The 64,453-nt window shown below is 40.2% G+C and overlaps 1 long non-coding RNA gene and 2 pseudogenes across 17 annotated transcripts in view; 1 reads left to right on the forward strand and 2 right to left on the reverse strand.

The window, feature by feature from the left end:
* The window catches only part of LOC309621995 (mitochondrial import inner membrane translocase subunit Tim8 A pseudogene), a 10,163-nt pseudogene extending 9,577 nt beyond the window's left edge, over window positions 1–586 (reverse strand). The window contains exon 1 of the transcript in view: window positions 1–586. This exon is cut by the window's left edge and continues 9,577 nt beyond it. The product of the transcript in view is annotated as a mitochondrial import inner membrane translocase subunit Tim8 A pseudogene (transcript).
* Window positions 587–45,066: 44,480 nt separating this feature from the next.
* Window positions 45,067–56,340, reverse strand: LOC309621999. Of its 15 annotated transcripts, none has more exons than XR_014240407.1 (6): window positions 56,202–56,315; window positions 53,349–53,405; window positions 51,878–52,219; window positions 47,205–47,378; window positions 47,001–47,047; window positions 45,067–46,290 (listed from the first exon to the last, which is right to left on the reverse strand). It is a non-coding gene; the product is annotated as an uncharacterized lncRNA (long non-coding RNA). The 15 variants fall into 15 exon arrangements; XR_014240414.1 differs by lacking the exon at window positions 56,202–56,315 and adding an exon at window positions 53,590–54,322 and having other exon boundaries at window positions 53,349–53,409; XR_014240405.1 differs by lacking the exon at window positions 51,878–52,219 and having other exon boundaries at window positions 53,349–53,409; window positions 56,202–56,340.
* Window positions 48,968–51,860, forward strand: LOC309621998 (RING finger protein 11-like; annotated as a pseudogene). The gene is made up of 2 exons: window positions 48,968–50,191; window positions 50,406–51,860. The product of its transcript is annotated as an RING finger protein 11-like (transcript).
* Window positions 56,341–64,453: the final 8,113 nt, after the last annotated feature.

Consider the following 64,453-nt stretch of genomic DNA (forward strand, 5'->3'; position numbering starts at 1 on the left):
ACGAGCGGGGGCTACTCTTTGTTGCGGTGTGCGGGCTTCTCATTGCGGTGGCTTCTCTTTGTTGCGGAGCACAGGCTCTAGGCGCACAGGCTTCAGTAGTTGTAGCACGCGGGCTCAGTAGTTGTGGCTCACAGGCTCTAGAGCACAGGCTCAGCAGTTGTGGCACACGGGCTTAGTTGCTTCACGGCATGTGGGATCTTCCGGGACCAGGGCTCGAATCCGTGTCCCCTGCAGTGGCAGGTGGATTCTTAACCACGGTGCCACCAGGGAAGCCCGATCATATGGTTTTTATTCTTCAGTTTGTTAATGCGGTGTATCACACTGATTGATTTGCAGATATTGAAAAATCCTTGCATCCCTGGGATGAATCCCACGTGATCATGGTGTATGAGCCTTTTAATTTATTAGTGGATTCGGTTTGCTAGTATTTTGTAGAGGATTTTTGCATCTATGTTCATCAGTGGTATTGGTCTGTAGTTTTCTTTTGTGTAATATCTTTATCTGGTTTTGGTATCAGGGTGATGGTGGCCTCCTAGAATGAGTTCAGAAGTTTTCTTTCCTCTGCAAACTTTTGGAAGGGTTTCAGAAGGATGGGTGTTAACTCCTCTCAATGTTTGGTAGAATTCACCTGTGAAGCCATTTGGTCCTGGACTTTTCTTTGTTGGGAATTTTTAAATTGCTGATTCAATTTCAGTTCTGGTAATTGGTCTGTTCATATTTTCTGTGTCTTCCTGATTCAGTCTTGGGAGGTTGTACCTTTCTAAGAATTCATCAGTTCCTTCTAGGTTGTCCGTTTTATTGGCATGTAGTTGCTCATAGTAGTCTCTTATGATCCTTTGTATTTCTGTGGTGTCGGTTGTAACTTCTCCTTTTTCATTTCTGATTTTATTGATTGGGGCCCTCTCCCTTTTTTTCTTGATGAGTCTTCCTAAAGGTTTATCAATTTTGTTTATATTTTCAAAGAGCCAGCTTTTAGTTTCATTGATCTTTCCTATTGTTTTTTTTAGTCTCTATTTCATTTATTTCTGCTCTGATATTTATGATTTCTTTCCTTCTACTAACTTTGGTTTTTATTTATTCTTCTTTCTCTACTTGCTTTAGATGTAAGTTTAGGTTGTTAATTTGAGATTTTTCTTGTTTCCTGAGGTAAGCCTGTATTACTATAAACTTCCCTCTTAGAACTGCTTTGTCTGCGTCCCATAAGTCTTGGATCATCGTGCTTTCGTTTTCATTTGTCTCTAGGTAGTTTTTGATTTCCTCTTTGATTTCTTCAGTGATCCATCAGTTGTTTAGTAGCATATTGTTTAGCCTCCACGTGTTTGTGGTTTTTGCAGGTTTTTTTTCTTGTAGGTGATTTCTAGTTCCATAGAGTTGTGGTTGGAAAAGAAGCTTGATATGATTTCAGTTTTCTTAAATTTACCAAGGCTTGTTTTGTGGCCTAACATGTGATCTGTCCTGGAGAATGTTACATGTGCACTTGAAAAGAATGTGCATTCTGCTGCTTTTGGGTGGAATGCTCTATAAATATCAGTTAAGTCCCTTTGGTCTAATGTGTTATTTAAGGCCTGTGTTTCCCTGTTGATTTTCTCTCTGGATGATCTGTCCATTGATGTAAGTCAGGTGTTAAAGTCCTTACTATTATTGTGCTGCTGTTGATTTCTCCTTTTATGTCTATTAATATTTTGCCTTCTGTATTCAGGTGCTCCTATGTTGGGTGCATATATATTTACAGTTGTTATATCTTCTTCTTGGATTGATCCCTTGATCATTCTGTAGTGTCCTTCTTTGTCTCCTGTGACAGTTTTTATTTTAAAGTTGATTTCATCTAATATAAATATTGGTACTCTGGCTTTCTTTCGATTTTCATTTGTGTGGACTACCTTTTCCATCCCCTCACTTTTAGTCTGTATGTGTCTCTAGATCTGTAGTGAGTCTCTTGTAGGCAGCAAATACACGGGTCTTATTTTTGTATCCATTCAGCCAGTTTGTGTCTTTTGGTTGGAGCATTCAGTCTGTTTACGTTTAAGGTAATTATCGATATGTATGTTCGTACTGTCATTTTGTTAATTGTTTTGGATTTGTTTCTGTAGGTCTTTTTTTCCCCCTTCTTTTGTTCTCTTCTCTTGTGATTTGATGACTATCTTCAGTGTTATGTTTAGATTCCTTTTTTGTGTATGTGTGTATCTGTTACAGATTTTTGGCTTGTGGTTACCTTGAGGTTATTGTATAGCAGTCTCTGTATACATATGGTGATTCTTCTAAATTGCTGATGTCTTAATTTCAAATGCATTTGCCATTACCCTCCATGTGTACTCTCCTCCCCTCATGATTACTGTTTTTTATGTCATGTTTTACATCAAATTGTTTTGTGTATCCCTTAACTGCTTATCGTGGATACAGATGATTTTACTACTTTCGTCTTTTAATCTTCCTGCTAGCTTTGTTTGCGAATGATTTCCTACCTTTACTGTATGTTTACTGGTGAGCTTTTTTGTTCCATAGTTTTCTTATATCTAGTTGTGGCCTTTTCTTTTGCACCTGGAGAAGTTCCTTTAACATTTGTTGTAAAGCTGGTTTAGTGGTGCTGAATTCTTTTAGCCTTTGCTTGTCTGTACAGCTTTTGATTTCTCTGTCAAATCTGAACAAGAGCCTTGCTGAGTAGAGTATTCTTGGATGTAGGTTCTTCCCTTTCATCACTTTAAATATATCATGCCAGTCCCTTCCGACCTGCAGAGTGCCTGCTGAAAAGTCAACTGATAGTCTTATGGGAGTTCCTTTGTATGTTATTTGCTGCTTTCCCCTTGCTGCTTTTAGTATTCTCTGTATCTTTAATTCTTGACATTTTGATTACAGCGTGTCTTGGTGTGTTCCTCTTTGGGTTATCCTGTATGGGATTTTCTGCGCTTCTTGGACTTGGATGACTATTTCCTTTCCCAGGTTAGGGAGGTTTTCAGCTATTATCTCTTCAAATATTTTCCTGAGCTCTTTCTTTCAAATATGTTCCCGGGCTCTTTCTCTCTTCTTCTGGGACCCCTGTAGTGCGAATATTAGTGCTCTTGATGTTGTCTCAGAGATCTTTTAAACCGTTCTCATTTCTTTTCTTTTTTAAATCTTTTTTCTGTTCAGTGGCAGTGATTTCCACTACTCTGTCTTCCAGCTCACTGATCCATTCTTCTGAATCCTTTAGTCTACTTTGATTCCTTGCACTGTATTTTTCATTTCAGTTATTGTATTCTTCATCTCTGGTTGTTCTTTACATTTTCTAACTCTTTTCTTAAAACTTATAACTTCTCGTTCTGTGCATCCATTCTCCTCCTGAGTTCTTTGATCATCTGTATGATCATTGCTCTGAACTATTTCTTGGGTAGATTGCCTATTTCCACTTCACTTAGTTCTTCTTCTGGGATTTTATCTTGTTCCTTCATCTGAAACATATTGCTCTGCCATCTCATTTTGTCAATAAGTTGCTATTTGTATTTTTATGTATGTAGTAGGTAAGTTACATCTGTCAACCTTGGAGAAGTGGCCCTCTGTAGGAGGCGTCCTGTGCATTTCAGCAGCACACTCCCCTCTCGTTACCCAAGCTGTGTGCTCTAGGGGTTCACCCTAAGAGGGCTACTTGGGCCTTCTGTTGTGGTGGGCTAACTATGTGGGCAGTCTGGTAGGCCCCTAGTCTGGTTGGTTGCCAGGTCCTGCCTTGTGTGGATGCTGCTGGCTGCTGTTTAGCAGGGCCTGGTCACAACGTGGCTGGTTGCAGAATGCTAGGGGCCCCGGGGCTAATGCTGGCTCACTGGTGGGTGGAGTCAGGGTCCTGAAGACCCTAGGGTTGTTGCCTACCCACTGGTAGTTGAAGCCAGATCATGGGGTTAGTGCTGGTCTACTGGCAGGCAGAGCTGGTCCCTGGAGTCCAGCTGCAGGGTCCTGGGATCCCAGAGCTCATTTCAGATTGTTGAGGGGGTGGTGTCGGTTCCTGACACAGTTGGGTACAGGGTCTGGAGTGTCCTGAAGGTTTCCTTGGCCTGCTAGTGGGCCAGTCCAAGGCCCAGCTGGTCCCAGGGTAGGCTCTGGCCTGCATTGAGGAATCATAGTTTTCTTGCTTTTGGTGCCTGCATCCTGGTGAATGAGACTGGTCTAGAAGCTTGGCCTGGCTTCCTGGTGGGAGAGTCCTGTGCCTGTCTACTGGTGGGTGGTGCTGGGTCTTGGCCCTCTGGTGGGCTGGGCCATATCTAGGGGCTAGTCCAAAGGCAGCTGTGAGCTTTTTTGTCTTTAGGCAGCCTGTCTGCTAATGGGTGGAGCTGTGTCCTGACCCAGTTAGTTCTTTGGCCTGAGGCGTCCCAGCACTGTTGCCTGCAGGCTGTTGGGTGGGGCCAGGTTTTGGAGCTAATGAGCCAATATGTCATCCACCAACAGTATTCCCCAATATGTCTGCCACCAGTGTCTATGTCCCCAGGGTGAGCCGCAGCCACCCTCCCCCAACCCCTGCCGCTCCAGGAGACTCTCCAAGACGAGCAGGTAGGTCTGGCCCAGGCTCCTATCAAATTACTTCTTTGGCCCTGTGTCCCAGGGTATATGAGATTTCATGTGCACCCTTTAAGGGTGATATCTCTATTTTCCCCAGTCCTGTGGGGCTCCTGCAATTAAGCCTTTCTGGCCTTCAAAGCCAAATGCTCTGTGGGCTCATCTCAACAATGCCAGACCCCCAACCTGGGAGAACCTCTGGAATATATTTACTCTCCAGTTTTCGTTGCCTACATAGGGGTTATGGAATTTGATTATATTGTGAGTCTCCCCCTATTACCGGTTTTGTTGCCGTTCCTTCTTTATGTCTTTTGGTGTAGGAGATCTTTTCTGGTGGGTTCCAGTGTTTTGTGTGTGTGCGTTTTTTTTTTATTGGTTGCTCTGCGGATAGTTGTGATTTTGGTGTGCTTGTGAGAGGAGGTGAGCTCAAGGTCTTTTTACTCTGCCATCTTGCCCACTTTCCTCTATACCACATTTTCTTTTTTTTTGTTTTGTTTTAATTTTTATTGGAGTATAGTTGCTTTACAGTGTTGTGTTAGTTTCTACTGTACAGCAAAGTGAACCAGCTATACATACATATATATATATATATATATATATATATATATATATATCCCCTCTTTTTTGGATTTCCTTCCCATTTAGGTCACCACAGAGCATTGAGTAGAATTCCCTGTGCTATATACAGTAGGTTCTCATCAGTTATCTATTTTATACATAGTATCAATAGTGTATATATGTCAGTCCCAATCTCCCAATTCCTCCCACCCCCCCCCATACCACACTTTCCTTATCTATTCATCCATCAGTGGACACTTAGGTGGTTTCCATGTCTTGGCTATTTTAAATAATGCTGCAGTGAGCACAGATCTACGAATATCTCTCCAAGACCAAGCTTTCAATTGTTTTGTGTGTAGACCCAGAAGCAGAATTGCTGGATCGTATGGTAGTTGCATTTTAACTCTTTGGGTAACCTCCATACTGATTTCCATAGTGGCAACACCAATTACATTCTCACTAACAGTGCACAGAAAAAGGAACCTTTAGCTCCATAACCTCACTAATGCTTGTTATTTCTTGTCTTTTTGATGATAGCCATTCTAACAGGTGTGAGGTGATATCTCATTGTGGTTTTGGTTTACATTTCCCTGATGATTATTGGTGCTGAGCATCTTTTCCTGTATTTGTTAGCCATTCGTATGTCTTCTTCACAAAAATGTCTATTAAGATCCTGTGCCCTCATTTTTTAATTGGGTTGTTTGTTTGTTTGTTTTTATTTGAGTTGAATTCTTTGTCTATTTTGGATGTTAACCCCTTGTCAGATATGTCATTTGCAAATATCTTCTTCCATTCAGTAGTCTGATGGTTTCTTTTGCTGTGCAGAAGCCTTTCAGTTGGATGTACTCCTACTATTTACTTTCGCTTTTGTTGTCTTTGCTTTGGGCGTCAAATTCAAAAAATTATTGCTAACACCAGTGTCAAAGCTCTTACTGCCTATGTTTTCTTCTAGGAATTTTATGGTTTCAGACCTTACATTTAAATCTTCAATCCATTTAGAATTGATTTTTGTGTATGGTGTAAGATAACGCTTCAGTTTCATTCTTTTGCATGTGGCTATCGAGTTTTCCCAGTACCATTTATTGAAGAGACTATCCTTTCCCCATTGTATATTCTTGGCTGCTTTGTCATAAGGTAATTGACCTTATATGTGTGAGTTTATTTCTGGTCTCTCTATTCTTTTCCATTGATCTACATGTCTGTTTTTATGTCAGTACTATACCATTTTGATTACTGTAGCTTTGTAATATAGTTTGAAATCAGGAAGTGTGATGCCTACAGTTTTCTTCTACTTTTTAAAGATTGCTTTGGCTATTTGGAGTCTTTTGTGGTTACATACAAATTTTAGGATTGTTCAATTTTTGTGAAAAATGCCATTGGAATTTTGATAGGGATTGCATTGAATCTGTAGATTGTTTTGAGTAGTATGGACATTTTAACAATATTAATTCTTCCAATCTGTGAACACAGAATATTTTCCCATTTGTTCATGTCTTTTTCAGCTTTTTTCATCAATGTTTTCAGTATACAGGTCTTTCACCTCCTTGGTTAAATTTATTCCTAGGTATTTTATTCTTTTGATGCAATTATGAACAGGATTGTTTTAATTTGTTTTTCTGGCAGTTTATTATTAATGTATAGAAATGCAACAGATCTTTGTCTGTTAAATAATTTTGTATACTGCAACTTTACTGAATGTTTTAGTTGTAACAGTTTTTTTGGTGGCGTCTTTAGGGTTTTCTATATCTAAAACCATGTCATTTTCACATAGTGACAATTTTGCTTCTCTTCTGATTTGGGTGCCTTTTGTTTCTTTTTCTTGCCTAATTGCTCTGGCTAGAACTTCCAATACTGTGTTCAATAAACGTGATGCCGGTGGATATCCTTGTCTTGTTCCTGATCTTAGAGGAAATGCTTTCCATTTTTCAACATTGAGTATGTTAGCTATGGTCTTGTCAGAAATGGTCGTGAGCTATGTTTCCTGTATACCTACTTTGGTGAGAGTTTTTATCATGAATGGATTTTGAGTTTTCTCAAATGCTTTTTCTACATCTATTGACTATATGATTTTTGTCCTTTATTTGGTTAGTGTCATGTACCACATTGATTGATTTGTAAGATGTTGAATCATCCTTGCATTCCTGGAATAAATCCCACTTGATCATAGTGTATAATCCTTTTAATATATTATTGAATTTGGTGTGCTAATGTTTTGTTTGGTTTCTTTTTGCATCTATGTTCATCAGGGATATTGGCTTGTAATTTTTTTGTAGTGTATCTACACTGGGTATCTAGGTAACGTCTGGATAACAGGGTAATGTGGGCCTTATAAAATAAGTTTGGAAGTGTTCTCTCCTGTTCTGCTTATTGGAAGAGTTTGAGAATCTTTCATATTAATCCTTCCTTAAGTATTCGGTAGAATTCAGCAGTGAAGCCACCTGGTCCTGGACTTTTGTTCATTGGGAGGTTTGAGAGTCTTTTTATCCTTTAGATATAAAAGCAGACTCCATGTATCCCACTATATTTTCGGGAAATTGTCTTAGGGATTCCCAGAGTATTTTGTGAAAATTCTGATTACCAATAATCTATAGAGAAGGTAAAATGGATCCCATAGTTACAAGTGATACTGTGTTTCATATGTATGTCTGTTTCTTCCATGACTTAGAACTCTAAAAATGTGTATGGACACTGAATTAACGTTTGCAATTATGGTTTATAGTTGTTAAGATGTTCTACATCTTAAAATGCCTATTTTGATATAGAATGACTGTCAAAATGTGAAGATGGAAGATGGTAAATTATAGTAGGTGTATTTTACCACAATAAAAAAAATGGAGGGGGTGTGAAGATGGTTCAGAAAAAAGAATTTTTCAAGGCTCTAAAACATACAAAGAGTTGGAGTTTTAAAAATTCCATCCATTTAATTACTGATGATAAAAATAAAGTCTCAGGTTTCTTAGCTGAAAATGAGATTAATAATACCTCTCTCTCAGTTTGATAAGAGGGGAAAAAACAGATATAGAGCATATATCATAATAGCCCACACATAGCAAGCAGTAATACATAGCAGCTGCTGTTACAATCCCAAGAACCTAAATGCCCTCCTCAAGGTCATACAGCCAGTCTGTGGCAGAATCCAGCCCAGAATCTGGGTCTTTTGATCCTGAGTCTCTTAAACTATTACCATGCCAATCTAGCCACTAGGCACAAGGCATGAATCCTTTGTCCAGGCAGTGAATTTTCTGAATCTTTATATAGACCATTCTTTCCTTCAGTCTTTGTTTTGTATCTAAAGAATTAAATGTGAATACTATTTCTAAAGGGAATGCAAATATTTTGAAAGTCCTTCAAAATCTTTTTTTTTTTTTTTTTCACCTTTTCAGAGTCCAGATGTCATTCAGAATTTGAAAATACCACCCATTCTGTCTTCAGGTCAGCTAAGTTTTACTTTCATCATCCAGTGCACCTACCAAGTGATCAAGATTTTTGCCATGAATCCTTAGGAAGAAGAGTTTTCATGAGGCATTCTTGGAAAGATTCCTTTCAGCATCATCCAGACAAACAAAGAGAACACACTTGTCTTCCTTCCTCTTATCAAAATGTGGCAAAGACAAAGTCAGATTATACCAGAATAGAGAGCCTCAGTATCAATGTAAGCTTGGAAAACAAAGAAGTACAGCATACTACTAAAAGTCAGGCTAGAGATTTTCCAAAATATGACAAACAAGTTAATGACCTAAAAAGGGATCATAAGGCCACCCCAGAGTTAACAACTCAGCACACTGTGAGTTTAAATGAACTCTGGAACAGGTATCAGGAGCGACAGAGGCAACAGAAACCTCCTGAGTTCAGTGCCAAGAAGGAACTTTCCTTGGTGGAGCGACTTGATCGTTTGGCTAAACTTCTTCAGCGTCCCATCACACATTCTCTCCAGCCCTCAGAAAGTACACAGGATGATAGCAAGGGGGAACAAGATGTTAAGGAATGGAGTGGTAGACAGCAACAGCAGAACAACAAGCTTCAGAAAAACAAACGGTATAAAAGCCTGGAGAAATGCCGTAAAAACACAGGCGATCTTAAAAAAAAAACAAGGTTCTTTCTACTCATCAAGCTGGGAGGGCCAATCAGATTACAATTGAACAGATTAAATTTGATAAATATATTCTGAGAAAACAGCCAGGTTTTCATTATATAAATAACACTTCTTCAGATTCTAGACACTCAGAGGAGAGTGAGCTGCTCACAGATACTGCCGCCAACATCCTTTCCACCACCACTTCTGTGGAATCAGATATATTGACCCAAACAGATAAGGAAGTGACTCTGCATGAGAGGGGCAGCTCTATTTCCACCATTGATACTGCCCGACTGACTGAGCCATGCTTTTGGCCATGAAAGAGTTTGTTTGTCACCCAGGCGAATTAAACTAGACAGCAGCATCACCGACCATCAGAGGAGATACCTTGAGAAGCGGAGCGAGAAAAACAAGAAACCATTGAATACAGGTTACCCCCAAATTACTTCAGAGCACACCAGAAGGAAACACATCCAGGTACATGGCTACAAATTCCATCTGGCAATGTGACTGCATTTTTCATGGACTTTTTAGTTAAGCTTTGCACACAGGTGAAAAATAGCCAATTGCCCTTTCCTCACTATAACATTTCTTACCAGCTGGAAAAGAGTGAGAAAGTGTAGTACAGTGCTGTTTGAGTCGTCATGCTTTTCATCAACACTCATTTACGAATTACCCTTTGGATGAAAGGCTTTGCTGCTAAATGCTTCAAAATCTGCAAAGTCTATACCTTTGGTACAGGGGAGCTTCAAGTTTAGAATGACCTCCATTCTGAACAATATTGCCTGGTTTTTTTGCCTGTTGGTTTTTGTTTATTCATTCCTTCCTGTCTTTTAAGAAATTTTGAGGTGCTTTTAAGCGCGCGCACACACACACACACACACACATACATATATAAGTAATATGATATGATTGTTTTTTAAGTAAATGAAGAATTGGAATGATGGAAAATTAGACTGAAGCCAGGGAGGGGTGAGCTACAACATGATTTGAAAAATAAATACATGAAGAATTAAGAGTGACGGGAAGGCAAGTTGATACCTTGTGGATGTGGTTGCTAAAAATGAGCCACAAATTTTGCTTTATGTTTTCTAGCAATTAGTGTTGCTAGAATTTTGTGATCACTTACATAACTCGAATATAAAAGCAAGCGAAATTTTCAAAAGCATTACAGATATTTCTGGTACTGAGACTTCTTAAATTTCTCTCGTCTGTCCTCATAAAGAAGGCGTTGTGGTGTAACAAAATCCTCAACGGCGTCCTTACAGTACATTCTCAGTAACAACAATCATGTAAGGCTAATAGGGCCTTAGTTTAGGGAATTCCATAAAGGCAGATTTCAAGGGGTCAGTAAATGCAGACCATTACTTTAACCCAAGATAAAATTGATTTGGAGAGGTGCTCTCCAAATAGGGATACTTGCAAAATGGTTCATTGGAGTATGAACCTTTTAAAATTTATATTTTTGTATATGTTTTACAGGGCATGAGTACAGCAATAATATATAATTTATAAATAAGTATCTACTTTAGTAGTTTGTACTCAAAAATATTTTATCAGTGGGACCCCATGATCAAAACAATTTGGAGACCACTAGTTTAGCTGAAAGAAGGCACAAAACATTCAGACATTTAACCATAAATATTATTTCTCAATTGAGTTTTTGGTAGGTATTAAATGACAGTAATTACACATATAAATAGTACAATCAGACTCTTTTTTAAAGTAAGCCAAAAATTGGGACAGACACAGATTGAGGCTTTTTGTTCCATAGAGGAGGTAGGGGGAAAGGATGCAGATAGAGGGGTTTTTGGTGTGTGTACTAGAATACATATACGTAACAAAGTTTACAGTTTTATCATTTTAAAGTATGCAGTTCAGTGGCGCTGAGTATATTCACAGTGTCTTACAACTATCACCACTATCTAGTTCCAGAGCTTTTTCATCACCCTAGTGGAAACCTCATACCCATTAAGCAGTTACTCTCTATTCCCCCTTCCTACCAGCCCCTGTCAATCACTAATCTACTTTTTGCCTCTGTGACCTTGCCTATTCTGGTTATTTCATTTAATTGGAATCATATCATATGTGGCCTTTGTGTCAGTCTTCTTTGACTCTAGAATAATCTTTCTGAGATTTATCCATGTCCCAGCATCTGTCAGTACTTCATTGCTTTTTATGGCTGAATAATATTTCATTATATGTTTAGACACATTTTGTCTATGTGTTCATCCATTCATGAACATTTAGGTTGTTTCTACCTTTTGGCTATTGTGAATAGACCTGATATGCACATTTGTGTACAAGTTTTTATTTGAACCGCTACATACAGTTCTTTTGGGTATACATGTAAGAGTTGAAAATGCTGGGTCATTTGGTAGTTTTATTTTAAGCTTATTTAGGAACCATCAAACTGTTTTTCACAGTGGCCACACCATTTTACATTCCCAGCAGCAATTTCTAAGGGTTCCAATTTCTCCACATTCACCAACACTCTTTGTTTACTTTTTTTTTTTTTTTTTTGCCATCCCAGTAGGTACAAAGTGGTATCTCACACTCATTGTCATTTTGATTGTGGTTTGTTTTGCCTTTCCCTTTGCATAATGACTAATGATGTTAAGTATCTTTTTATGTGCTTGTTGGCCATTTTAAAAATTTAATTAATTAATTAATTAATTAATTTTTGGCTGCATTTGGTCTTCGTTGCTGTGCATAGGCTTTCTCTAGTTGTGGCGAGCGGGGGCTACTCTTCGTTGTGGCGTGTGGGCTTCTCATTGCGGTGGCGTCTCTCGTTGCAAAGCACGGGCCCTAGGTGCGTGGGCTTCAGTAGTTGTGGCTTGCTGGCTCAGTACTTGTGGCTCGTGGGCTCTAGAGTGCAGGCTCAGTAGTGTGGCGCCTGGGCTTAGTTGCTCCGTGGCATGTGGGATCTTCCTGGACCAGGGCATGAACCCTGCGTTGTCAGGTGGATTCTTAACCACTGAGCCACCAGGGAAGTCCCTGCCCACTTTTTAATTAAGTTGTTTGGCCTTTTTGTTTTTGAGTTGTAAGAGTTCTTCATATATTCTGGATTGTGGAATCTTATCAGATGTGTAATTTGCAAATATTTGCTTCCACTCTCTGGGTTGTGTTTTCACTCACTTACTACTGTTTTGTGAAGCACAGCAGTTTACTTTCAGTGAAGCCCCAGTGTACCTATTTTTTCTTTTGTTGCCTGTGCTTTTGGTGTCATATTTAAGAAACCATTGCCAAATCCAAAGTCATGAAGATTTGTCCGTATATTTTCTTTCAAGAATTTTATACTTTTAGTTCTTTCATTTGCATCTTGGATGTATATTGAGTTAATTTATTTATATGGTATGAGGTAGGGGTCAAACATTCTTTCCACATGGAATTGTCCCAAAATCAGCTGTTGAGACTGTTCTTTCTCCATTGAATGGTCTTGGCACCCTTGTCAAAAATCAGTTGACCATAGATGTGAGGGTTTATTTCTAGGCTCTCAGTTCTGTTCCATTGATCTATATGCCGATCTGTATGCCATTACTGCACTGATCTGGTTACTGGAGCTTTGTTGTAAGTTTTAAAATTGAGAAGTATGAGTCTTCCAACTTTGTTCTTTTTAAAGACTGTTTTGGCCAATCAGGGCCCTTGTGTCTCCATATGAATTTTAGGATCAGCTTTTTTTCATTTCTGCTGAAAAGGTTGTTGGGAATCTTATGTTAATTGCATTTAATATGTAGCTTGCTTTGGGGTTTATTGCCATCTTAACAACATTGTCTTCCAGCCGATGAACACAGGATGTTTTTCAATTTATTTAGGTCTTTAATTTCTTCCAGTAAGGTCTTGTAGTTGCCAATGTACAAGTGTTATACCTTCTTGTCTAAATTCATTCCTAAGTATTTGATTCTCGTGTTTTCTTTCTTTTTCTTTATTATTTTTAATTGTGGTAATATATGCATAACAAAATTTATCATCTTAACCATTTTTTCTTTGTAATTCTAGTTTATTTATTTTTCTTCCAGTTTTATCGATTTAATTGACATACAGCACTGTTTGTTTGAGTACAGCATAATGATTTGACTTACATACATCATGAAATGATTATCACAGTAAGTTTAGTGAACATCTATCATCTCATACAGATACCAAATTAAAGACATAGAAAAAAATATTTTCCTTGTGATGAGAACTCTTAGGATTTACTCTCTTAACCACTTTCATCTATAATATACAGCAGTGTTAGTTTTATTTATCATGTTGTACATTACATCCTTAAGAGTTGTTTACCTTATAACTGGAAGTTTGACTGCCCTCAACCAATTCCCACTCCCTCCCCCCACCCGTTGCCTCTGTTAACCACAAATCTGATCTCTTTCTATGAGTTTGTTATCTTGTTTCTGAAGTATAATTAATCTACAACATTCTGTTAGTTCCTGTGCACAAAATAGTGATTTGATATTTCTATACATTTCAAACACCACGGTAAGTCTAGTTACGATATGCCACTATGCAAAGATATTACATAGTTATTGACTGTATTCCCCACACTGTACACTTAATACCCGAGACTCATTTGTTTTACAAATGGAAGTTTGGACTTCTTAATCTCCCTCACTTATTTCTTTCCTCCCTTCACCACCTCCCCTCTGACAACCACCTGTTTGTTTTCTATCTATAACTCTGTTTCTGTTTTGTTATGTTTGTTTGTTTTGGTTTTTAGATTTCACTTAGCATAATACCCTCTAGGTCCATCCATGTTGTTGCAAATGGCAAGATTTCATTCTTTTTATGGCTGAGCAATATTCCATTTCATAAATATATACACCACATTTTCTTTATCCATGGGCATTTAGGTTGCTTCCATATCTTGGCTATTGTAAATAATGCTGCAGTGACCATAGGGGTGTATATACCTTTTCGAATGAGTGTTTTTGTTTTCTTCAGAAAAATACCCATATGTTAATTGTTGGATCATGTGATAGTTCTGTTTTTAATTTTGTGAGGAGCCTCCAAACTGTTTTCCATAGTGGCTGCACCAATTTACATTCCCACCAACAGTGCACGAGTGTTCCCTTTTCTCTTCATCCTTGCCAGTACTTGTTGTATTTTGCTAATAGCCATTCTGACAAGTGGGAGGTGATATTTCATTGTGGTTTTGATTTTCATTTCCCTGATGATTAATGATGTTGAGCATCTTTTCATGTGCCTCTTGGCCATCTGTATGTCTTCTTTGCAAAAATGTCTATTCAGATCCTTTGCCCATTTTTAAAAATCAGGTTGTTTGGGTTTTTGATGTTGAGTTGTATGAGTTCTTTGTATATTCTGGGTATTAACCCCTTATCAGATAGATTGCTTGCAGATATCTTCTCCCATTCAGTAGATGATAGTTCCCTTCACTGTGGAAAAGCTCTTTAGTTTGATGTAGTCCCATTTGTTTATTTTTGGTTTTGTTTCCCTTGCCTGAGGAGACATATGCAAAAAAAAATTATTAAGATCAGTGTCAAAGAGCTTAGTGCCTGTGTTTTCTTCAAGAAGTTTTGTCTCTTTTTTTGGTTGTGGTTTCAGTTCTTACATTTAAGTCTTTAATCCATTTTGAATTTGTTTTTGTGCATGGTGTAGTTTAATGGTATTAAATACATTCATATTGTTGTGCAGACATCACCGTCACCCATCTCTAGAACTCTTTTCATCTTGCAAAACTGAATTTCTACATTGACTCAAATAGCAACTCCCCATTCCACCTTATGCTCAAGCCCCTGGCAACCACCATTCTAAGAATTTGACTACTCTAGGTACCTCACGTAATTGGAATACAGTATTTGTCCTTAAGTAACAAGTTTACTTCACTTAGCATAATGTCCTCAAGGATCATCAGTGTTGTACTATCTGACAGGATTGTCTTTTTTTTAAGACTGAATGATACTGCGTTGTATGTATATACCACATTTTGTTTGTTCATTCATTCATCCATCCGTTAATAGATACTTGTGTTGCTTCCACCTTTAGACCATTGTGAATAATGCTGCTATGAACATGAGTGTACAAATATCCATTCAAGATCCTACTTTCAATTTTGGGGGTTACATATCCAGAAGTGGAATGGCTGGATTATATGGTAGTTCTATTTTTAATTATTTGAGGAACCACCCTACTGTTTTCCACAGCAGCTGCCCATTTTACAGTCCCACCAACAGTACACAATGGTTCCACTTTTTCCACATCTTTGTCAACACTTGTTATTTTCTGTTTTTTTTTTTATAGTGGCATCCTAGTGTGTATGAAGTGATATGTTTTTGACTTGCATTTCTTTCATGATTATATTGAGCATCTTTTTATATACTTCTTGGCCATTTGTATATCATCTTTGGAGAAATGTCTATTCAAGTACTTTGCCCATTCTTGAATCGCGTTATTTTTTGGTCATTGAGTTGTAGTAGTTCTTTACATATTCTGAGTATTAACCTCTTATCAGATATATGATTTATAAATTTTTCTCCCAATCAGTGGGTTGCCTTCTCACCTTTGTTGATTGTGTCCTTTGATGCCCAGAAATTTTTAATATTGATGTAGTCCCAATTGTCGAGTTTTACTTTTGCTGCCTGTGCTTTTGGTGTCATATCTAAGAAGTCATTACCAAGTCCAATGCCATGAAGCTTTTCCCCTGTGTGTTCTTCCAAGAATGTTATGGTTTTAGGTCTTTAATCCATTTTGAGGTAATTTTTGTATACGATGTAAGATAAGGCTCCAACTTCATTCTTTTTTTTTTTTCCCCATTTCATTCTTTTTAAGAGCATGTGCATATCCAGTTTTCCCAGCACCATTTGTTAAGGAGACTGCTCTTTTCCTGTTGAATGGTCTTGGCCCCTTGTCAAGGGTCAGAGATCATTTGACCATGTGGCACAAAGGTTTATTTCTGGGCTCTCTATTCTAGTCCATTGATCTATTTATCTTTATGCCAGTACCACAGTGTTATTGTATTACTGTTTTGAAATCAGGAAGTGTGAATCCTCCAACTTTGTTGTTCTCTTTCAAAGTTGTTTTGGTTCTTCAGGGTTTCTTATCATTTTTAATGATTTCTTATTGTTTTCCATTTTTTTTATTGCTATATGATTTTCTTTGAGTTGTTTTTTTTTGCTAACTTAGCAGCCATGTAATTAACAAATATGCTTAAGCCACTGTCTCAATGTACCACTCAGATATGAAATAGTATCTATTGACTCCATTATATAAAAAATTAAGAAACTGGTTGCACTTGCCCTACTTCTCCCCACTCTCCACCTACACACACTTCCCCCAACATAACAATATTCGTTAATTTTGTGAATGTTGTCTCAGTTCATTATGGTAGTATTACTACTGTATTGATTAGCTTTATTTTTAAGAAGTATAGCATTTTTCTTCCATGTTATAAGCAAAATCACCATTTTATGTGTTTTTTAAAGGGGGTCAATATCATCAGTCTTTTCAGTGTAACTGTTTGTGAGTTTATTAATTTAAATAATTTTATTATTTAGCTAGATTTTTCAACAGTTGTTCAGGAGTGAGCATCTCTTCAGTTCTTATAAATTTGAGATTATCATTCTGTAACCTTTGTATAGGAATAACAACTTGTTTGGGTATAAAACTTTTGAATAATAATCTTTAATTCAAAACTCAGTCAGATTTGCTCCCCCTTTCTGGGCACATACAATTAATATTTCTGTGCCAGAGGCAACCCTAATATTTTTTCCCTATTGGATCCTGGATTGTTGTTGGGTTTTTAAAATTTAAGTTTTCTTACTTTCCCAGGGTATGTCTCAGCGTTGGTCAATCTCTATTGATTTTTTAAAAATAAAATTTACATACCTTACAATTCATTCTTGTAAAGTATACAATTCAGTGGTTTTTAATATATTCAGAGGAGGTTATACAACTGTCACCACTAATTCCAGAACTTTTTGTCATACCAAAAAGAAACCCTGTGCCCCTTCACAGTCATTTCCTAGCCTTCAACCATTAATCTACTTTCTGTATCTATGGATTTGCCCATTGGGCACATTTTCTATAAGCAAATCATGCAATATGTGGCCTTTTGTGTCTGGCTTCTTTTACTTAATATTTTCAAGGTTCATCCATTTTGTAGCAGGAATCAGTACTTGTTGTTTGTTATGAACAGTAACAAACAGTATTTCAAATACATATACAACATGTTTATTCATGAGTTGTTGGACATGTGGATTGTTTCTGCTTTTTTGGCCATTATGAAAAATGCTGCTGTAAACATTAATGCACAGGTTTTTGTGTGGACATGTTCCTTCAATTTTCTTACGTATATACCTAGGCGTAGAATTGCTGGATCATATGGTAACTCTGTTTAAGCTTCTGAGTAACTGCCAAAGTGTTTTCCAAAGTGGCTGCACCATTTTATATTCCCACCTGGATCATATTTCAGTTTGTCTACATCCTCATCAACACTTGTTGTCTGTCTTTTGATAATAACTATCTTAATGGGTGTGAAGAGGTATCTCACTTTTTAATGATTTTAATTTGCATTTCGCTAATGACTAAGATGTTGAGCATCTTTTCATATGCTTATTGGCCATTTGTTTACCTTTAGAGAAATGTCTATTCCAATCCTTTGCCCATTTTAAAATTGGCTTATTTGTCATTTTATTACTGAGTTCTGTTTCTTTGTCTATTCTGAATACAAGTCCCTTATTAGGATATGTTTTGCAAACATGTTCTTTCATTCTGTGCCATCCTTTTCACTTTCTTGATGACTTTACTTGTGGTACAAAAGTTTTAATTTTGACAAAGTACAATTTGTCTGTTTCTTCTTTTGTCACTTGTGCTTTTCATGTCATATCTAAAACTATTGTCTAACCCAAGGTTACAAAATATTTACTCTTTATTTTCTTCTAAAAGTTTTATAATTGTAGTTCTTACTTTTAGTTCTATGATCATTTTTTAGTTAACTTTTGTTATGTGGCATTGAGGTAGTACAGTTTTATTCTTTTGCCTGTGGATAGCCAGTGTCGTAGTACCATTTGTTGCAAAGACTATTCTTTCTTCCATTGAATTGTCTGGGCACCCTTGGCAAAAATCAATTGATCATAAGAAAAAAAAAAATCAGAAAAATAAAAATAAACTTAAAAAATGAAAAAAAAAAGCGATTGATTATAAATGTAAGGGTTTATTCTAGACTATAAACCCTATTTTATTGATCTATATGTCACTCTTTATGCCACTACCACACTGTCTAATTAGTGTGACTCCTCCAACTTTGTTTTTTCTTTTTCAAGATTGTTTTATCTATTCTTAGGTCATAGGAATATTCAGATCAGCTTGTCAATAATTTCTGCCAAAAAGAAAAAAAAAAAGACAACTTGAATCTTGGGTAGGGATTGCATTGAAACTGTAGAAAAATTTAGGGAGTACTGCTGTCATAACGATATAAAATCTTCTAATCCATGAACTGGGGTGTTTTTCCATTTATTTAGGTCATCTTTAATTTCTTCAACGATGTTTGTGGGTTCCACTTCTTTGTAGTTTGGCACTTCTGTTGTTAAAAGTATCCCTGAGGGGGGAGAAGAGAAGATGGCGGAAGAGTAAGACGCGGAGATCACCTTCCTTCCCACAGATACAGTAGAAATACATCTACACGTGGAACTGCTCCTACAGAACACCCACTGAATGCTGGCAGAAAACGTCAGACCTCCCAAAAGGCAAGAAACTCCCCCCGTACTTGGGTAGGGCAAAAGAAAAAAGAAATAACAGAGACAAAAGAATAGGGACGGCACCTGCACCAGTGGGAGGGAGCTGTGAAGGAGGAAAGATTTCCACGCACTAGGAAGCCCCTTCGCGGGCAGAGACTGCGGGTGGCAGAGGGGGGAAGCTTCGGAGCCACGGAGGAGAGCGCAGCCACAGGGGTGCAGAGGGCAAAGCGGAGAGATTCCCGCACGGAGGATCAGTGCCGACCAGCACTCAGCAGCCCGAGAGGCTTGTCGGCTCACCCGCCGGGGCGGGCGGGGCTGGGAGTTGAGGCTCGGGCTTCGGTCGGATCGCAGGGAGAGGACTGGGGTTGGCGGCGTGAACACAGCCTGAAGGGGTTAGCGCACCACAGCTGGCTGGGAGGGAGACCGGGAAAAAGTCTGCAGCTGCCGAAGAGGCAAGAGACTTTTTCTTGCCTCTTTGTTTCGCGGCGCGCAAGGAGAGGGAATTCAGAGCGCCGCCTAAACGAACTCCAGAGATTGGCGCGAGCCGCGGCTATCAGCGCGGACCCCAGAGACGGGCGTGAGACGCTGGGGCTGCTGCTGCCGCCTCCAAAAATCCTGTGTGCGAGCACAGGTCACTCTCCACACCGCCCCTCCCAGGAGCCTGTGCAGCCCACCACTGCCAGGGTCCCGTGATCCAGGGACAACTTCGCCGGGGGGAACGCACGGCGCGCCTCAGGCTGGTGCCACGTCACGCCGGCCTCTGCCGCCGCAGGCTCGCCCCGCCTCCTCTGTACCCCTCCCTCCCCGCGGCCTGGGTGAGCCAGAGCCCCCGAAGCAGCTGCTCCTTTAACCCCGTCCTGTCTGGGCGGGGAACAGACGCCCTCAGGCGACCTACACGCAGAGGCGGGTCCAAATCCAAAGCTGATCCCCAGGAGCTGTGCGAACAGAGAAGAGAAGGGGAAATCTCTCCCAGCAGCCTCAGAAGCAGCGGATTAAAACTCCACAAACAACTTGATGTGCCTGCATCTGTTGAATACCTGAATAGACAACGAATCATCCCAAATTCAGGAGGTGGACTTTGGGAGCAGGATATATTAATTTTTCCCCTTTTCCTTTTTTTGTGAGTGTATATGTATATGCTTCTGGGTGAGATTTTGTCTGTATAGCTTTGCTTTATAATAGCTTTCTTTTACTTCACTATATTATAGCCTCTTTCTTTCTTTCTTTCTTTCTTTCTTTCTATTTTTTCTCCCTTTTACTCTGAGCCGTGTGGACGAAAGGCTCTTGGTGCTCCAGCCAGGCATCAGGGCTGTACCTCTGAGGTGGGAGAGCCAACTTCAGGACACTGGTCCACAAGAGACCTCCCAGCTCCACGTAATACCAAACGGCAAAAATCTCTCAGAGATCTCCATCTCAACATCAAGACCCAGCATCACTCAATGACCAGCAAGCTACAGTGCTGAACACCCTATGCCAAACAACTAGCAAGACAGGAACACAGCCCCATCCATTAGCAGAGAGGCTGCCTAAAATCATAATAAGGCCTCAGACACCCCAAAATACACCACCAGACGTGGACGTGCCCACCAGAAAGACAAGATCCAGCCTCATCCACCAGAACTCAGGCACTAGTCCCCCCCACCAGGAAGCCTACACAACCCACTGAACCAACCTTAGCCACTGGGGACAGATACCAAAAACAACGGGAACTACGAACCTGCAGCCTGTGAAAAGGAGACCCCAAACACAGTAAGATAAGCAAAATGAGACGACAGAAAAACACACAGCAGATGAAGGAGCAGGGTCAAAACACACCAGACTTAACAAATGAAGAGGAAATAGGTAGTCTACCTGAAAAAGAATTCAGAATAATGATAGTAAGGATGATCCAAAATCTGGGAAATAGTATAGACAAAATGCAAGAAACATTTAACAAGGACGTAGAAGAACTAAAGAGGAACCAAGCAATGATGAAAAACACAATAAATGAAATTAAAAATACTCTAGATGGGATCAATAGCAGAATAACTGAGGCAGAAGAACGGATAAGTGACCTGGAAGATAAAATGGTGGAAATAACTACTGCAGAGCAGGATAAAGAAAAAAGAATGAAAAGAACTGAGGAAAGTCTCAGAGACCTCTGGGACAACATTAAACGCACCAACATTCGAATTATAGGGGTCCCAGAAGAAGAAGAGAAAAAGAAAGGGACTGAGAAAATATTTGAAGAGATTATAGTTGAAAACTTCCCTAATATGGGAAAGGAAATAGTTAATCAAGTCCTGGAAGCACAGAGAGTCCCATACAGGATAAACCCAAGGAGAAACACGCCAAGACACATATTAATCAAACTGTCAAAAATTAAATATAAGGAAAACATATTAAAAGCAGCAAGGGAAAAACAACAAATAACACACAAGGGAATCCCCATAAGGTTAACATCTGATCTTTCAGCAGAAACTCTGCAAGCCAGAAGGGAGTGGCAGGATATACTTAAAGTGATGAAGGAGAAAAACCTACAACCAAGATTACTCTACCCAGCAGGGATCTCATTCAGATGTGATGGAGAAATGAAAACCTTTACAGACAAGCAAAAGCTGAGAGAGTTCAGCACCACCAAACCAGCTTTACAACAAATGCTAAAGGAACTTCTCTAGGCAAGAAACACAAGAGAAGGATAACACCTACAATAACAAACCCAAAACAGTTACGAAAATGGGACTAGGAACATACATATCGATAATTACCTTGAATGTAAATGGATTAAATGCTCCCACCAAAAGACACAGGCTGGCTGAATGGATACAAAAACAAGACCCATATATATGCTGTCTACAAGAGACCCACTTCAGACCTAGAGACACATACAGACTGAAAGTGAGGGGATGGAAAAAGATATTCCATGCAAATGGAAATCAAAAGAAAGCTGGAGTAGCAATTCTCATATCAGACAAAATAGACTTTAAAATAAAGACTATTACAAGAGACAAAGAAGGACACTATATAATGATCAAGGGATCGATCCAAGAGGAAGGTATAACAATTGTAAATATTTATGCACCCAACATAGGAGCACCTCAATACAGAAGGCAAATACTAACAGCCATAAAAGGGGAAATCGACAGCAACACAATCATAGTAGGGGACTTTAACACCCCACTTTCACCAATGGACAGATCATCCAAAATGAAAATAAATAAGGAAACACAAGCTTTAAATGATACATTAAACAAGATGGACTTAATTGATATTTATAGGACATTCCACCCAAAAACAACAGAATACACATTTTTCTCAAGTGCTCATGGAACATTCTCCAGGATAGATCATATCTTGGGTCACAAATCAAGCCTTGGTAAATTTAAGAAAATTGAAATCGTATCAAGTATCTTTTCCGACCACAACGCTATGAGACTAGATATCAATTACAGGAAAAGATCTGTAAATAATACAAACACATGGAGGCTACACAATACACTACTTAATAACGAAGTGATCACTGAAGAAATCAAAGGGGAAATCAAAAAATACCTAGAAACAAATGACAATGGAGACACGACGACCCAAAACCTATGGGACGCAGCAAAAGCAGTGCTAAGAGGGAAGTTTATAGCAATACAAGCCTACCTCAAGAAACAGGAAACATCTCGAATAAACAACCTAACCTTGCACCTAAAGCAATTAGAGAAAGAAGAACAAAAAAACCCCAAAGCCAGCAGAAGGAAAGAAATCATAAAGATTAGGTCAGAAATAAATGAAAAAGAAATGAAGGAAACAATAGCAAAAATCAATGAAACTAAAAGCTGGTTCTTCGAGAAGATAAACAAAATTGATAAACCATTAGCCAGACTCATCAAGAGAAAAAGGGAGAAGACTCAAATCAATAGAATTAGAAATGAAAAAGGAGAAGTAACCACTGACACTGCAGAGATACAAACGATCATGAGAGATTACTACAAGCAACTCTATGCCAATAAAATGGACAACCTGGAAGAAATGGACAGATTCTTAGAAATGCACAAACTGCCGAGACTGAACCAGGAAGAAATAGAAAATATGAACAGACCAATCACAAGCACTGAAATTGAAACTGTGATTAAAAACCTTCCAACAAACAAAAGCCCAGGACCAGATGGCTTCACAGGCGAATTCTATCAAACATTTAGAGAAGAGCTAACACCTATCCTTCTCAAACTCTTCCAAAATATTGCAGAGGGAGGAACACTCCCCAACTCATTCTACGAGGCCACCATCACCCTGATACCAAAACCAGACAAAGATGTCACAAAGAAAGAAAACTACAGGCCAATATCACTGATGAACATAGATGCAAAAATCCTCAACAAAATACTAGCAAACAGAATCCAACAGCACATTAAAAGGATCATACACCATGATCAAGTGGGGTTTATCCCAGGAATGCAAGGATTCTTCAACATACGCAAATCAATCAATGTGATACACCATATTAACAAACTGAAGGAGAAAAACCATATGATCATCTCAATAGATGCAGAGAAAGCTTTCGACAAAATTCAACACCCATTTATGATAAAAGCCCTGCAGAAAGTAGGCATAGAGGGAACCTTCCTCAACATAATAAAGGCCATATATGACAAACCCACAGCCAACATTGTCCTCAATGGTGAAAAACTGAAACCATTTCCACTAAGATCAGGAACAAGACAAGGTTGCCCACTCTCACCACTATTATTCAACATAGTTTTGGAAGTGTTAGCCACAGCAATCAGAGAAGACAAAGAAATAAAAGGAATCCAAATCAGAAAAGAAGAAGTAAAGCTGTCACTATTTGCAGATGACATGATACTATACATAGAGAATCCTAAAGATGCTACCAGAAAACTCCTAGAGCTAATCAATGAATTTGGTAAAGTAGCAGGATACAAAATTAATGCACAGAAATCTCTTGCATTTCTATACACTAATGACGAAAAATCTGAAAGTGAAATTAAGAAAACACTCCCGTTTACCATTGCAGCAAAAAGAATAAAATATCTAGGAATAAACCTACCTAAGGAGACAAAAGACCTGTATGCAGAAAATTATAAGACACTGATGAAAGAAATTAAAGATGATACAAATAGATGGAGAGATATACCATGTTCCTGGATTGGAAGAATCAACATTGTGAAAATGACTCTACTACCCAAAGAAATCTACAGATTCAATGCAATCCCTATCAAACTACCACTGGCATTTTTCACAGAACTAGAACCAAAAATTTCACAATTTCTATGGAGACACAAAAGACCCCGAATAGCCAAAGCAATCTTGAGAACGAAAAATGGAGCTGGAGGAATCGGGCTCCCTGACTTCAGACTATATTACAAAGCTACAGGAATCAAGACAGTTTGGTACTGGCACAAAAACAGAAATATAGATCAATGGAACAGGATAGAAAGCCCAGAGATAAACCCACACACATATGGTCACCTTATCTTTGATAAAGGAGGCAAGCATATACAGTGGAGAAAAGACAGCCTCTTCAATAAGTGGTGCTGGGAAAATTGGACAGGTACATGTAAAAGTATGAAATTAGAACACTCCCTGACACCATGCACAAAAATAAACTCAAAATGGATTAAAGACCTAAGTGTAAGGCCAGACACTATCAAACTCTTAGAGGAAAACATAGGCAGAACACTCTATGACATACATCACAGCAAGATTCTTTTTGACCCAGCTCCCAGAGAAATGGAAATAAGAACACAAATAAACAAATGGGACCTAATGAAACTTAAAAGCTTTTGCACAGCAAAGGAAACCATAAACAAGACCAAAAGACAACCCTCAGAATGGGAGAAAATATTTGCAAATGAAGCAACTGACAAAGGATTAATCTCCAAGATTTACAAGCAGCTCATGCAGCTCAATAACAAAAAAACAAACAACCCAATCCAAAAATGGGCAGAAGACCTAAATAGACATTTCTCCAAAGAAGATATACAGATGGCCTACAGACACATGAAAGAATGCTCAACATCATTAATCATTAGAGAAATGCAAATCAAAACTACAATGAGATATCATCTCACACCGGTCAGAATGGCCATCATCAAAAAATCTAGAAACAATAAATGCTGGAGAGGGTGTGGAGGAAAGGGAACACTCTTGCACTGTTGGTGGGAATGTAAATTGATACAGCCACTACGGAGAACAGTATGGAGGTTCCTTAAAAAACTACAAATAGAACTACCATACGACCCAGCAATCCCACTCCTGGGCATATACCCTGAGAAAACCATAGGTCAAAAAGAGTCATGTACCAAAATGTTCATTGCAGCTCTATTTACAATAGCCAGGACATGGAAGCAACCTAAATGTCCATCGACAGATGAATGGATAAAGAAGATGTGGCACATATATACAATGGAATATTACTCAGCCATAAAAAGAAATGAAATGGAGATATTTGTAATGAGGTGGATGGAGTTAGAGTCTGTCATACAGAGTGAAGTAAGTCAGAAAGAGAAAAACAAATACAGTATGCTAACACATATATACGGAATCTAAGGAAAAAAAAAAAAAAAGGCCACGAAGAACCTAGTGGCAAGACGGGAATAAAGACACAGACCTACTAGAGAATGGACTTGAGGATATGGGGAGGGGGTGGGGTGAGATGTGACAGGGTAAGAGAGTGTCATGGACATATATACACTACCAAATGTAAAATAGATAACTAGTGGGAAGCAGCCGCATAGCACAGGGAGATCAGCTCGGTGCTTTGTGACCACCTAGAGGGGTGGGATGGGGAGGGTGGGAGGGAGGGAGATGCAAGAGGGAAGAGAAATGGGAACATATTGTATATGTATAACTGATTCACTTTGTTATAAAGCAGAAGCTAACACACCATTGTAAGGCAATTATACTTCAATAAAGATGTTTAAAAAAAAAAAAGTATCCCTGAGTATTTCATTCTTTTTGATACCAGTGTAACTAGTATTGGTTTCTTAAGTTCATTTTGGGAATTTTCCTTGTGGTACAGGAATATTACTGGTTTTTGTATGTATTTTGGTTCCTGCAACTTTGCTGAACTTGCTTATAAGTTTGAGTAATTTGTGTTTGTGTGTTCCTTAGTGTTTTCTATATAAAATATTGTGTCATTTGCAAAGAGAGATAGTTTTCCTTCTTCTTTCCGATATCATGTCATTTATCTCTTTTTCTTGCCTAGTTGCCCTTGCTAGAACCTCCAGTACTGTGTTGAATAGAAGTGTTAAGAATGAGTATCCTTGTCTTGTTCCTGATTTTAAGGAGAAATCTTTCTGGTCATTAAGCATGATGTTAGCTGTGAGTTTTTTTTATAAATGCCGTTTATCAGGTTGAGGAACTTCTATTCCTGTTTTGTTGAGTGTTTTTATTATGGAAGGGTTTTGGGTTTTGCCATATGCTTTTTCTACGTATAATGAAATGATCCTATGTTTTCTTTATGAAGATGGTGTGTTACGTTGATTGATAATCATATATTGAACCAACTTTGCCTTCCTGGGATAAATTCCTCTTGGTTTTAATGTATAATCCCTCTTCTGTGTTGCTGGATTCAGTTTGCTAGTATTTTGTTGAGGATTTTCCTTCTATATTCATAAGGGGTATTGGTCTGTAGTTTTACTGTATCTTTGCCTTTTTTATCAGGGTAATAATCTCCTTATAGAAAGAATTGGGAAGTAATCCTTCTTCTCATTTTGTTTTGATGATGATGTTGTTTTTTGAGTTTGTGAATGGTTGTTGTTAATTCTACTTTAAATGTTTTTTAGAATTCACCAGTTTGGGCCTGGGCTTTTCTTTGGGGGGTGTTTTCTGATTACTGACTCAGCCTCTGTCCTTATTATAGGTTTGTTCAGATTTTCTATTTTTGCTTGAGTCAGTTTTGCTAGGTTGTTTTTCTAGGAATTTGTCTATTTCATCTGGGTTACCTAATTTGTTGACATGTGATTGTTCATAATATTCCCTTATGATCCTTTTTAATTTCTGTGTGATTGGTAGTAACATCCCCTGGTTCATTCTTAATGTAAATGATTTGAGTTTTCCCCTTTTTGCTTTTGGTGAATTCTAGCTAAAGATTTGTCCATTTTTGTTGACCTTTTCCAAGAACCAACTTTTGATTTCTTTGATTTTTCTCTTTTTTTGATTCTCTGATTCATTTATTTTCATTCTAATCTATATAATTTCCTTCATTTTGCCTGCTTTGGGTTTTATTTGGTCTTCTTTTTCTGGTTTCTTAAGGTTGAAGGTGAGGTTATAGTTTCGAAATCTTTCTTCTTTTAATATGGACATTTACAGATACAAATATCTGTAAGCTCTGCCTTCACTGCATCCCAAAGGTTTTGGGATGTTTTGCTTTCGTTTTCATTCATCTCAAAGTATTTTCTAATTGCCCTTGTGATTTCTTCTTTGAACATTGGTAGTTAAGAGTGTGTCATTTAATTTCTCTATATTTTTGAATTTCCCAAATTTCCTTATTGATTTCTAGTTTCATTCCATTGTGGTCAGAAAACATACTTTGTATAGTTTGTAAATATATTGTGACTTGTTTTATGGCCTAGCACATGGTCTCTCCTGGAGAACATTATTATGTTCCCTCAGAAGAATGTGTATTCTGCTTCTGTTGGTTGGAGTATTATGTATATGTCTTTAGGTCTAGTTGGATTATAGTGTTGTTCAAGCCTTCTATTTCCTTATTGGTCTGTCGAGTTTTTCTATCCATTTTGAAAGTGTACTATTGCAGTCTCCAGCTATTACTATTGAATTGTCTATGTCTCCCTTCATTTCTGTCAGTTTTTTTCCTTTGGTACCTGTCCTTGGTTTTCCAACACATGGCAGACATTCATTAATTTTTGGATGAAGTGTGTTAATTTGTCAACTACCTTTTAGTCTCCCTGTATTGTCCTAGCTTATCTTGGATCCATTTCATTAAGTCCATGTTCTTTTTAAATTTTCTCTAGAGTGAGAGTACAAATTCTTTATTGACTAAAATGGGTAAACCTTCTGGCAAAATAAATTCTTTCTCTTTCCCTTCTTTTTTTCCTTCCTTTCTTCCACTTGTTTCTTTATACATTTATTTATTTTATTTATTTATTTTTGGCTGCATTGGGCCTTCATTGCTGCGCCCAGGCTTTCTCTAGTTGTGGTGAGCGAGGGCTACTCTTCATTGTGGTGCGGGAGCTTCTCATTGCCGTGGCTCCTCTTGTTGTGGCGCACGGGCTCTAGGCACACAGGCTTCAGTAGTTGTGGCGCGTGAGCTCAGTAGTTGTGGCTCGCAGGCTCTAGAGCACAGGCTCAGTAATTCTGGCACCCTGGCTTTCTTGCTCCGCGGCATATGGGACCTTCCCAGACCAGGGCTCGAACCCGTGTCCCCTGCATTGGTAGGCGGATTCTTAACCACTGCGCCACCAGAGAAGCCCCCTTTCTTCCACTTTAATGCTATAGAATATTTTCATAAATCCTTCTCTTTTGTTTTCAGATGACCTTTGTCTCAAAACAGTTCTGTGGAAGCCATTTATTTGATCACAACCATTTATTTGATCACATTTGATGACCTTATTACCTATTTACAAGATACTGCTTGAGTCCCCTTCCTAGGACATGAACTTGAAGGCTCATTGTGTATGGCTTGTATTTCTTTTGCCCCTCAGAGTTTGGGAAAGGCAGAAAGATAGTAATTGATTCTAGGACTCTGGACAGCTACAGTAGGTGACATTTTTCTCTGCCATTGTTTTGAAACTCATAAATTGATGGCCACCTTATCAAGTGTGGAGGTGAGGAAAGTATCTTGTTCTATAGGACATGCCCTTGGGGTTTTGCTATTACACTACTGTAAAGTCACCTGGCAGCTGCTTTCATAGCATTGTCGTGTGGGCAGTGATATGGCTGAGGCCTTATTTTTTTCTAGCAAATCTTAGTAATAAAACTAAGACATTTAGACTTAAAAGGTTATTTCCCATCCCTTTTTCTGACTTCTTCCTGGCCAGAGTAGGCATACAGTGAACCATTCTGGCAAGGACATAAGGAGCTATTTTTTCACAGGGAACGTGTCTCCAATTGGGACATTTATCTTTCTCCTGGGCCACTTATTACCTCAGTCCCCTTTCTGAGATACCAGTGGGATATTTTGAATTGTTGACTCACCTTTTACCCTTCTGCTGTATGGTCCTTTGTGTAGGAAGAGCTTTGTGGTGGCTCCTTATATTTATTCCCAGTTGTTTCTTTAGACATTATTTCTGGGATTTTGTGGTGTGAGTTGAGTCTGTTCCCTAGATTCTGAATATTTTTTTACTTTTTTAATAAATTTGTTTATTTATGTAGTTAGTTATTTTGGCTGCGTTTGGGGCTTTGTGCACGGGCTTTCTCTGGTTGTGGCGAGTGGGGGTTACTCTTCGTTGTGGTGCGCAGGCTTCTCATTGTGGTGGCTTCTCTTGTTGTGGAGCACGGACTCTAGGCATGTGGGCTTCAGTAGTTGTGGCACATGGGCTCAGTAGCTGTGGCACACGGGCTTAGTTGCTCCACGGCATGTGGGATCTTCCCTGACCAGGGCTCGAACCCATGTCCCCTGCCTTGGCAGGCGGATTCTCAACCGCTGTGCCACCAGAGAAGCCCTATTTTTTTACTTTTTGATGTTTTTTGTTTGTGTCTTTCAGTTATGAAAGAAAAGGTTCATTAAGGTCTCTGTGCTGTCATATTTTCTAAAATCCATTATCTGTTTTCTCAGTTTTGTTTTCGCTCTCTCTTTTATATTCCATTTCTTCCTTTTCTGTAGGCTCCTTCCTCTCAGCTAGAACCATGCTTATGTCTCTCCTTATCATAGACTGGGGAGTGGAGGGCTTGCCTGTGGTTGATGCTTCTACCACTTTACATCTCTCTCTTCTCTTTATTACTAAATACTTTGGTCAAAAAAGATATTTTATTACTTTTGAGTATAAAAGTAAAAAGGTAACTAAATATAAAGAGTTTAGATAATATATAAAATATAAAGACCTTGGAAATCACCCATAATTCTCACCATCCTGAAATAGTCGTGATTAACATTACAGATAAGCTTCCAGGTTTATATTTTATGATTCACATACCTACTGCCTATCTTGGATCTATTTTATTAGGTCTGCAATCTAATGAAGCTAAATATCAAATGAAGAACTCCATGAGAGCATAAAATGAGAGCTTTATTAATGTTTAATTAAATGTTTACCAGTGTTTCTTACACTTTTATAAAACAGGCCGATTTCATACCAGTCTTCAAAATCATGTTCATATATGGAGAGAAACAACAGTCCAAAAAAATGAAATCATACTATGTATATGTATGAATACATATGTATGAATACATACTATGTATATGTATGAATACAATATATGTATTGTTTTGAAGCTCTGCACTTAGTATATCATAGACATCTTTCTATGCAGTAAATAAAGATTTATGTAGTCATTGTTAATAGCTTTATGGGTTCCATTGTATAAATATAATATTTAGTTAGTTCCTAATGACAGATATTTAAGTTTTTTTGGAATTTTTCTTTATCATAATCTGCACTTCGATGGGTAGTCTTGTTACATCTTTCTGAATTTTTCAATTTCCTTGAGAAACATTTCTAAACATGGAATTTCTGGGTTACCAAGTAGGCACATTAAAAATGTTTAAGCCACACTACTAAATTGTCCTTCTGAAATGTTGATTCAATTATTTGTTCACCAGTAATGTGCAATAATATTTTGGTCAATACCTGCCAACAGCATCCTTGTTAATACTTGCCACATTGGCCAGAAATATGGTATCTATCCTGATCCACGTTTCTTTAATCACATGGAGTTTTTAGTTTCTTTTGTGTGTTGATCGACCGTATTTCTTCTTTTTGGAACTGCCTATCTTATCTTTAACCCAGGTTTCCTTAGATATGCTAATGCTTTTTTCCCCCTGAACATGTGTACCCAGGACATGTACATTTGAGGGGTTAAGAGTGAATATAAGGGAATAAGTGCAACTGCCTGCTTGTTCTTCCCTTCTTCCTTTGATTACACCTACTCTTTCTTTGACTCATTCTTTCTGTGCCTCTCTCTGCTGTGTCTATGCAGGCTGTCCCCAGGCTCTATAGTTCATGCTTTTCTCTTATTACAGTGTCTTTGCACCCTGTCTGCTTCTGTGTTCTTTCTCTCTGCCTCTGTGCACCCGCATTCTGTGCACTTGTGCTCTCCTCCACCCCACCCCATGCTGTCTCTTGTCTCACTGTCTCTGCTGTGTAGCTCTCTTGTTCTTCTGCTTACTCCTTTTCTCCTCTCCTTCTCTCATGTTCTTGCTGTGTTTGTCTCTGTGCTCTTTCTCTCTCTCCTTCTTGTTTTTTCTTTCTTTCCCCCTCCCTTTCCCATCTTTTTCTCTCAATGTCTGGGTGTATACTGGGATCAAAGAAAAGGGATAGTTTACTACTGTCAGTACAAAAGAAGCCATATTTAACAGTTTTTGTTTACAGAGAAAAAGCTGAAGATGAATAATTTCTCTGTATTTTTGACCTCTCATTATTTCCAGTTGCCCACGTTTTCAGCAGTGGGGCAAATGAACAACACAAACTAACTACCAAACAAAGAGACCTCCATGAGAGAATAAAATGAGAGCTTTAGTAATATTTAATTAAATGTTTACCAGTGTTTCTTACATTTTTATAAAACAGGCTAATTTCGTATCACTCTTCACAATCACACATATATGGAGAGAAACAACAGTCCAAAGCAGTATCTTGGAACCCAAGGATACATTTCATTATATGCTAAGAGGTAAAAAGCAAGATATAATATTTACATGTATTTATACGACTGGATCAAAATTAAATATTAGCAGATTATTTTAAGATTATGGGATTATACTTTTTTTAAAAAAAATTTTTCATGTTTTTTTTTAAACAAGAAGCACATCTTTTCTACTATGAAACCATAAAAATTTCTTTGTGACATTAATTAAAAAGTGACCTCAGCCAGACTGATCAAACATAAAACGTTAGTTATGAGCTGGAAGAGAGAATTCTCAAGCTTTTCATTGTGTTCTAGTTTCTGCCTAAAGTACCTGTTTGAACCTCCAATCTAGTCATAACAAATCCTTCTAGAAGCAGAGCGAAAGCATAGAATTAGTACGCAGTTTCTATGCCAAGATAAAGTTAAAAAAATTTTTTTAACTTCAGCTGCCAAGAGTTGAGTTAAGTATACTCCTAGGTTCATGGCCTCTCTTTTTAAAATTTCATTCCCATATCCCATCCTCATTCCTGTCCTCCCGTCGGAACTGGCCTTGTTATGTAAATATCTTTTGGCTTACAAGAGTTCTTACAAAATATGTATTCTGTGTTGTCATGTATTTTCAATGTATATAAAAGGTATGTCATTACTTTTGTTATTTTCACTAAGCTTGTATTTTTAAGATTCATCACATTGCTATACACACGTCTAATTCAGGTTTCTGATCACTGCATAGTACTCCATGGAGTGCATCTACCAATCTACCTATGCACTTGCCCTGTAATGGACACCCAGGTCGCCGTCAATTCCCAACAAGGCAAAACACCAGCAGTGCACATCCTTGTCCATATTGCCTTATGGACCTTGTGAGACTACCTTTGTTGCACAGACCCAGAAGTGGAAATCTTGGATCATAAGCTATATGTATACTTAATTTTCTACATTAGTACCAAATTAATTTCCAGTCTATATTCCTACCTGCAATGCATGAAAATTCCTATACTTCCACCTTTCTGCCAATAATTTATAGTTTTTCCGGATTAGAAATACAAGTTTCTATACCATGGAAAGGTAGCGTTTTGGGGTCATTTCTAATTAAATGTTACTTGTCTTGAGAATCTACCCTATCTCCACTCTGTAATTTCCAAGGGAAGAAAGAGTCTTTCAGAGACTTCCAAAATTACTGCTGTGCTTTCAACCAGAGTGCATTCATATGTTCATCCAGACATAATTACAATATACAACGTGACAAAAGTACAAGAATGGGATATTTTCATTGTTTTTATCAGATTTTGACATATAACAGATAAAAGATATGGAAGATTTTAATAGCAATATTAAGAAGTTTGATTTAAAGTATCTATAGAAAACTTTATTCCCAAAACACAGCAGCCACAGTTGTTCCAAATGCCCACGGAATATTTACAAAAATTAACTGTACATTTAGGCAAAATGTTGATAAATCCGCAAAGTAGAACATTTCTAACTAAGCTTATATTCTCTAACCACAGTACAATAAGGTTGGAATTTAACAACTATAACTTTTTCCTTAAATAAACATTTTAAAACAGTCTAAGCTTTTGGGCTACAGGAGAACTAAAAATTGAGATTATAGAATTTTTTTCATTAATGACAGTAAAAGCACATATCCAAAACTTACGGGATGTGACTAAATCTATATTGAGAGGAAAATGTATAGCCTTCAATGATATTTTAGTTCAACAAACTCAACTAGGAAACAATTGAAATAAGCATTCTATAAATCAGTCCCCAGAATTGATCGATATAACCAAGATCTGGTTCTTTCAAAAAAAAAATAGACCAAATCTCTGGTTATTCTGACCATGAGAAAAGGATCAACACTAATAGTATGGAAGGGTATAACCACAGTCAAAGAAGTGTTTTTTTTAAAAAGATTACTGTATGCAACTTTAAGCTGATATATATATTTTTTTTTCCTTTTTTTTTTTTTTTTTAATATGAATGGCTGGATTTTATTTATTTATTTATTTTATTTTTTTGGCTGTGTTGGGTCTTCGTTTCTACGCGAGGGCTTTCTCTAGTTGTGGCAAGCGGGGGCCACTCTTCATCGCGGTGCGCGGGGTTTTCACTGTCGTGGCCTCTCTTGTTGCGGGGCACAGGCTCCAGACGCGCAGGCTCAGTAGTTGTGGCTCACGGGCCTAGTTGCTCCGCGGCATGTGGGATCCTCCCAGACCAGGGCTCGAACCCGTGTCCCCTGCATTGGCAGGCAGATTCTCAACCACTGCGCCACCAGGGAAGCCCTAGGCTGATATATTTTAAAACCGAAATTAGATGGGTGATTTTCTAAGAAAATATAAATTAACAGAGTTGACCAAGAAGTTTTAAATCCTAAGTAGATCATTAATAATAGAAATTTAAAAGACTGTCAGTAATCTGTAGACCTCCCCACCTCTAACTATGTGCCCTCCGGGAATTTTGTACAAATATATGTGCCCACCAAAAGTATGAGAGGATGTGTTTCTTCATTCCTTTGCCAACTATGGGTAGTATCAGTCTTTTTAATATTTGCTAATCTAATGTGTGAAAAAACTCATTGCTTTAAATTGCATTTTTTAAATATTAGGTTTCAGAGATTGCTCTTTACATTTCTTGTTTTGAGAATTAGCTGCTTATATCCTTTGCCCATTTTTCTCTGAAGAATTTTTCTTATTAATTCTTGAGCATTATTGATATTGTATTAATAGTGTAATAGCATTGTTGTGTACTCAACTTCTTTATTTCTTTTTTCCATGCTAAGAAAGATGTCCCCAACCACAAGATTATAAAAAAGTATTCTCCTTTTTTTTTTTTTTTTTTAATACTTATTTAGGGTGGAGGGCAATGCATTTAAACACTTAATCCACATGGAATTTATTTTGTGTGTCTAGATATAATTTTATTGCCAAATGTTTAGCTAATTGTCAGCAGAGATTTTTAAATAAGAAAGTGATATTCATCAATTAATTTATGAGAAGAAACTAAGCTGGACTCTCATCACTTGGACTTGGTAATTAATAGCCGTGGTTCTTTTGAAATTTCTACCCAAAGCAACTAAAATACTATGCAAACACCTTATCAAAATGGAGAGATTGGAAGAGGAAACTAATTCTGACTGAAATATGAAGGAGTTTTATTGATTAAAGTTGAAGTTAGATCAAAACATCCAAGTGAAACTATCTAAAAACATAGCTACGTATGACCTCATGAGTATGTCATGAGTGGAATAAAGATTTTAGAGCCATCCATGTAAAAAAGGTGATCATAATCCTCACAAATACTAAAGCTAAGAGGAAAGATTTCAGAGAATGCAGAGAAGCAGAGAGTGAGAGGGTCACTTCCAGACCATAATTTTTCAAACCTGATAGAAAATCCTTTGGGACTTAAGTCATCTAGCTCTACCACCCTCTACAAGATTTTAATGATCATTTGCTAACCTTCCAGTTTTTCCTGTATATTGAGGGCTTTAGCTCTTGATTTTCTTTCTTTTCTACCCCAAACCCAGCCACTATCTGGGAACCTTACCATCCTGTTAGTTTCTTGACCTCGGTTCTAATGACAAGTACTTCCATTACATTTTAACTCTACAGTCTCATGGCCTGGAATTTTGGCATTATTCAGATTCGTTATGTCTCTGCAATCTTTACTCATTCATGTATGAAAAGAAATTTTCTGAGGACCATTCTGCAGGCGCAATGCATTTTTGATTTGAGGGGGAGGATATATTAGAGTTATCATCTACCATACTTGCAGAAGTAATTGACCAGTTCTGATTTTCTGATGGTGACTACTAGACAGTTATCACCTTAGTTCCTGCTTTTAGAAGTTCTAATCTTGCCTTTCAGAATTAAATCTACGTCAAAATGTTATTTTGGGGGCAGACGAGCTAGTACGTTTTCGTACTGAAACGCCAGTTGCCAGTTTGAACGGTGCATATCTAAAAACTTTTCACAAGAAAAGACTGTCTTTTGGTGCCATCGACTGTATTTCTAATTTTGACTCTGTCTTATCAATGTGTATCTCTGGTCCTAAACTTTAGTGGTTATAAATAAATGAGCATAAACCCATTTTTCTGAAAGAAAAGCATCTTTCAGCAGGCACCTTGCCGGCAGAAGGTCAGCAATAACAATCTTCATACATGAAGAATAGCTGTATAAGGTGATGTAAGAAAATACAGCCTTTTTCCTATATTAGAGATGTTTTCCTAAGTTCAGTTTCCACCTAAAAAGTCATTATTTAATTGAAAAGCTTTTCTTTTTCCCCCCCTGGGTCTCTATGATGGTTTGTCTGATCAATGAACACGGGAATGAATTTCACCTAGATTTTAATTAAACTAAAAAGTACTACAAAAAGCCTGAAACATCTCTGAGATGGTGGCAGTTACTTTTTCCCCAGTTGTAATAAGGCATTAACAGGTGAGTTTACTCTCACAATAATAGAAATTATAACAGAAGAAGCCAGCCAGTGTGTATCTCCTTTCAAGACTCTCTGCAACAGAAAGCTTAAATCATGGTAGCTGATAATGTGAGTTGACTTGTAGTCACTTCAATCTTTATGCGTAAGCCCAGTTGCAGAGAACAGAGTGGGTTGATTCACATCCAGGCGCTAAGGGATGATGAGATCATTAGAGGAAATGCCTGAGACTCTCCCACGGACTAAGGAAAGTGGATTGTTGTGGTTTACCGACGGCATCTGTAAATGAATTCAGCAACAGTTCTATGTTCTATCCCATGGTGGGTCCTCAGCACAAATTGTCACACACAGTGCAGACCTGTGAATTGTGGTTATTGATTGAATCTGTGGAAGTCAAATTAGCGTGACGGCACGGTTCTGACGGTTTGCACTTAGTGCTAGCCGTAGTGTGTGTAGCACTGCACCAAACGTACAATACCCAGCGCCCACATTTTTGTTGGGACTGTCCACTGTTAAATGGAAATGACGCTGTTGGTCACCTTCCATTGTTCTTGTACCCCTGATTCAGTAACAGAAGATGTAAGAACAGAGAGCCCGAGAAGCTTTTTTCTCCAAATAAGGCTTCATAATCGACATGTATTTTAGTTTGCGTACATGAATAAACACATTGTTATAGCTTTCTTGAGATCCTTAACATACCATAAAAGTCACCTATTTAAAGCGTACAGTTAAGTGTGTTTCAGTGTATTCACCGAGCTGTGCAACCGTCACCCCAGTTTAATTTTAAGACATTTTCAACACCTACCATAAACACCCTATGTACATTAGCAGTCACTCATTTCTCCCAATCTCCCACCCCTGCCCCAGCCCCTGCCCCGGCTGTGGTTACTAATCTGCTTTCTGTCTCTATAGATTTCATTATTCTGGACATTTCATGTAAATGGAATCATACAACATGTGATCTTTTGTGACTGGCTTCTTTCACTTAATATTTTCAGAGTTCATCTACACTGTAGCATGTATTCATTCCTTTTTATGGCCAAATCATATTCCACTGTATGAATGCACATATTTCACTTATCTATTCATCAGTTACTGGACATTTGCATTTCTTCCACTGCTTGGCTACTATTAACAAAGCTGCTGTGAACATCCATGTACAAGTTTTTGTGTGGACGTATTTTACATTTCTTTTGGGCATATGCCGATGAATGGATATACTCTGGATAATACAGTTAACTCTATATTTAACCATTTGGGGAACTACCAGACTGTTATGCAAAGTATTGTTACCATTTTGCATTCCTAGCAGCAATGTATGAAGGTTCCCATTTCTCCACATCCTTGAAAACACTTGTTGGCGTCTGTCCTTTTGATTTTCACCATCCTAGAGGGCTAACTAGATACATTTTGTTGAGAAAGAATTTATTTTTAGACTATTTTCTATTTTTAAATGTTTACCGTTTTATAGGCAGGAATGAACTTAATCAGAAAGATTGAAACTAGAAGCAGAAACACACACACCAAGGCTCCTCCCTCATTTAATCAGATGTAAACGTGTGTGCTTTACACCCAGCGGTGCATACCATGTCCTCTGGAAGTGCCAGAGGTTCTCAGACTCGTTCTCGGAAGGGACCGTCAACACTTCCGCTGCCTCTGCTCCACAGGGTGCTCCAGCCTCTGCTTCAACAGCTCCACCACTCACTTGCCGCTCATTGGCAACTTGTTCCATTTGTCTAAGGCTCCAGCTGGCAAAGGTTTTAAAACTTAAAAAGATCCAAAATCTGCCTGTACTAGATTTCCTGGCTCTGCTTCCAGTTCTGCTCTCTGAAGGCACAAAAGAGACCTAATCTTCTACCTCTCAGGTCCCCACTTCCTTCCCTGAAGTATTTTCCCTCAGGTCTTCACTCTTTGAACCGTTTCTCACAGGTCATCCTTTCTACTCCCCTTTCCTAAGTTGACAGCTTCTGGGTCTATTTGTTGACATCCTGTTTTTAAGCATGTCCCTTTGAACTAAGCATGTTGTGCTTCAGATGGTGACAGAGGATTTATCATCTTCCTTTCTGTAAGCTAGAACATTTCTATGGCCTAACATATGTTTTACTCCTATTGAACTCACCAAAGCCATTAAACCTTTATTGCCACACTCTTCCTTGTAAGTTTTTGTTTTGTTTATTCTCATTTCTTAAACTGACAATACATGGTACAAAATTAAAAATATAGAAAGGAGTATTTGATACAGTGTCTTCCCTCTCCCGTTTCCCAGGCACCCATCTTTCCTTTCCAGAGCTACTCAGTGTGACTTGTTCTGGCATATCTTTACAGAGATTTTTAAAACACTTTATAGAAGTTTAATTTACATACCATAAAATACATCCATTTTAAGTATACAATTCAATTATTTTTAGTAAATTTACAGAGCTGTGCAATCATCACCACAATCCAGTTTTAGAACACTTCTGTTACCCAGAAAAGTCCCTTATACCTGTTTGCAATCAATCCACATTCCCAGCCCCAGACAACCTCCAATCTGCCTTTTTCCTTTTCTGCACATTTCATGTAAATAGAATTATATAATATCTAGTCTTTGCATCTAGCTTCTTAGCATGATGTTTTCAAGATTCATCCTTGTTATAGTGTGTACCAGTACTCCTTTTTATTGCTGGTTAGTATTCCATTGTATGGCTCTACCACATTTTGTTTATCCAGTTGCCAGTTGTTGGACATTTGGATTGTTTCATTTTTTTTTTTTTTTTCCGGATAACGTGAATCATGCTGCTATGAACATTTTTGTAAAAGTTTTTCTGTGGACATAGGTTTTCATTTCTTTTGCATATATACGCAGGACTGGAATTGCTGGGTCATATGGTAAGTTTATGTTTAGCTTTTAAGAAAATGCCAAAGTGCAAGCCCCACAAACAGCAAGAAAGTTGAAGAATGAGGTCAGCATTCAAAAATGGGGTCAAATCTACAGCTGGGAAGTGGTGTACAGACAGGTAGAATTTAGATCCTGAGCCTTTAATAAGCACTACCTTCGCTCAGTGCTCTCTGTTTTTAGACTCTATATGAGAACACCTAGGGCTTCCCTGGTGGCGCCGTGGTTAAGAATCCGCCTGCCAAGGCAGGGGACACGGGTTCGAGGCCTGGTCAGGGAAGATCCCAGATGCAGTGGAGCGACTAAGCGCATGTGCCACAGCTACTGAGCCTGCATTCTAGAGCCCGGGAGCCACAACTACTGAAGCCCATGCGCCTAGAGCCCATACTCCGCAACAAGAGAAGCCACTGCGATGAGAAACCCGCACACCGCAACCAAGAGTAGCCCCCGCTAGCCGCAACTAGAGAAAGCCCGTGCACAGCAATGAAGACCCAGTGCAGCCAAAAAAATTAATACATAAAATAAATAAGTTCAAAAAATAAATAAACAAATTAAAAAAAAAAAACAGAACACCTAATGCAGGTGGGAAGGTGGGAGGGACACTGTAAAGGTCATCTATGCTACATGTACAAGAACCCCGAGAGCACACCAATAGGTACCACATTTTTCACTGCTGTAGCCGATCATTCCCCCTGTACTACCACACTGTAGCATTCCCTTCCCTGATCTACTGCTACAGTCTCTTTGGAAGGTGTTTCAGAACTCTTGTTATGAGAGTGCCAGTTGAACTGTCCTCACTTCCTTCATTTATACCAGGATTGAAGACCTTGTGGTCCGAGATCCTGTCCAGAGAGCAAGCAGGCTAAGACTCTGTCTTTGTTGATGTATTTCATCAGAAAGGGCTCTACCCCCTCTCCTAGTTCATGGTGTGAAGTGTTCTTAGCCTCTCAGGAAAGTGGGGAGAATTGGAAAGACTCTACATGAGAATGCTAGGCTTTGTAAAACACTTTAGTTTTTTAAAAATAAGACTCATTTTGTATTGGACTTATAACAATCCTATGAAATACAAAGAAAGCCAAGAATCAGTGACATGAAATGATCACCAGTAAGAACTACAACAGTCACCGCTTATCTCGTAGCACAGGGCATTGTCCATGATCCTTAAGAAGAGTTACTAGAAATGCCTCGCCCATCCTGCCCCTAAACACCAACACAGCAATCATGTACCTTGAACGGTACATGATTGCTGTGTTGGAGTTTAGCGGGAGCATCTCACTTACCAGGGACTGGACTTTTACCTTGATTCCTTTGTAGTGACGGAGACATCCCTGGTGATGAAAAATTCCCTGGGATTGCAACCTCCAAGCCAGACATTTTGTGTGACACAAACTCAAGAACTCCCCAAGTCCTGCAGTAGCAGAAACAGTCACATATTTGAGAGTAACCCAGCATCTGAACTTGGGGACATTTCAGTGACAGCTCCAGTCCAGAGTGCCAGGCGTCTCCTGGCCCTGCCTCCAGCTCCAAGCCAGGGACAAATAGAGAGTAAGCACGTGGATGATATTAAAACCAAGCTTTCAAAGATTCTGGATGCCTAACACATCCCAAAAGAAAACCAAGATCCTCCACTACTCCCTTTAGGAATCCCTGATATTCACCAGCCGCTGGCCTGCACCGATCCCCTCAGCCAAGAGGAGCAGCCTGGTTCTGAAAATGCTGATCTGGGAAAGAACAGCCTGAGTCGTGAGGACCTAGGGACACTCGAAAATGGGATCGAATCCAGCAGTGGTCTTGCAGACATTACTACACTGGCGGAGGATATTCACCTTCCCCAGCTCTTTACTTCTTTGAAAGATCTTGATCAATCCCAAGGTCCCAACGGGATCAAAGCCAAAGATGCCAGAGCCTTTAAGGTGAATCAGGTGCAGGAAAAGCCAAGTGTCATAAAGGTTCCCTCTGATCAACCCAGGAAGAACAAACAGAAAGCCTCTGAGCCTATCAGTGGCGCTCCCAAGGCCAAAATCCAGCCAAAGAATCCAGAGTGCCTGTTAGGGGGAGAAGTGGTTACATGCCACGCTGCAGTCAGTGACAGGGCTCCTGTGAACACGGCCAAGCACTCTCAAGGCAAACCTCAGAAAGCTGCATCCAGAAAGATCAGCAAAACTAAGAGCCACGGGCAGGAAAAGACCAAAAGGACCAGAGGAAGAAACAAGGCTGAAGAGAACAAGCAGTCAGGGAACAAAGTCAAGGCAGAAGAGAAGCCAACAATTCCCGAGACGAAGCGAAAAAAACACCAAACTGAGCTTTAAAAAGCCTCGAACCTCCCTAGGCATGCGCATGCTGGAGTCTGTGAAGGTTCTTCATGCGCTGGGGAAGAAGGATGATAAGAAAACTGGGCTCTCTTCCTGTCGGCTCTTGGGAAATTCAAGCAACCCCAAAGACCCCCAGCCATCCAGCCATGGCGGCATACCCCACATGAGGGTAAGAGTGCTGAGAAAACTCAAGTCGAAGCCCAGAAACCAGTCAGCAGTGCTGAAACAGAGTGTCTATCCTCATCCCAGTATGAGCGGCCTCCTCCTGGGAAGGTCAAGTTGATACCTCTGCCTTTTTCTGCCTGGGACAAGCCTCAAGCTCGACCCGCTCCTCGGAGGCCACAGTCTCTGGCCTCACATCGGCCTGCTGGGGCTTACCGTGCCCAGCCTGGTTCTACTGACTCAGCTCAACCTGCTGCAGTCAATTCATCCCAGCCAGTTCCTGCCTCTCTGCCAGGTCCCGCCAAACCAGCTCAGCCAACTGTGACCAACCCAACCCAACCGGCTTGGACCAACCATACCCAGCCTCGTGTCCCCTCAGTCTGCTGCTCTTAGGCCTGCACCCTACAAAACTTCATCTGGCGCTTCTCTCCAGCGGGAAGCCTGTTCCCCCTGCTGTGACTAAGCGCCAGTCCCCATCCAAGCTCCAAACCCAACTTCTATGCCAAGACTTCAGCAAGCAACGAGTTCCATGGAGGGAACCCAACGTGCCTGAGCCAGTCATGTCAAAGCCCATCGAACAAGAGCAGAGGCCAGAGCGAGAGGCCATGAAGAGGCGGGCTCAACAACGTGAGAATGCTGCCAGATACACCTCTTCGGGGAAGCTGCAATTTTTCACTGAGAGGGAAAAAGAAATGGAAATTGCTGTCTACTACGGATACGTCAAGTGAGAGCTGCTAGGATTCTTGGTGCCACCTTGGCTACCAGCTGTTCTTCCATACATAGGTAAGATAGGTATAGAACTGAATAAGTAAATGGAATACAATTAATAGATGAGTAATAAACCTTAAGAATTTTGAGATGCTGCTAACTGGGGCGTGAGAAAGGAAGGACTGAAAGTTGGATGGGAGAATGAAGGAAAGGGGTAAAAACTGAGCAAAGAGGAAGGAACTTGGCCCAGGGCTAGGAAGGCCAAAAGAGACGTATGGATTTAGGAAAGGAAGCAGGAGTGAGGATGAAATGGCAGAAGTAAAAAGCAGGGTCAGAGGTCTGGGTTGAAAGAACACAATTGGAGTAGAGTTGAAGGTGACAGAAGATGAGTCTAGGTTTACTAGGAGAAATAGAAAAAGTCTCTCGGGGACGCTGGCCTTAAGTCTCACAACCACCAGATAGGTATTTCAGAAAACAAGAGGTTCAGGACACATCTCTGAAAGGTCTGAGTTGCCTTATTCAGGTGTGACTATAGTGGGGGAATAGGGAAATCTACCAGAGAAGTGGCTAGGGCTCAGAGTTATCCTAGGGGCAGCTGACGACAGGGGCAGAGCCAAGGGAACTGCTGCATCAGGAGGCCCACGAATAGGGCCTGGTATGTAAATCACGATGTACTCAACACCTAAGCACGAGGGGAGCGAATGCGCTCTTCAGTTAACCTTGGCAAAGACAGGCAAGGCCGGTATTCCTGTGCCACTTCACTTACAGAGGTGCAGCAAAGGGCTGAGGTCACATCCCATGTGGAGGTACAAGGACTCAATTTGAGGCCCAAATGCCTCTGAAGTCCTCTGTATTTGCAGATGCCCGTAGGCGGCCAACCTGGCTTTCAGAGCACAGCATCCTGAGGTTACTGGTGGACGAGATCAAACTTCTGCACGCGCCTAAATATTAACTTGAGGGGCTTCCTCCATTGAGCAGGGCACGTGCCGCCTTTTGTAAACATCACCATCTACTGAAACGCATGAGAAAAAATCCGACGGAAGCGTCCACTCTCACGGGTGAGAGTGGTGGGGGCACGCGCACTGGGCAGCAGCTCCAACAGCCACAGGACGCAGGCGCCCAGGGGTTCAGAGGCTCCCTGGGAGGCCTCGTGGGGCAGCTCGAGGGAGTGACGATGGGAGAGAGCGGCAGGGCTGGGCGTGAAAAGGAATGCAGTGGGGAGAAGGGAGAGATGGAGACAGTGGATAGTGACTATGGGAAAATGGGCAATTTTCATTTTCAAAATTATTTTTTTGAGATGTCATTCACATGCCATAAAATTCACCTTCTGAAACTGCAAATTCAGTGTCATTTAGTACATCCACAAGCCTATGCAACCATCACCGGCATCTAACCCATCACGTTTTCATCACCCCAAAAAGAAGCCCCCTTAAGCATCAGCAGGCACTCTTCATCCCCTCTTCCTTCAGCCCTGGCAACCATTAATTTGCTTTCTGTTGCTATGGTTTTGCCTTTTCTGGACATTTCATGAAATAATACAAATGTGACCGCTGTCTCTGGCTTCTTTCACTTAGCATAATGTTTTCAAGTTCGTCCATGTTGTAGCATGTGTTAGTACTTCATTCCTTTTTATGGCTGTATAATATTTCACATATCCACCACATTTAAAAAAATCCATTCATCCACTGATGGGCATTTGGGTTTTTTTCACTAATAATGTCCATTTTTTGAGAGTTTATTCTGTGCCAGGCAGCACCAGGCTGAGTTACTGACCTTACTTCACAGATTAAGAGGCTTGGAGAGTGTGAAGAGTTTGCCCTAGATTAAGAGCTAGCAATTGGGGGAACTGGGGTTTGAACTCAGGCAAACTTCAGAGGTAATAGATTCACATGACAGAACACTAGAAAAGGTACACAAGGGTATTCAATGAAAAGTGACCCTTTTCCCCACGTTCCCCAGCCACACATTTCCCTCCTCAGAGACATCTGCTTTGGCCGTGCTGTGGATCCTTCCAGAGAAATATTTATACCCCAACATTTATGTATCACAACTTATTGACTAATCTGTCCCACTGATTTGAAATGTCACTTTTATGGTATAACAGATTCTTATACGTATATATATATTTTAATGTATTTATTTATTTATTTTTGGCTGCTTTGGGTCTTTGTTGCTGTGCGCAGGCTTTCTCTAGTTGCGGCAAGCGGGCTTCTCATTGCGGTGGCTCCTCGTGTTGCCGAGCACGGGCTCTAGGCGCGTGGGCTTCAGTAGTTGTGGCACACAGGCTCAGTAGTTGTGTCTCACGGGCTTAGCTTCTCCATGGCATGTGGGATCTTCCTGGGCCAGGGATCGAACCCATATCCCCTGCATTGGCAGGAGGATTTTTAACCACTGCACCACCAGGAAAGCCCCTTATACGTATTTATATTTCTCTTTTCAGAGCTGTCCTGACTCTTTCTTGCCTATCTGTTATGTTTGCCATTTCTCTAAAATTCTTTTTATCTTCTTTTTGATTTAAAAAAATTTTTTCCTCTTCTTGTTTGTTTCTCTTAAGGCATTATCCATTATGTTCATTCACTCGTATTATTTTATTTAATTTATTTAATTAATTAACTTATTTATTTTTGGAGGTGTCGGGTATTAGTTGCAGCACGTGGGCTCTTTGTTGCAGTGCGTGGGCTCTTCCTTGCGGCTCGTGGGCTCTCCAGTTGTGGCGCGTGGGCTCCAGAGCACGTGGGCTCAGTAGTTGCGGCGTGCGGGCTTAGTTGCCCTGCAGCATGTGGGATCTCAGTTCCCCAACCAGGGACCGAACCTGCATCCCCTGCACTGCAAGGTGGATTCTTAACCACTGGACAACCAGGGAAGTCCCCACTCTTGTATTATTTTAAATTTAGTCCTCATTTCTGAAACTTTTTTCTTTTATTTTGAATTCTGTCTTGAGTTCTATCATCTTACCTAATTCTGGTTTATGCTGTTCTTTCATCTTTTTTTTATTATGGTAAAATATACATAAAACAAAATTTATTATTTCAACCATTTTCAAGTATACAATTCAGTGACATTAAATACATTCACAATGCTGTGCAACCATCACCACTGTGCAAATTCAAAATAATTATGTCAAAAGATTGAGCAGGACATCAGAAAGATGGAGGCAGCAGCATAGCTTCTGAATCTCTCCAAACCCTTTCATGGAAGAAGATCAACTAAAACCAAACACCCATAGGTGGCATTTATCAGCATTTACCATTTCCAGAACTTTTCCACCATCCCAAACAGAGACTCTATAGCCACTAAACAATAACTTCCCATTCCCTCCTCGATCCATGTTCTTTCATCTTTCGCATTGTTTTTCCTAACATCTTTTAGCCCACTTTGAAATAATAGGTTACAGTTTTGATCTGTTTTGTGGACCTGTCTTTTCCAACTTGATTTTATTGTCTGAAGACATGCTATTCTGCTCCTTATTCTCTTTTTTCTTACACTACCTCTGTACGGGATTTGATCCCAATCCTTTTCTGTTACTGATTTTTGGATGAAAAAAGTTTTACAGCACTTTGAAAAGGTGGTGCGAGGCCATGTGGAAACATGTTCTTCATGGCTGTTTCATCAATGCTTCACTTATACTGCTTTGGAATAACTGTTTTCCAGGAGGCATAAACCAGTGGGCTTTACCATTGGACAGAGTGCAGAGAAAGGACCCCACGAAAGCTGATCACCTTAGCAGAAATGACTTAGTTATGATTTCACCCAAGATTGGTCACAAACCAGCCTGGGAAACTCAAGGCACCAGAGACAAGGCATAATGCCATCTTTCCTTCTCTCTGCCTCAGCTCTCAAGGATTGGTCACCTCCATGTTATTAGTAACTATTATTTGGTTTCTGTTCATAATTACTATCAGGAGACACAGCACTTAGGGGCCTAATTACACTGCCTAGCTACGCACCATTCTTCTTCATCTTGGCTTCCTGTCCACCAGCAGGAACCTGATTTAGTTTTGTTCTCCCTTCACCACAGCCCAGTAATTTTTGTGCATGACTCTCAGTCTCACCAGAATCTGTATCTCTCACTCTGCCCCAACATTCCACCCCATCATTCGCTCCCTGAAGTGTACTCTAGAAATTTCGGTCAACTGGATATTTTACCACTGTTCACCATCTCTTATGAAACCAGAAGACGAGCAGCTTTCTTATGGAATGACGGAGAACTTGTAAAGATAAAACACCAGTCTGCAGGAGAAAGGGAAGAAGAGAATGATGGAAATCGTTTCTGCAAAACTAGTTTTACATTACGTTTTGTTTGTTCCTGGTAAAGAAACTGAAATCTTCTAAACATTAAAAAAAAAATCTAAACCACTAAAGTCAATAATACAGGAATATAACTTTTGAAAAAAAGTTCTTTGGCTGCGCAGCATGTGGGATCTTAGCTCCCCAACCAGGGGTTGAACCCACGCCTGCTGCATTGGAAGCGCAGAGTCTTCACCACGGGACCACCAGGGAAGTCCCAGGAATATCACTTTTAAAGGAGAAGTTATAAACCCCTTGGTTCTATGAACTGGAGATTTTTAGTAAGAAGTCATGTATTTTAAATGACTTGGAGCTTTAAAGGAAGGAAGGAAGGAAGGGAGGAAGGAAAGAAGGAAGGAAGAAAAAGGGACTTCCTTGGTGGGGCAGTGGATATAATATCAAAAGTAAATTAATTAATTAAATAAATTTTAAAAAGAAAAAAAAAATGCTGAAATCCACTGACTAATTATTCAGGCTATTATATCTTGCTATTTCCAGATACATCCCTTTATAAACTTTTGGTAAAAGGTTATCGTATGTCAGAACAAATGAATTACAGACTTTTCTATTTTTCCAAAATTTGAGAAATTCCCTTACATTTCTCCCTTCAAATTTTATAACAAGGGAAAAGTAGTGACAACCCTTATACTTACATTCAATTGCATCATCTGGCCACATGCCTTCTACATCAATCAAATATCTACAAAACAACAAAATTCGAGTCATTTGTAAATAAAAAGGAAAGAAAATCAAGTTTTTGCAAAAAAAGGTCCAATTGTGCTTTACAAATACAGATAGAAAAATCCTAAGAAAATATCAGCATATCTAATCAATAATTATTAAAGCATGATATATACCATGACTACAAAAAGGCTTTATTCCGGAGTTTCCCTGGTGGCGCAGTGTTGAGAATCTGCCTGCCAATGCACGGGACACGGATTCGAGCTCTGGTCTGGGAAGATCGCACATGCCCCGGAGCGACTGGGTCCGTGAGCCACAACTACTGAGCCTGCGCGTCTGGAGCCCGTGCTCTGCAACAAGAGAGGCCGCGATAGTGAGAGGCCCGCCCACCGCGATGAACAGTGGCCCCCGCTTGCCGCAACTAGGGAAAGCGCTCGCATAGAAACAAAGACCCAACACAGCCAAAAAAAAAAAAAAAAAAAAAAAAAAAACAGGCTTTATTCCAAGGACCAAGGATGCAAGGATAACGCAACTTTAGAAAATCTATTAATATAGTTATTTACATTAATACAACAATTTAATCAATAAATGAAAGAGAATAAAATACAGGACCAAACTGGCAGATGTTAAAAAGTTATCTGATAACATACAACGGTCAGTTTCGGTCAAAATGCTTTGTACACTAAAAACAGGAGACTTAATATGACAAGAGTATTCATCAAGAACCAACAAATAACAAAAGACAAATTAGGACAAATATTAACATCATATCTAAAAAACCCTATCTAATCAACCACAGGAGCCAGAAACTTAGGAATCACCATCACTGACAGCTATTTCTCCCTCACCCTCATCCTCAACCCACCACCAGTGCTGACAATGATACTGCCTACATACCTCTAGAATCTGTCCACATCTTTCCACCAAAATGACCACCATACCCTGGTCCAAGCCACCATTATGCCCAATTTCTACACAAGTCTCCTAACTTGCTTCCTCGCTTCCACTCTTTCTCCCTGCAGTGTATTCTCCACTCGGTAGCAAAACGATAGGTTGAAAATGCAATTGGGTATGTTCCACACACTCACCTTCAACAAAAATAGTTCAATGGTTTTCTATTACTCTTCAAGTCTGAAACCTTAAACATAAGCCTGCACGATCGAGCTCCTACCCACACTTGCAGCTCCATTATAATGACATGCTCCCCCAACGGCCCCACCTTCCTGGCCAGTTCCTCCAACACAGCATATGCTTTCCTCTTAGAGGGTCTTTTGCTATTCCTTATGCTCAGAAATCTCTCCCCAACGTCCCTATCTGGTTAATACCTACTCATCCTTCAGATATCAGCTGAAACATCCCTAAACCTTCTCTAATCTCCATGATGAGATCAAATCCTCCCTAAAATATGCTCTCATGGTACCATGTCCCTCTCCTTGGCACCTGTCAGAGTTGTAATTCTACATGCAGAGTGTGATTCTTGAATAGCTATTCCCTCTCTGGACTGCTAGAATTCACAAAGGGCAGGCAGGTCAAGTCTCCTCACTCACAAAATTTCTCAAGTCTTTTTGCTAGCACCCAGCACAGTGCTTAAACATAACAGATGCTCAATACGTATTTCCTGCATGAACAACCATACATTGGTACAGTGTAGCAACACCCACAAAAAGCATAAGGGCATAAACTCCTTGATGCAGAAGTCCCATTCTGAGTGAAGTTAACTGAGACAAAGCATATATATTCAAAGATGTTCACACAGGAATGTTCATTACTTTGATGTTTTATAATATCAAAAACTTCTGACTTGTACATGTTCATCAGTAAGCAAAGGAACAATGCAGCCTTAAAAAAAAAAATAAACCGATCAACAAAGGATTAATCTCCAAAATATATCAATAGGTCATGCAGCTCACTATTAAAAACACAAACAACCCAATCAAAAAATGGGCTGAAGACCTAAATAGACATTTCTCCAAAGAAGACATACAGATGGCCAAGAAGCACACGAAAAGCTGCTCAACATCACTAATTATTAAAGAAATGCAAATCAAAACTACAATGAGGTATCACCTCACACCGCTTAGAATGGGCATCATCAGAAAATCTACAAACAGCAAATGCTGGAGAGGATGTGAGGAAAGGGAACCCTCTTGCACTGCTGGTGGGAATGTAAACTGATACAGCCACTATGGAGAACAGTATGCAGGTTCCTTAAAAACTAAAAATAGAATTACCATATGACCCAGTAATCCCACTACTGGGCATATACCCAGAGAAAACCATAATTCAAAAAGACATATGCACCCCAATGTTCACTGCAGCACTATTCACAATAGCTAGGTCACGGAAGCAACCTAAACGCCCATCGACAGGTGCACGGACAAAGAAGATGTGGTACGCATATACAATGGAATATTACTCAGCGATAAAAAAGAACGAACTTGGGTCATTTGTAGAGACGTGGATGGACCTCGAGACTGTCATACAGAGTGAAGTCAGTCAGAAAGAGAAAAACAAATATTATATATTAATGCATATATGTGGAATCTAGAAAAGTGGTACAGAAGAACCGGTTTGCAAGGCAGAAATAGAGACACAGATGTAGAGAACAAACGTATGGACATCAAGGGGGGAAAGCGGGGCAGGGCGGGGGTCGGTGGTGGTGAGATGAATTGGGAGATTGGGATTGACATATATACACTAATATGTATAAAATAGATAACTAATAAGAACCTGCTGTATAAAAAATAAATAAATTTTTTAAATTCAAAAATAAATAAATAAATAAACTAATTAAAAAAAAAAAAAAAAAAAAAAAAGAATGAGGTTGGGAGACTGTCAAAACAGCACACAGATCACACACTCAAGCCCCGGAAGATGGGGAACTGCCTTAAGTCCCCCACTTCGGATGACATCTCCCTGCCTCACAAGTCTCAATCCGACTGGGCTAGCTTTGGCAAGGGGACGGAGCTGGATCAGGAGCTGCTGCTGCCATATCTGGATCAAGTTCCAGTTTTGGTCTCTCATCCAACACCTAGTCAGACTCGCCTAGCACCTCAGCTGAGAGGAGCAAATTAGGATAGCTCAAAGAATAGGCCTCATACAGCATCAGCCTGAAGGAGTTTATGACCCTGGAAGAAATGGATCAGAAAAAAGGATCCGGGGGACTTCCCTGGTGGTGCAGCGGCTAAAGACTCCACACTCCCAACGCAGGGGGCCCGGGTTCGTTCCCCGGTCAGGGAACTAGATCCCACATGCATGCCGCAACTAAGAGTTTGCATGCCACAACTAAGGAGCCCACCGACTGCAATTAAGACCCGGCGCAACCAAATAAATGAATAAATAAAATAAAACAAATATTTAAAAAAAAGATCGGGGAGTGTGTGATCTGTATGATGCACTTTGTTTATGAGAACCCAATTTGATTTCTGCTGTGTATGCAGATCACCTGGGCTGTACAGATGACTGGCTGATGAGATCCTTCACGTGCCCCTCCTGCATGGAGACAGTTGATGCAGCACTGCTTTTGTCCTACGAGACTAACTGAGCCAGTGTCTCTCACCTGACTTCAAGTGAACCATCATTTTTGGTGGTTTTGATCTTTTGTGGTTGAGCCCAAAGAGCCAGGGATTAGGAATTAAGATCATGCATGAAAGTTTCCTAAAAATTCCTGAACGGCTGCAGATGTTGGGGAAAAGCACGTGATATTTTAGAAATTTAGGGGGAAAAAGGAGGATGGTATTTTTATGTAAAGCCTTCACCCAGTGTTGAAAAATATAATTGTTATTTAGATCTTGTTATTCCTCCAGTACATAGGAATTGTGTAAAGTGTTACAGCAGCTATATATGTTTCAACTGTGTGCCAAAGATTAGGATAAAGATAGTGGTTGTTTTTCCTAAGTGAGATAACTTTCTTCTTCCCCCTACCCAAATTCTTTTCTGAAGTTGCTGGCATTTGGGTCAAGGTTTTATGAAAAGCCACATTTTAGAACACTGGCACAAAAAAAGGAGTTTTAAGCTGGTTTGCATAGTTCTTTTTTTGTTTTAGAATAAACATAGAGCACTTATATTTTTTACTTTATAGGAACTCCACAAGTTAAGGTCCCATTGTTCTTTTGCTGTGATTGTTGTTACTATTGATGTTGCTGTTTTCTGTCTTTGCTGGTTCTTTCTAATCTACCATTTGTCATTATTGGCATATGATCATCTCAGGGTCACAAGATGGCTGCTGTAAAACCAAATATCATATTCTCACAAAACAAGGAGGAAGCAGAAAAAGAGCCCAAATGGTCATTTTCCTAATGCCTATTTATCTTTTCTCAGAGAAAAATATCATTCTCATAAGCACAATAACAGCCTTCCCTTAATTACTCATTTGCCAAAACAGACTGATATGACCATTCGTAAGACAATTCATGGCAAAGAGGGATATGATAATGATTGTCTTAGCCTAACAAGGATTTATCCACTCAAGCTGAATGCTTCACTCCTCAAAAAAGTCATAAAGCTCTATGAGCAAGGAAGAACTACTAAGTGACTGTTAAGTAAACCATCAGAATTGTTTGTCCAAGACCATACGATTCTTTCTTTCCACTGGAAATGGAATTCATTGCCTTAGGTCTTTTTCAATAGTGTACTATTACTGTTGGGGCTGGCTCTGTGCTTGAAAACCAGCTGAAAACCAGTTATAACCTGTTACAAGTGCTATATCTGTTTGCAGTTAAGAAATGCAGAATTCAAAGTGATCTCCTAGCTTGTAAGCCAACTGAGATTCACTGTCCCTCTTCTATAAAAAAAATGAGCTAATGTGTCCAGAAACTAACTCTAGTAAAGTGGGGTTTATTAACATTACCCTTTCTTATGAGTTTCGTCAAATTATTTTGGTTGTTAACATGGTGATAATTAAAAGTCAAGGTAAATTTTAAATATTAAGAATTCTGATGTATTGAGCTTGAATTATGCCACCATGCTTATGTAAAAATGAAAGTGGCACCATGGTTACACTGAGAAAAGTTTCTCAGTTGTAACCATTTTGATTTCTTCTTTCCTGTGACCTCCTTCCCTGTTGTCTTGAAGCACAGCAAAAGGATACTGCATGTCTTCTTACTGTAGTGCTGAGGTTATTGAAGTTATATAAAACACATCTCAGTCTCTTGTTTCTTGGAAGGAAAGTCCTGCTAGTTGACTGACAATTCTAAGCAGGGAGAATTAAGAGAAATGTGTTTCATGTTTTGCACACAAATGAAGAATTTGTATAATCACGACTTCACAGCTGTGATCTCAAAAAAGAAGGAATTTCTCTCTTTCTATTTTTCTTGCAATTAACGTAAGAACACTCTAAATCTCTAAGTTTCTGAAGCGTTAGTAGAGATGGTCTAGTAAAGATGTAGTTGTAATGTTTTACCCATTTAGCATGTGTTTATTTTTCCTTATGTACTCCAAGGTGACATATTTGTTCAGCTCAGTGATATTACAGCTAAAACAATCATTCATTAGTAAAAGGAGAAGCAATCTCAACCTAACAAATCAGAAGTGTTTCTTATTATTTTATACTGAGTTGAATATTTGACTCTTAACACTTTTTGCTACATACAAAACACAAGTCTCTTGAAGGGTTCCTCATAAGTGCATTATACAAGGATTTAGTATGTCCTAAGCACTTAAAGATTTGACATTCAACTGTAGTAGTATCCATGTTGGTTACTTTTCTTACGAGCCCCATGATGAGTTGGAGAAACACTGAAAGAATTAAGAGTATCAGGTTCTATTAAATTGTTACATGTATCTTGCTTAAGTTTGTGCTCATTTATTTATATCCAACTACATAAAGCAAATTTGGAGGAAAAAAAAGAATAATAAATAAATAAGAATGAGGTCTCCAAATATTGTCAGACGAAGATGTCCTCCATATATTAAATTATAAACCAGAATGTCTAAAACACTATACCATTAAATCACAGGTACAGTCAGTTCTGTATATCCAACGGTTCCATAACCTGCAGATATGGAAGCCCGACTGTACTACACCATTTTACATACGGGACTTGAGCATCCGAGGATTTTCGGATCCATGGGGAGTCCTAAAACCAATCCCCCTGCAGATACCAAGGGACCATTGTATATGCTTATATCTGCATTTTTTACGTCTGAAAAAATATGTGCTAAATTATTACTGGTGGTAACATCTGAGTAGGGGGCAAAATTGCCTTCCACTTCATACACTTCTCTGACTGCATTTTTTGCATTCAGCTTACATTAGCTTACATTACTATTGTAAACAGAACAATTTAAACATGCTCTGCCTCTTGGGGTTGGCAACTCACCTGCACATGAGGTAGCCAGTCCTGTTGAAACCATGGGTACAGTGGACACCAAGAAGTCTGTCTAGAAAACAGGGAATATGGAATTAAGTAAGCGAAGTAGATACACTAAAAACGAGTTATACAATTTTCTGAAGAGTAGCCTTTATTAGTTACCACAACACTACCACTATCCTGAAAAGGAAAAACTCTGAAGAAAAGAGTGTTTTTGCAGGAACGTACTATAAAGAATTAACTACTATACAGTCAAAATTCATTGTCTCTGGGAAATTTTGCATAGCCTCCAATCAGATGCAATAGTGTGGACTGGAGAATGCCCATCAGGAACTGATCTGACTATAGAAAAAGGGAGTGGAAAAAAAAAACAGGCTATCAGAAGAACAGAATTTGTTTTTGAGTGAAACAAATGGAATGCCTTCACTTTTAATGCTCAATATTAAAAAGAACAAACGGTTTCTGAAGGGCTCTTGGGGTCCCCAAAGCACTTCCATTCCTTCTCTCCTTCACTGCTCCTCACACGCCACGGGTCTATGTGCCTGGGGAGTTCTCGGGTTAAGTAGCACCGTTCTTATTTCACAATGAAAAAGTAAGGCTTGAGAACGTAAGCCCAAGCTGCAGAGCAGGCAAACAGAAAAAAGACTAGAATCGAGTCTCAGATTTTTCCAACGATGCCACAGTATTTTGTGGTCCAGGACTTAAAAAAAATTATATGAGAGAGTAAATAAAAAACAACAACATGTAGCTGATCTCTGCAAAAGCTATGTCTGTGACTAGGTGGTGTCTGGCATTCGTCATCTCCTGCCTGGAATACTACCGCCCTACAATTCTAACAATCTCTTCTATTTCAACTGATCCTCCACATGGAAGATGTTCTCTCTCTAAAATATAAACTTGGCTGGATTGCTCTGTTGCTTAAAAATCTGTTGTAGCAATGCAACTTCCCTAACACGAAGCGTCTGCAACTTCTCCAGAGTCTCTGCCCCTGCCGTCAGTTCGGCATCGGCTACTGGTACCCCTTTCCAGACACTCATGGGTAGTGCCTACCTTTACCAACATTCTAGCACGACTATGTTACCTGGAGTTACGGACCACAGCCAGATCTCCACTTCAGCTGCTTCCTATCCAGGTGTTCTTGAGTGGGACATCACAGCAAGCACTGAAAAGAATTCTTCTTCACTCGGAGACTTTACTCTGGCACTCACTGACCGGCATACAGCTGCTTCCTCCATGTTTCTGGCAGCCCAGTATGATAAAACTTCAGACGCCAATAACATGGTCCCTCTACATCCATCGCTTTCTGCCAGCCTTGCTCAGGGAACACCATCTCAGATTCCAAATCAGGGGCAGAGCCACCTGTCACTTACCTACCAGGAAGGAAGCCAGGTATATTACTATAACCAAGGCACACTGGGGTCTTTACTGTATGGAGAACTTGGCTCCTGCCCGCAATCCTATGGCTCTGTGTCATACACAGGAAGTAGGGCCTCTGTGCAACCAGAAATGGGAATGGGACTGAAGGAGATTCAGCCCACAAATATCCGACCACCAGCTTCCACCTCTGCAATCTGCCACCCTGTGTCTGCTCAACGCATCACAGAAACAAGTTTTCAAGGTGAGTACACAAACGGCAGAGAAAGTTGAAGAATGAGGTCGGCATTCAAAAATGGGGTCAAATCGACAGCTGGGAAGGGGTGTAGAGACAGGTAGAATTTAGATCCTGAGCCTTTAATAACCACTACCTTCTCTCAGTGCTCTCTGTTTTTAGACTCTATGTAAGAACACCTAGGGCTTCCCTGGTGGCGCCGTGGTTAAGAATCCGCCTGCCAATGCAATGCGGGGGACACGGGTTCGAGCCCTGGTCTGGGAAGATCCCACATGCCGTGGAGCAACTAAGCCCATGTGCCACAACGACTGACCCTGCATCCTAGAGCCCGTGAGCCGCAACTACCGAAGCCCACGCGCCTAGAGCGCATGCTCCGCAACAAGAGACGCCACCGCGAGGAGAAGCCCGCACACCACAACCAAGAGTAGACCCCGCTAGCCGCCAACTAGAGAAAGCCCGTGCACAGCAATGAGAGACGCAGTGCAGCCAAAAAAATAAATACGTAGAATAAATAAGTTCAAACAATAAATAAATACATAAACATAAATTACAAAAAAAAGAACACCTAATGCAGGTGGGAAGGTGGGAGGGCCACTGTAGAGGTCATCTATGCTACATGTCCAAGAACCCCGAGAGCACACCAATCGGTACCACACTTTTCACTGCTGTAGCCGATCATTCCCCCTGTACTACCACACTGTAGCACTCCCTTCCCTCATCTACTGCTATAGTCTCTTTGGAAGGTGTTTCAGAACTCTTGTTATGAGAGTGCCAGTTGAACTGTCCTCACTTCCTTCATTTATACCAGGATTGAAGACCTTGTGGTCCGAGATCCTGTCCAGAGAGCAAGCAGGCTAAGACTCTGTCTTTGTTGATGTATTTCATCAAAAAGGGCTCTACCCCCTCTCCTACTTCATGGTGTGAAGTGTTCTTAGCCTCTCGGGAAAGTGGGGAGAATGGAAAGGACCCTATATGAGAATGCTAGGCTCTGTAAAACATTTCAGGTTTTTAAAAATAAGACTCATTTTGTATTGGACTTACAACAGTCCTATGAAATACAAAGAAAGCCGAGAATCAGTGACAGGAAAGGATCACCAGTAAGAATTACAGCAGTCACCGCTTACCTCGTAGCATAGGGCACTGTCCATGATCCTTAAGAAGAGTTAGTAGAAATGCCTTGCCCATCTTGCCCCTGAACCCCTTGAAAGGTACACGACTGCTGTGTTGGTGTTTAGGGGGAGCATCTCACTTACCAGGGACTGACTTCTCCCTTGATTCCTCTGTAGTGATGGAGACTTCCCCGCTGATGAAAAATTCCCTGGGATTGCAACCTCCAAGCCAGACAGCTTTCCTATGGAATGACAGAGAACTTGTCAAGGTGAAACACCAGTCTGCGGGAGAAAGGGAGGAAGAGAATGATGGAAATCGTTTCTGGGAAACTATTCTTACATTATGTGTTGTTTGTTCCCGGTAAATAAACTGAAATCTTCTTAACAGTAAAACAAAATCTAAACCACTAAAGCCAATAATACAGGAGTATAACTTTTGAAAAAAATTTCTTTGGCTGCGCAGCATGTGGGATCTTAGCTCCCCAACCAGGGATTGAACCCACGCCTGCTGCATTGGAAGCGCAGAGTCTTCACCACGGGACCACCGGGGAAGTCCCAGGACTATCACTTTTAAAGGAGAAGGTACAAACCCCTCGGTTCTATGAACTGGAGATTTTTAGTAAGAAGTCAATATATTTGTTGTTAGGCTCATTTTATGTTAGGCTGTCTCCCTGCACAGGATGCAGGCGCCTTGAGGATGGAAGTCATATCCCTCTATAGTACGTCCCTCTTCTTTCTGCTTTGCAGTTTGCTGCTCCACTTGCTCAACCCCACCTAGTAATAACCTATACTTCCCTTGTTCCTGTTTTCCCATCTGGAAAACAGACAAAAGGCAACCAAACAACGCAAAGGTCTCAACAAATAAGGGATATCCAAAACCAGAGATGGCCAGAACTTCTGTACCCCTGATGAAATAGTCCTCATACAAAACCTGATAATCAAATTCCTTAATGCTAGGAATCACAGTGAAAAATAGTATCTGAACTGACTTCTGTCAGATGAGTGAGAACTAAGGTTAATTCAGTGTATCTGAAGCATAGAAAGTGAGGGCAAAAGTGGCACAAGATGGGGCTAGAGAAGCAGAGAGGATTCTAGACCACGCAGAGTCTTAAAGGCCAACAGTGTGTTTTCTATTCTCAAAACAATGCTTGTGAGCGATGTTTATGAGCAACGTTCCAACTTGCTTTGAAGGTTTCTTGTGTGAAGAGTGGATTGGAAGGAAACAAGATATATGGACACCAGTTAGGACCTAATCGCAACAGACAGGCAAGTTCAGTATTAGGAAGTTGAGGAAGAGCTGGCTGACAGATTCCAAAGAAATTCAGGAGATGAACTGAAGCGGGCTTAATGGGGTAGGAGATGGAGGAAAGGAAGGTCTTAGGGAATTCAAGGGTTTACTGCACACATGAGCAAAGTCTCAAAATTAATCATTTGAACGTACAGAGGCGGATCTCCCAAATGACACCGGTTAGGAAGCAACGGTACGCCCTTTAGAATTCCTAGAGACAACACAAATCAACTGTTTCGATGGAAAATTCGGCGGGACTCTTGATTTCCATGGGAATACAGAGAAAAGAGACACTGATCTGGCTTGCAGGTATATTTAGGAAGTTGTTAGCCGGACATCACCTACTAGTATCATGTAAGTAGGCCGTCCGAAGTAGGAAGCTTAGGGGAAAAACCTGGAGGAAAACTTAAAAGCTTAAGCCACACCTCTACACTACACCACCTTTCACAATTTCTTCTCAGATAAGCATCATCCCCATCAGTGAAGAAACTCGTTCGTACCTCATAATAGGAAAAACAGGCCTAAAGATTCAATGTGTGTCTTGGGAGGTCCCATCTATGCGATATCTTCCTGGGACCAGAAAAGGCCCCAGGAAGATCCATCTCTGCACCCCTGAAAGCTTACCACCAAGGAAAATGACTAGGTCCATAGATTTCCTCCCTCAAACCAGCTTACCTCACACATAGATCATTAGCAACTCCGCCCTTACTCACATTATCACAGTCACAAGAGTGGTTAGGGAGAAAAGCACTAACCAGGGGAACTAAAACAGAGGCAATCCAGGCCAAGCTGGGCTGGTGGCAGATATCTTGCTCCTTACGCTCGGGTGCATAATGCGACTCACCACAGTGCCTTTTTCACAGACCCTTTTGAACGTTTCTCCACAGAATCCAACAGCTCAAGTTAGTTCATGACGCTTCAAGGTCAACAATCGTCAAGAGAAAAACATGCAATATGTCTTACAATGTTGGATTCCTTACAAACAGGACAAGGAGATAACCATGTAGACAAAACCAGAGCATTTGAAAACATCTGTATTCTACAAACACACCAGTGAATGCTATAAATAAGGTACTATGACATAAAACAAAATGAAAACTAGATGTGAGACTGTTCTCTTCAGTGTACAGACTTCATGGCAGTTGCTGCACACTATCTAGCTACTTAGATCTTTAACTCTCTGTTCTGTTAATACCAAATGAGGCCCAAGTGTGTCAACCTGTTTCCCACAGAAACCAAAAAGTCTACATGCATCTCTTTTCTCCTGTGCCCTTTCACCTTACCTGCTCCCAATTCTCCACCAACGTCCTCCTCTTTCTCTAATTATTCTCCTCTTCATTTTGCTTGGCCTTGCCCCCAAGCATGCAAGACAGAGAGTCCTAGAGGTCCAAGATTCTAGAGTGGCTGTTTGCAAGGCGGAGGAGATTACAGTAACTGCCACACTGTATATACTTCTGTGCAAAGAAAAAGGGACAGTGTTCAGAATGTCTCTCACATATAACAAGAGCTGGAGATGGCAGGATACCTGTGTGGCCCAAGGAACTAGAGCTAGCAAATTATGGGCCAAACAATTGCAACCAAAGGCTGGAAGAGGAAAGGTCTGCAACCAGCTCTGTCTCCTAGCTCTCTGGTATTTGCTGCCAACGGGCAGAGTCTATTTCGTGAAGCATCAAGCACTGAAAAGAAGACTCCTGCTGCTGGAAGGTGACAGGAAGTAACGTCCAATGCAAGATCAAGGCTTGTCCTCGAAGCAATGCCCATAATGGAAGAGAAAAAAAAAAGAGAAAGCGGAAGAGAAATGTTAAGTCGCAAGTCCAACCTGGCCCCCAGCCTAGCCCAGCCCAAGGAAGGTAGGAGTCAAGGAGAAGAAACTAAAAGAGAAGAGCCTTGGACCACAACATTCTCCACAAGGTACACTCAACAAACTTCACCCTACTCTTGAACCAAGTTACAAAGAGAGCTTCTTAATCCCTACTTTGGCTCCTTAAAAGCTGCTATCAGTTCACTCATTAGACACATATGATTTCAGAACAACTGTAATAGTTCAAACTAGATGGCTCTTTCCTTCCTAAGGATTATTAATTAAAGAAGATCTATATAGCTCTAAGTATATGATACATAAAATAGAATACTCTGTAGAATATAAGTAACTCTTAGTTCAGTGTATTAATGAACGTCTGTAAGAAATGTTGCAATGATTTCCCTAATGGAAGAGCCTGGGGGAGGTAAATCTGTCTTCTAGGATTTCCTCCCCAGAGCTCAGAAACTCAGGTGTTGTTTTAGCTCTCCTACACTCTCTTCACCCAAGCCCGCCTTCCTGTTGGGGATCGGACCTCCCTATTGGCTCTCTCATACCTTTCAACTGCCTGCTTTGTGACATCACTCTCCTACCAAACCTACTACCACTTGGTAGAGTCTTGGGGTTTCCGTGGAGCTGTTTGGACCAGTAACCAGTGACCTCTGTACTGGACACGTGCGCCGTTCAGCTGCAGCCACTCAGACATCCTCTAGTGTTGTCTCCTCATCCCTTGTACCTGCAGTGGATGCTTCCTCTTCTCTGACCATGTCAGGTAAGAAAAGAAACTTTGGAAAGTTTTGCGTTCGATTTCTTTTGCCCCTAAATTGAGTAGGAGATTCAAAATAGCATGGAATAATGAGGGAAAGTATTGAACTACACGTCTGGAGACCTAATTTCACTTTTGACTTTGACGTTTACTATCTGTGTGACTTTGGACAAATCACTGGCTGTCTCACAAAGCCTGTTGCTTTCCTTAACTGTTACGTTAGGATACCACGTTGGGTTGATCACTCTGATCCCCTTCTTTTCCAGTATTGAGCCTTAAAGGGTACCCATGTAGAAAACGAAATCAGACACTTCTCAAGAGTGTTTCAACAGAAACATAGAAAAGCCAGGGGACATAGAAAACTAGCAATATATACCAAGATGTTTCATCTCTAATGGTCTCCCTCCACTAGGATTTCGACTAGTTGAAAAGAGAGAATAGGGAGAGAGGATGGAGAGTACTGGGCTCTACAGGGAGGCACAGAGTCGAGCGTAAGGAAGTTTAGGATGGTTTTCATTAGCACAGGCCAACAGGCACCAAGAGATGGGAGAAAATGTAAGAATGAAGAGGGAAAGCATAGAGGAGCTCTCAAGAAAAACGGAGTTTGCAATGGAATGCTGATGGGAACCAAAGATTTTCAATTAAAGCAGAAACAGCACAGAGGGAAACCTGCTCAGAGCAGGGCAAAACCAAGTTGATGGTAGCAAACCCTTACATTAACAGACTAAGAAGGAAAGTAAGGCCAGAACAGGGGATCACCAGGAAAGGCAGCTTATCAGAAAAGTCATACTCCGTTTTCTTTCTTTTATTGCCTCTCTGAATACAGTTGGCCACTTGACAGTTTTGAATATAAACATTTTAGAAATACGTTTTAGAAATGATGCCTCCTATAAACAAGCAACCACAGTGGTTATCTAGGGGGCTGCTTTTCAGTGTTTTATTCTTTCTAATTTTTAAACTAGGTAGACATTTCACCAATTCAACATTTTAAGTGATATCTTCTAAATTGAATCAGAAGGACTATTTTCCTTGGTGTGATATGTAGGTTCTAAGGCAAGGCTGCTTTTCATTTTTACAGTTATTTCCTTCCTAACACAGAGAGCACATTGATCAACAGCCATCGTTCGCTTGTAGAGCTTAGCTACCGAAGAAGAAGAAGAAAAAGTCAAGCCCCACATCTCTAATTCCCCCCCCCACTTAGGGAATTCCCTGGCGGTCCAGTGCTTAGGACTCGGTGCTTTCACGGCCAGGGCCACGCGGCGCGGCCAAAGAAACAAAACAAACAAACATCCACGTTTATCGAAAACCATATTGTGGAGTCCTGTGGATTTTCTTACATTTGAAAATCTTTTTTAATTGGATTCTAGGCATGATGGTTTTTTGAGGTTTTGGGATGCCATCTTCTTGGATGCTGAAGATGATTCTAATCTAAGTTCTAGGATAAATCCAAAAACCTTCCTGATACATTTTAAGCTTCCTTTCTGCTTATTATATAAGCTATATTCATTGAAATATATATTTCTCCTAGGCTTAATACCTCTTACTTGCTGGGTAAAAATATGAAGGAGCACAATAATGAAACTCTTTTACACTTATTATTTTGCTGTCTGCTTCGTACCGGTTTTCATTGAAATACTTGTCTATATGTGTTGTGGCTACCTATACATGCACATTTATTGCATTCTGTTGCTTGTTATGCATTTTTTACTGACATACCTTCTCTGTCTGTATGCATTGGCTAGGAATTCATTCACCTCTATCACCTCCATCGTGTCTTCTGGTTAATAGTATTCACTAAAATAGAGTGGGCAAAATTCACTTTCATAATATTGCATGGATGGTACAGAATGCCATTTGTTAGTAAATTCATTAGGCTTCGATACTTGCCACATACCCCAGTTTTCATTAATATCTATGGATTTCTTTTTCGTTAACGTAATATGCTTGTCATGATTTTTCTTTGTCTTTCTAGAACTTATTGTATCTTCCTCCATATAAATCATACGCAATAGATCAGCTTATTCATCTATTAATTATTACTGCTATTATTATTGGTGGTGGTGTTATAACCACTTTATAGGTGAGGAATCTGAAGTAATCAGATAACTTTTCCCTTTCCAAAAGCACTTAAGAAATCCACTTTCGGGTAATCATTTTGAGGTAGGATGAGAAACCAGGCTTGAAGAGGGCAAAAATGACTCTTTCAATTCACCAGTTGGACTGAGCTGTACGTCACCTCTAGGTAATAGCGTGGGAACTGCACAAGCAAAGGGAGACACTGAAGACGACCATGGTAATAGCCGTACTGTTTTCTAATGGACAAAAAAAATGCCTATATTATAAGTTCTATTTCTCCTGCTTTCTGGCAGTATCATGCTCAGAGTGGAGTCCTGGCAAGGAAGTCAGGATACTTAGGTTCTGAAACCTGGTAATGATACTAACATAATGAGAGAACTTGAACAAGTCAACCCGACCTCTCTGAGCCTCAGTTTCCTTACTCACGAAATGAGACTGAGAACATCGAAGTTCTCTAAGGGCCTCCTAGTTCTAAAATGCTTCCAGTCTAGGAAATAGCATAGAAGTCAATACGAGTGCAGGCTGAAGGGAAAGACAGGGCAGGGAGAAGGTTGCTTCCAGCCTAGAGAACAATCTCTGAACCACACCACTTGGCTCTTCTGCCCGTCTGTGCCCAAGATGGGAGCACAGGCAGTGAATAGAGAAGAGTGGAAAACTGCTCAGTCCTTACAGCCATCATTAACTGTCTGATTTTGGGTTTCTCAGGAAGTAGTGATAGTAGAGGTGTCCTGATAGCAAGAACCTTCAGATGATGCCGTTCCTCAAACGTAGTGAGAATTTCTCAACCTCCCTGAGTTTTTCATGACCCTCTTGTTCTTACAGAAAATTTCCAACATCCATCTCTACTTGGAACTCTAAATTCTCTGCAGCATTCTCCTCCTGTGGTGAGCAATGCAACTTCCCTAACACGAAGTGTCTGCAACTTCTCCAGAGTCTCTGCCCCTGCCGTCAGTTCGGCATCGGCTACCGGTACCCCTTTCCAGACACTCATGGGTAGTGCCTACCTTTACCAACATTCTAGCACGACTATGTTATCTGGAGTTACTGACCACAGCCAGATCTCCACTTCAGCTGCTTCCTATCCAGGTGTTCTTGAGTGGGACATCACAGCAAGCACTGAAAAGAATTCTTCTTCACTCGGAGACTTTACTCTGGCACTCACTGACCGCCACACAGCTGCCTCCTCCATGTTTCTGGCAGCCCAGTATGATAAAACTTCAGACGCCAAGAACATGGTCCCTCTACATCCATCGCTTTCTGCCAGCCTTGCTCAGGGAACACCATCTCAGATTCCAAATCAGGGGCAGAGCCGCCTGCCACTTCCCTGCCAGGACGGAAGCCAGGTATATTACTATAACCAAGGCACACTGGGGTCTTTACTGTATGGAGAACTTGGCTCCTGCCCGCAATCCTACGGCTCGGCGTCATACACAGGAAGTCGGGCCTCTGGGCAACCAGAAATGGGAATGGGACTGAAGGAGATTCAGCCCACAAATATCCGACCACCAGCTTCCACCTCTGCAGTCTGCCACCCTGTGTCTGCTCAACGCATCACAGAAACAAGTTTTCAAGGTGAGTATAACAAACGCCAGAGAAAGTTGAAGAATGAGGTCGGCATTCAAAAATGGGGTCAAATCGACAGCTGGGAAGGGGTGTAGAGGCAGGTAGAATTTAGATCCTGAGCCTTTAATAACCACTACCTTCGCTCAGTGCCCTCTGTTTTTAGACTCTATATGAGAACACCTAGGGCTTCCCTGGTGGCGCCGTGGTTAAGAATCCGCCTGCCAATGCAATGCGGGGGACACGGGTTCGAGCCCTGGTCTGCGAAGATCCCACATGCCGTGCAGCAACTAAGCGCATGTGCCACAACGACGGAGCCTGCATTCTAGAGCCCGTGAGCCTCAACTACCGAAGCCCGCGTGCCTACAGCCCATGCTCCGCAACAAGAGAAGCCACCGCGATGAGAAGCCCGCACACCGCAACCGAGAGTAGCCCCCGCTAGCCGCCAACTAGAGAAAGCCCGTGCACAGCAATGAGAGACCCAGTGCAGCCAAAAACATAAATACGTAGAATAAATAAGTTCAAACAGTAAATAAATACATAAACATAAATTACAAAAAAAAGAACACCTAATGCAGGTGGGAAGGTGGGAGGGCCACTGTAGAGGTCATCTATGCTACATGTACAAGAACGCCGAGAGCACACCAATCGGTACCACACTTTTCACTGCTGTAGCCGATCGTTCCCCCTGTACTGCCACACTGTAGCACTCCCTTCCCTCATCTACTGCTATAGTCTCTTCGGAAGGTGTTTCAGAACTCTTGTTATGTGAGTGCCAGTTGAACTGTCCTCACTTCCTTCATTTATACCAGGATTGAAGACCTTGTGGTCCGAGATCCTGTCCAGAGAGCAAGCAGGCTAAGACTCTGTCTTTGTTGATGTGTTTCATCAGCAAGGGCTCTACCCCC

Source organism: Balaenoptera borealis, assembly GCF_965194805.1.
Source record: "Balaenoptera borealis genome assembly, contig: HAP1_SCAFFOLD_1360, whole genome shotgun sequence".
NCBI lineage: Eukaryota > Metazoa > Chordata > Mammalia > Artiodactyla > Balaenopteridae > Balaenoptera > Balaenoptera borealis.